The sequence below is a fragment of the Humulus lupulus genome, chromosome 6, assembly GCF_963169125.1.
Source record: "Humulus lupulus chromosome 6, drHumLupu1.1, whole genome shotgun sequence".
In the NCBI taxonomy this organism is placed as follows: domain Eukaryota; kingdom Viridiplantae; phylum Streptophyta; class Magnoliopsida; order Rosales; family Cannabaceae; genus Humulus; species Humulus lupulus.
This window is the reverse complement of record NC_084798.1, coordinates 221,362,635-221,434,723: the sequence shown is the minus strand read 5'-3', so window position 1 is coordinate 221,434,723 and position 72,089 is coordinate 221,362,635.

The following is a 72,089-nucleotide window of genomic DNA, read 5'->3' as shown; positions in this document are numbered from 1 at the left end:
TCTACACACCTCGGATTTGCACGAAATTTTATACATAGAACCCTGAGACATAGGGCTACAACTTTTGTTCCCATGACCCTCGCATATTCCTTAGTATTCACTATCAAAACATTGCTCTAATTCATATTAGAGATATCGAAGATTTCTGAAAGGGGTACCCCTTTGGTGAATTGGAGATTTCACTAATTTCTCCGAAATGTATTACCCTCGTGTTCAACTCGTTCGATATTTTCCCCGAATATATCTCATGGGGAAATGAATATATTGGAGTCGAAACGGAGACTTAAGTCAACATTTCAAAAAAAATTCTCGTTTTTGATGGCAATTTTCGAAAGTGTTTTCCTTATATTCGTACATCTCTCAGTATTTTGACAGTATCGCCCTCTATACACCTCGGATTTGCACAAAATTTTATACATAGAACCCTGAGACATAGGGCTACAACTTTTGTTCCCATGACCCTCGCATATTCCTTAGTATTCACTATCAAAACATTGCTCTAATTTATATTAGAGATATCGAAGATTTCTGAAAGGGGTACCCCTTTGGTGAATTGGAGATTTTACTAATTTCTCCGAAATGTATTACCCTCGTGTTCAACTCGTTCGATATTTTCCCCGAATATATCTCATGGGGAAATGAATATATTGGAGTCGAAACGGAGACTTAAGTCAACATTTCAAAAAAAATTCTCGTTTTTTATGGCAATTTTTGAAAGTGTTTTCCTTATATTCGTACATCTCTCAGTATTTTGACAGTATCGCCCTCTACACACCTCGGATTTGCACGAGATTTTATACATAGAACCCTGAGACATAGGGCTACAACTTTTGTTCCCATGACCCTCGCATATTCCTTAGTATTCACTATCAAAACATTGCTCTAATTCATATTAGAGATATCGAAGATTTCTGAAAGGGGTACCCCTTTGGTGAATTGGAGATTTCACTAATTTCTCCGAAATGTATTACCCTCGTGTTCAACTCGTTCGATATTTTCCCCGAATATATCTCATGGGGAAATGAATATATTGGAGTCGAAACGGAGACTTAAGTCAACATTTCAAAAAAAATTCTCGTTTTTGATGGCAATTTTCGAAAGTGTTTTCCTTATATTCGTACATCTCTCAGTATTTTGACAGTATCGCCCTCTATACACCTCGGATTTGCACAAAATTTTATACATAGAACCCTGAGACATAGGGCTACAACTTTTGTTCCCATGACCCTCGCATATTCCTTAGTATTCACTATCAAAATATTGCTCTAATTCATATTAGAGATATCGAAGATTTCTGAAAGGGGTACCCCTTTGGTGAATTGGAGATTTCACTAATTTCTCCGAAATGTATTACCTTCGTGTTCAACTCGTTCGATATTTTCCCCGAATATATCTCATGGGGAAATGAATATATTGGAGTCGAAACGGAGACTTAAGTCAACATTTCAAAAAAAATTCTCGTTTTTGATGGCAATTTTTGAAAGTGTTTTCCTTATATTCGTACATCTCTCAGTATTTTGACAGTATCGCCCTCTACACACCTCGGATTTGCACGAAATTTTATACATAGAACCCTGAGATATAGGGCTACAACTTTTTTTCCCATGTACCTCGCATATTCCTTATTATTCACTATCAAAACATTGTTCTAATTAATATTAGAGAAATCGAAGATTTCTGAAAGGGGTACCCCTTTGGTGAATTGGAGATTTCACTAATTTCTCCGAAATGTATTACCCTCGTGTTCAACTCGTTCGATATTTTCCCCGAATATATCTCATGGGGAAATGAATATATTGGAGTCGAAACGGAGACTTAAGTCAACATTTCAAAAAAAATTCCCGTTTTTGATGGCAATTTTCGAAAGTGTTTTCCTTATATTCGTACATCTCTCAGTATTTTGACAGTATCGCCCTCTATACACCTCGGATTTGCACGAAATTTTATACATAGAACCCTGAGACATAGGGATGCAACTTTTGTTCCCATGACCCTCGCATATTCCTTAGTATTCACTATCAAAACATTACTCTAATTAATATTAGAGAAATCGAAGATTTCTGAAAGGGGTACCCCTTTGGTGAATTGGAGATTTCACTAATTTCTCCGAAATGTAATACCCTCGTGTTCAACTCGTTCGATATTTTCCCCCAAGATATCTCATGGGGAAATGAATATATTGGAGTCGAAACAGAGAATTAAGTAAACATTTCAAAAAAAATTCCCATTTTTGATTGCAATTTTCGCAAGTTTTTTCCTTATATTCGTACATCTCTAAGTATTTTGATTGTATCGTCATCTACACACCTCGGATATGCACGAAACTTTATACATAGAACCCTAAGACATAGGGCTACAACTTTTGTTCCCATGACCCTCGCATATTCCTTAGTATTCACTATCAAAACATTGCTCAAATTCATATTAGAGAAATCGAAGATTTCTGAAAGGGGTACCCCTTTGGTGAATTGGAGATTTCACTAATTTTTCCGAAATGTATTACCCTCGTGTTCAACTCTTTCGATATTTTCCCCCAAGATATCTCATGGGGAAATGAATATATTGGAGTCGAAACAGAGACTTAAGTCAACATATCAAAAAAAATTCCCATTTTTGATGGCTATTTTCGCAAGTGTTTTCCTAATATTCGTACATCTCTAATTATTTTGACTGTATCGCACACTACAAACCTCGGATTAGCACGAAATTTTATAAATAGAACCCTAAGACATAGGGCTACAACTTTTGTTCCCATGACCCTCGCATATTCCTTAGTATTCACTATCAAAACATTGCTCTAATTCATATTAGAGAAATCGAAGATTTCTAAAAGGGGTACCCCTTTCGTGAATTGGAGATTTCACTAATTTCTCCGAAATGTATTACCCTCGTGTTCAACTCGTTCGATATATTCCCCCAAGATATCTCATGGGGAAATGAATATATTGGAGTCGAAACAGAGACTTAAGTCAACATTCCAAAAAAAATTCCCATTTTTGATGGCTATTTTCGCAAGTTTTTTCCTAATATTCGTACATCTCTAATTATTTTGACTGTATCGCACACTACAAACCTCGGATTAGCAGGAAATTTTATACATAGATCCCTAAGACATAGGGCTACAACTTTTGTTCCCATGTCCCTCGCATATTCCTTAGTATTCACTATCAAAACATTGCTCTAATTCATATTAGAGATATCGAAGATTTCTGAAAGGGGTACCCCTTTGGTGAATTGGAGATTTCACTAATTTCTCAGAAATGTATTACCCTCGTGTTCAACTCGTTCGATATTTTCCCCCAAGATATCTCATGGGGAAATGAATATATTGGAGTCGAAACAGAGACTTAAGTCAACATTTCAAAAAAAATTCCCATTTTTGATGGCAATTTTCGCAAGTTTTTTCCTTATATTCGTACATCTCTAAGTATTTTGACTATATTGCCCTCTACACATCTCGGATTTGTACGAAATTTTATACATAGAACCTTGAGACACAGGGCTACTACTTTTGTTCCCATGACCCTCGCATATTCCTTAGTATTCACTATCAAAACATTGCTCTAATTCATATTAGACAAATTGAAGATTTCTGAAATGGGTACCCCTTTGGTGAATTGGAGATTTCACTAATTTCTCCGAAATGTATTACCCTCGTGTTCAACTCGTTCGATATTTTCCCCGAATATATCTCATGGGGAAATGAATATTTTGGAGTCGAAACAGAGAATTAAGTAAACATTTCAAAAAAAATTCCCATTTTTGATTGCAATTTTCGCAAGTTTTTTCCTTATATTCGTACATCTCTAAGTATTTTGACTGTATCGCCATCTACACACCTCGGATATGCACGAAACTTTATACATAGAACCCTAAGACATAGGGCTACAACTTTTGTTCCCATGACCCTCGCATATTCCTTAGTATTCACTATCAAAACATTGCTCTAATTCATATTAGAGAAATCGAAGATTTCTGAAAGGGTTACGTACCCCTTTGGTGAATTGGAGATTTCACTAATTTCTCCGAAATGTATTACCCTCGTGTTCAACTCGTTCGATATTTTCCCCCAAGATATCTCATGGGGAAATGAATATATTGGAGTCGAAACAGAGACTTAAGTCAACATTTCAAAAAAAATTCCAATTTTTGATGGCAATTTTCGCAAGTTTTTTCCTTATATTCGTACATCTCTAAGTATTTTGACTATATTGCCGTCTACACATCTCGGATTTGTACGAAATTTTATACATAGAACCTTGAGACACAGGGCTACTACTTTTGTTCCCATGACCCTCGCATGTTCCTTAGTATTCACTATCAAAACATTGCTCTAATTCATATTAGACAAATTGAAGATTTCTGAAATGGGTACCCCTTTGGTGAATTGGAGATTTCACTAATTTCTCCGAAATGTATTACCCTCGTGTTCAACTCGTTCGATATTTTCCCCGAATATATCTCATGGGGAAATGAATATTTTGGAGTCGAAACGGAGACTTAAGTCAACATTTCAAAAAAAATTCCCGTTCTTTATGGCAATTTTCGAAAGTGTTTTCCTTATATTCGTACATCTCTCAGTATTTTGACAGTATCGCCCTCTACACACCTCGGATTTGCACGAAATTTTATACATAGAACCCTGAGATATAGGGCTACAACTTTTGTTCCCATGACCCTCGCATATTCCTTAGTATTCACTATCAAAACATTGCTCTAATTAATATTAGAGATATCGAAGATTTCTGAAAGGGGTACCCCTTTGGTGAATTGGAGATTTCACTAATTTCTCCGAAATGTATTACCCTCATGTTCAACTCGTTCGATATTTTCCCCGAATATATCTCATGGGGAAATGAATATATTGGAGTCGAAACGGAGACTTAAGTCAACATTTCAAAAAAAATTCTCGTTTTTTATGGCAATTTTTGAAAGTGTTTTCCTTATATTCGTACATCTCTCAGTATTTTGACAGTATCGCCCTCTACACACCTCGGATTTGCACGAGATTTTATACATAGAACCCTGAGACATAGGGCTACAACTTTTGTTCCCATGACCCTCGCATATTCCTTAGTATTCACTATCAAAACATTGCTCTAATTCATATTAGAGATATCGAAGATTTCTGAAAGGGGTACCCCTTTGGTGAATTGGAGATTTCACTAATTTCTCCGAAATGTATTACCCTCGTGTTCAACTCGTTCGATATTTTCCCCGAATATATCTCATGGGGAAATGAATATATTGGAGTCGAAACGGAGACTTAAGTCAACATTTCAAAAAAAATTCTCGTTTTTGATGGCAATTTTCGAAAGTGTTTTCCTTATATTCGTACATCTCTCAGTATTTTGACAGTATCGCCCTCTATACACCTCGGATTTGCACAAAATTTTATACATAGAACCCTGAGACATAGGGCTACAACTTTTGTTCCCATGACCCTCGCATATTCCTTAGTATTCACTATCAAAATATTGCTCTAATTCATATTAGAGATATCGAAGATTTCTGAAAGGGGTACCCCTTTTGTGAATTGGAGATTTCACTAATTTCTCCGAAATGTATTACCTTCGTGTTCAACTCGTTCGATATTTTCCCCGAATATATCTCATGGGGAAATGAATATATTGGAGTCGAAACGGAGACTTAAGTCAACATTTCAAAAAAAATTCTCGTTTTTGATGGCAATTTTCGAAAGTGTTTTCCTTATATTCGTACATCTCTCAGTATTTTGACAGTATCGCCCTCTACACACCTCGGATTTGCACGAAATTTTATACATAGAACCCTGAGATATAGGGCTACAACTTTTTTTCCCATGTACCTCGCATATTCCTTATTATTCACTATCAAAACATTGTTCTAATTAATATTAGAGAAATCGAAGATTTCTGAAAGGGGTACCCCTTTGGTGAATTGGAGATTTCACTAATTTCTCCGAAATGTATTACCCTCGTGTTCAACTCGTTCGATATTTTCCCCGAATATATCTCATGGGGAAATGAATATATTGGAGTCGAAACGGAGACTTAAGTCAACATTTCAAAAAAAATTCCCGTTTTTTATGGCAATTTTCGAAAGTGTTTTCCTTATATTCGTACATCTCTCAGTATTTTGACAGTATCGCCCTCTATACACCTCGGATTTGCACGAAATTTTATACATAGAACCCTGAGACAAAGGGATGCTACTTTTGTTCCCATGACCCTCGCATATTCCTTAGTATTCACTATCAAAACATTACTCTAATTAATATTAGAGAAATCGAAGATTTCTGAAAGGGGTACCCCTTTGGTGAATTGGAGATTTCACTAATTTCTCCGAAATGTATTACCCTCGTGTTCAACTCGTTCGATATTTTCCCCCAAGATATCTCATGGGGAAATGAATATATTGGAGTCGAAACAGAGAATTAAGTAAACATTTCAAAAAAAATTCCCATTTTTGATTGCAATTTTCGCAAGTTTTTTCCTTATATTCGTACATCTCTAAGTATTTTGATTGTATCGTCATCTACACACCTCGGATATGCACGAAACTTTATACATAGAACCCTAAGACATAGGGCTACAACTTTTGTTCCCATGACCCTCGCATATTCCCTAGTATTCACTATCAAAACATTGCTCAAATTCATATTAGAGAAATCGAAGATTTCTGAAAGGGGTACCCCTTTGGTGAATTGGAGATTTCACTAATTTTTCCGAAATGTATTACCCTCGTGTTCAACTCTTTCGATATTTTCCCCCAAGATATCTCATGGGGAAATGAATATATTGGAGTCGAAACAGAGACTTAAGTCAACATATCAAAAAAAATTCCCATTTTTGATGGCTATTTTCGCAAGTGTTTTCCTAATATTCGTACATCTCTAATTATTTTGACTGTATCGCACACTACAAACCTCGGATTAGCACGAAATTTTATAAATAGAACCCTAAGACATAGGGCTACAACTTTTGTTCCCATGACCCTCGCATATTCCTTAGTATTCACTATCAAAACATTGCTCTAATTCATATTAGAGAAATCGAAGATTTCTAAAAGGGGTACCCCTTTGGTGAATTGGAGATTTCACTAATTTCTCCGAAATGTATTACCCTCGTGTTCAACTCGTTCGATATATTCCCCCAAGATATCTCATGGGGAAATGAATATATTGGAGTCGAAACAGAGACTTAAGTCAACATTCCAAAAAAAATTCCCATTTTTGATGGCTATTTTCGCAAGTTTTTTCCTAATATTCGTACATCTCTAATTATTTTGACTGTATCGCACACTACAAACCTCGGATTAGCACGAAATTTTATACATAGATCCCTAAGACATAGGGCTACAACTTTTGTTCCCATGTCCCTCGCATATTCCTTAGTATTCACTATCAAAACATTGCTCTAATTCATATTAGAGATATCGAAGATTTCTGAAAGGGGTACCCCTTTGGTGAATTGGAGATTTCACTAATTTCTCAGAAATGTATTACCCTCGTGTTCAACTCGTTCGATATTTTCCCCCAAGATATCTCATGGGGAAATGAATATATTGGAGTCGAAACAGAGACTTAAGTCAACATTTCAAAAAAAATTCCCATTTTTGATGGCAATTTTCGCAAGTTTTTTCCTTATATTCGTACATCTCTAAGTATTTTGACTGTATTGCCCTCTACACATCTCGGATTTGTACGAAATTTTATACATAGAACCTTGAGACACAGGGCTACTACTTTTGTTCCCATGACCCTCGCATATTCCTTAGTATTCACTATCAAAACATTGCTCTAATTCATATTAGACAAATTGAAGATTTCTGAAATGGGTACCCCTTTGGTGAATTGGAGATTTCACTAATTTCTCCGAAATGTATTACCCTCGTGTTCAACTCGTTCGATATTTTCCCCGAATATATCTCATGGGGAAATGAATATTTTGGAGTCGAAACAGAGAATTAAGTAAACATTTCAAAAAAAATTCCCATTTTTGATTGCAATTTTCGCAAGTTTTTTCCTTATATTCGTACATCTCTAAGTATTTTGACTGTATCGCCATCTACACACCTCGGATATGCACGAAACTTTATACATAGAACCCTAAGACATAGGGCTACAACTTTTGTTCCCATGACCCTCGCATATTCCTTAGTATTCACTATCAAAACATTGCTCTAATTCATATTAGAGAAATCGAAGATTTCTGAAAGGGTTACGTACCCCTTTGGTGAATTGGAGATTTCACTAATTTCTCCGAAATGTATTACCCTCGTGTTCAACTCGTTCGATATTTTCCCCCAAGATATCTCATGGGGAAATGAATATATTGGAGTCGAAACAGAGACTTAAGTCAACATTTAAAAAAAAAATCCCATTTTTGATGGCAATTTTCGAAAGTGTTTTCCTTATATTCGTACATCTCTCAGTATTTTGACAGTATCGCCCTCTACACACCTCGGATTTGCACGAAATTTTATACATAGAACCCTGAGATATAGGGCTACAACTTTTTTTCCCATGTACCTCGCATATTCCTTATTATTCACTATCAAAACATTGTTCTAATTAATATTAGAGAAATCGAAGATTTCTGAAAGGGGTACCCCTTTGGTGAATTGGAGATTTCACTAATTTCTCCGAAATGTATTACCCTCGTGTTCAACTCGTTCGATATTTTCCCCGAATATATCTCATGGGGAAATGAATATATTGGAGTCGAAACGGAGACTTAAGTCAACATTTCAAAAAAAATTCCCGTTTTTTATGGCAATTTTCGAAAGTGTTTTCCTTATATTCGTACATCTCTCAGTATTTTGACAGTATCGCCCTCTATACACCTCGGATTTGCACGAAATTTTATACATAGAACCCTGAGACAAAGGGATGCAACTTTTGTTCCCATGACCCTCGCATATTCCTTAGTATTCACTATCAAAACATTACTCTAATTAATATTAGAGAAATCGAAGATTTCTGAAAGGGGTACCCCTTTGGTGAATTGGAGATTTCACTAATTTCTCCGAAATGTATTACCCTCGTGTTCAACTCGTTCGATATTTTCCCCCAAGATATCTCATGGGGAAATGAATATATTGGAGTCGAAACAGAGAATTAAGTAAACATTTCAAAAAAAATTCCCATTTTTGATTGCAATTTTCGCAAGTTTTTTCCTTATATTCGTACATCTCTAAGTATTTTGATTGTATCGTCATCTACACACCTCGGATATGCACGAAACTTTATACATAGAACCCTAAGACATAGGGCTACAACTTTTGTTCCCATGACCCTCGCATATTCCCTAGTATTCACTATCAAAACATTGCTCAAATTCATATTAGAGAAATCGAAGATTTCTGAAAGGGGTACCCCTTTGGTGAATTGGAGATTTCACTAATTTTTCCGAAATGTATTACCCTCGTGTTCAACTCTTTCGATATTTTCCCCCAAGATATCTCATGGGGAAATGAATATATTGGAGTCGAAACAGAGACTTAAGTCAACATATCAAAAAAAATTCCCATTTTTGATGGCTATTTTCGCAAGTGTTTTCCTAATATTCGTACATCTCTAATTATTTTGACTGTATCGCACACTACAAACCTCGGATTAGCACGAAATTTTATAAATAGAACCCTAAGACATAGGGCTACAACTTTTGTTCCCATGACCCTCGCATATTCCTTAGTATTCACTATCAAAACATTGCTCTAATTCATATTAGAGAAATCGAAGATTTCTAAAAGGGGTACCCCTTTGGTGAATTGGAGATTTCACTAATTTCTCCGAAATGTATTACCCTCGTGTTCAACTCGTTCGATATATTCCCCCAAGATATCTCATGGGGAAATGAATATATTGGAGTCGAAACAGAGACTTAAGTCAACATTCCAAAAAAAATTCCCATTTTTGATGGCTATTTTCGCAAGTTTTTTCCTAATATTCGTACATCTCTAATTATTTTGACTGTATCGCACACTACAAACCTCGGATTAGCACGAAATTTTATACATAGATCCCTAAGACATAGGGCTACAACTTTTGTTCCCATGTCCCTCGCATATTCCTTAGTATTCACTATCAAAACATTGCTCTAATTCATATTAGAGATATCGAAGATTTCTGAAAGGGGTACCCCTTTGGTGAATTGGAGATTTCACTAATTTCTCAGAAATGTATTACCCTCGTGTTCAACTCGTTCGATATTTTCCCCCAAGATATCTCATGGGGAAATGAATATATTGGAGTCGAAACAGAGACTTAAGTCAACATTTCAAAAAAAATTCCCATTTTTGATGGCAATTTTCGCAAGTTTTTTCCTTATATTCGTACATCTCTAAGTATTTTGACTGTATTGCCCTCTACACATCTCGGATTTGTACGAAATTTTATACATAGAACCTTGAGACACAGGGCTACTACTTTTGTTCCCATGACCCTCGCATATTCCTTAGTATTCACTATCAAAACATTGCTCTAATTCATATTAGACAAATTGAAGATTTCTGAAATGGGTACCCCTTTGGTGAATTGGAGATTTCACTAATTTCTCCGAAATGTATTACCCTCGTGTTCAACTCGTTCGATATTTTCCCCGAATATATCTCATGGGGAAATGAATATTTTGGAGTCGAAACAGAGAATTAAGTAAACATTTCAAAAAAAATTCCCATTTTTGATTGCAATTTTCGCAAGTTTTTTCCTTATATTCGTACATCTCTAAGTATTTTGACTGTATCGCCATCTACACACCTCGGATATGCACGAAACTTTATACATAGAACCCTAAGACATAGGGCTACAACTTTTGTTCCCATGACCCTCGCATATTCCTTAGTATTCACTATCAAAACATTGCTCTAATTCATATTAGAGAAATCGAAGATTTCTGAAAGGGTTACGTACCCCTTTGGTGAATTGGAGATTTCACTAATTTCTCCGAAATGTATTACCCTCGTGTTCAACTCGTTCGATATTTTCCCCCAAGATATCTCATGGGGAAATGAATATATTGGAGTCGAAACAGAGACTTAAGTCAACATTTAAAAAAAAAATCCCATTTTTGATGGCAATTTTCGAAAGTGTTTTCCTTATATTCGTACTTCTCTCAGTATTTTGACAGTATCGCCCTCTACACACCTCGGATTTGCACGAAATTTTATACATAGAACCCTGAGACATAGGGCTACAACTTTTGTTCGCATGACCCTCGCATATTCCTTAGTATTCACTATCAAAACATTGCTCTAATTCATATTAGAGATATCGAAGATTTCTGAAAGGGGTACCCCTTTGGTGAATTGGAGATTTCACTAATTTCTCCGAAATGTATTACCCTCGTGTTCAACTCGTTCGATATTTTCCCCGAATATATCTCATGGGGAAATGAATATTTTGGAGTCGAAACGGAGACTTAAGTCAACATTTCAAAAAAAATTCCCGTTCTTTATGGCAATTTTCGAAAGTGTTTTCCTTATATTCGTACATCTCTCAGTATTTTGACAGTATCGCCCTCTACACACCTCGGATTTGCACGAAATTTTATACATAGAACCCTGAGATATAGGGCTACAACTTTTGTTCCCATGACCCTCGCATATTCCTTAGTATTCACTATCAAAACATTGCTCTAATTAATATTAGAGAAATCGAAGATTTCTGAAAGGGGTACCCCTTTGGTGAATTGGAGATTTCACTAATTTCTCCGAAATGTATTACCCTCATGTTCAACTCGTTCGATATTTTCCCCGAATATATCTCATGGGGAAATGAATATATTGGAGTCGAAACGGAGACTTAAGTCAACATTTCAAAAAAAATTCTCGTTTTTGATGGCAATTTTCGAAAGTGTTTTCCTTATATTCGTACATCTCTCAGTATTTTGACAGTATCGCCTTCTATACACCTCGGATTTGCACAAAATTTTATACATAGAACCCTGAGACATAGGGCTACAACTTTTGTTCCCATGACCCTCGCATATTCCTTAGTATTCACTATCAAAACATTGCTCTAATTCATATTAGAGATATCGAAGATTTCTGAAAGGGGTACCCCTTTGGTGAATTGGAGATTTTACTAATTTCTCCGAAATGTATTACCCTCGTGTTCAACTCGTTCGATATTTTCCCCGAATATATCTCATGGGGAAATGAATATATTGGAGTCGAAACGGAGACTTAAGTCAACATTTCAAAAAAAATTCTCGTTTTTTATGGCAATTTTTGAAAGTGTTTTCCTTATATTCGTACATCTCTCAGTATTTTGACAGTATCGCCCTCTACACACCTCGGATTTGCACGAGATTTTATACATAGAACCCTGAGACATAGGGCTACAACTTTTGTTCCCATGACCCTCGCATATTCCTTAGTATTCACTATCAAAACATTGCTCTAATTCATATTAGACAAATTGAAGATTTCTGAAAGGGGTACCCCTTTGGTGAATTGGAGATTTCACTAATTTCTCCGAAATGTATTACCCTCGTGTTCAACTCGTTCGATATTTTCCCCGAATATATCTCATGGGGAAATGAATATATTGGAGTCGAAACGGAGACTTAAGTCAACATTTCAAAAAAAATTCTCGTTTTTGATGGCAATTTTCGAAAGTGTTTTCCATATATTCGTACATCTCTCAGTATTTTGACAGTATCGCCCTCTATACACCTCGGATTTGCACAAAATTTTATACATAGAACCCTGAGACATAGGGCTACAACTTTTGTTCCCATGACCCTCGCATATTCCTTAGTATTCACTATCAAAATATTGCTCTAATTCATATTAGAGATATCGAAGATCTCTGAAAGGGGTACCCCTTTTGTGAATTGGAGATTTCACTAATTTCTCCGAAATGTATTACCTTCGTGTTCAACTCGTTCGATATTTTCCCCGAATATATCTCATGGGGAAATGAATATATTGGAGTCGAAACGGAGACTTAAGTCAACATTTCAAAAAAAATTCTCGTTTTTGATGGCAATTTTCGAAAGTGTTTTCCTTATATTCGTACATCTCTCAGTATTTTGACAGTATCGCCCTCTACACACCTCGGATTTGCACGAAATTTTATACATAGAACCCTGAGATATAGGGCTACAACTTTTTTTCCCATGTACCTCGCATATTCCTTATTATTCACTATCAAAACATTGTTCTAATTAATATTTGAGAAATCGAAGATTTCTGAAAGGGGTACCCCTTTGGTGAATTGGAGATTTCACTAATTTCTCCGAAATGTATTACCCTCGTGTTCAACTCGTTCGATATTTTCCCCGAATATATCTCATGGGGAAATGAATATATTGGAGTCGAAACGGAGACTTAAGTCAACATTTCAAAAAAAATTCCCGTTTTTGATGGCAATTTTCGAAAGTGTTTTCCTTATATTCGTACATCTCTCAGTATTTTGACAGTATCGCCCTCTATACACCTCGGATTTGCACGAAATTTTATACATAGAACCCTGAGACATAGGGATGCAACTTTTGTTCCCATGACCCTCGCATATTCCTTAGTATTCACTATCAAAACATTACTCTAATTAATATTAGAGAAATCGAAGATTTCTGAAAGGGGTACCCCTTTGGTGAATTGGAGATTTCACTAATTTCTCCGAAATGTATTACCCTCGTGTTCAACTCGTTCGATATTTTCCCCCAAGATATCTCATGGGGAAATGAATATATTGGAGTCGAAACAGAGAATTAAGTAAACATTTCAAAAAAAATTCCCATTTTTGATTGCAATTTTCGCAAGTTTTTTCCTTATATTCGTACATCTCTAAGTATTTTGATTGTATCGTCATCTACACACCTCGGATATGCACGAAACTTTATACATAGAACCCTAAGACATAGGGCTACAACTTTTGTTCCCATGACCCTCGCATATTCCTTAGTATTCACTATCAAAACATTGCTCAAATTCATATTAGAGAAATCGAAGATTTCTGAAAGGGGTACCCCTTTGGTGAATTGGAGATTTCACTAATTTTTCCGAAATGTATTACCCTCGTGTTCAACTCTTTCGATATTTTCCCCCAAGATATCTCATGGGGAAATGAATATATTGGAGTCGAAACAGAGACTTAAGTCAACATATCAAAAAAAATTCCCATTTTTGATGGCTATTTTCGCAAGTTTTTTCCTAATATTCGTACATCTCTAATTATTTTGACTGTATCGCACACTACAAACCTCGGATTAGCACGAAATTTTATAAATAGAACCCTAAGACATAGGGCTACAACTTTTGTTCCCATGACCCTCGCATATTCCTTAGTATTCACTATCAAAACATTGCTCTAATTCATATTAGAGAAATCGAAGATTTCTAAAAGGGGTACCCCTTTGGTGAATTGGAGATTTCACTAATTTCTTCGAAATGTATTACCCTCGTGTTCAACTCGTTCGATATATTCCCCCAAGATATCTCATGGGGAAATGAATATATTGGAGCCGAAACAGAGACTTAAGTCAACATTTCAAAAAAAATTCCCATTTTTGATGGCTATTTTCGCAAGTTTTTTCCTAATATTCGTACATCTCTAATTATTTTGACTGTATCGCACTCTACAAACCTCGGATTAGCACGAAATTTTATACATAGATCCCTAAGACATAGGGCTACAACTTTTGTTCCCATGTCCCTCGCATATTCCTTAGTATTCACTATCAAATCATTGCTCTAATTCATATTAGAGATATCGAAGATTTCTGAAAGGGGTACCCCTTTGGTGAATTGGAGATTTCACTAATTTCTCAGAAATGTATTACCCTCGTGTTCAACTCGTTCGATATTTTCCCCCAAGATATCTCATGGGGAAATGAATATATTGGAGTCGAAACAGAGACTTAAGTCAACATTTCAAAAAAAATTCCAATTTTTGATGGCAATTTTCGCAAGTTTTTTCCTTATATTCGTACATCTCTAAGTATTTTGACTGTATTGCCCTCTACACATCTCGGATTTGTACGAAATTTTATACATAGAACCTTGAGACACAGGGCTACTACTTTTGTTCCCATGACCCTCGCATATTCCTTAGTATTCACTATCAAAACATTGCTCTAATTCATATTAGACAAATTGAAGATTTCTGAAAGGGGTACCCCTTTGGTGAATTGGAGATTTCACTAATTTCTCCGAAATGTATTACCCTCGTGTTCAACTCGTTCGATATTTTCCCCGAATATATCTCATGGGGAAATGAATATTTTGGAGTCGAAACAGAGAATTAAGTAAACATTTCAAAAAAAATTCCCATTTTTGATGGCTATTTTCGCAAGTTTTTTCCTAATATTCGTACATCTCTAATTATTTTGACTGTATCGCACACTACAAACCTCGGATTAGCACGAAATTTTATAAATAGAACCCTAAGACATAGGGCTACAACTTTTGTTCCCATGACCCTCGCATATTCCTTAGTATTCACTATCAAAACATTGCTCTAATTCATATTAGAGAAATCGAAGATTTCTAAAAGGGGTACCCCTTTGGTGAATTGGAGATTTCACTAATTTCTTCGAAATGTATTACCCTCGTGTTCAACTCGTTCGATATATTCCCCCAAGATATCTCATGGGGAAATGAATATATTGGAGCCGAAACAGAGACTTAAGTCAACATTTCAAAAAAAATTCCCATTTTTGATGGCTATTTTCGCAAGTTTTTTCCTAATATTCGTACATCTCTAATTATTTTGACTGTATCGCACACTACAAACCTCGGATTAGCACGAAATTTTATACATAGATCCCTAAGACATAGGGCTACAACTTTTGTTCCCATGTCCCTCGCATATTCCTTAGTATTCACTATCAAATCATTGCTCTAATTCATATTAGAGATATCGAAGATTTCTGAAAGGGGTACCCCTTTGGTGAATTGGAGATTTCACTAATTTCTCAGAAATGTATTACCCTCGTGTTCAACTCGTTCGATATTTTCCCCCAAGATATCTCATGGGGAAATGAATATATTGGAGTCGAAACAGAGACTTAAGTCAACATTTCAAAAAAAATTCCCATTTTTGATGGCAATTTTCGCAAGTTTTTTCCTTATATTCGTACATCTCTAAGTATTTTGACTGTATTGCCCTCTACACATCTCGGATTTGTACGAAATTTTATACATAGAACCTTGAGACACAGGGCTACTACTTTTGTTCCCATGACCCTCGCATATTCTTTAGTATTCACTATCAAAACATTGCTCTAATTCATATTAGACAAATTGAAGATTTCTGAAAGGGGTACCCCTTTGGTGAATTGGAGATTTCACTAATTTCTCCGAAATGTATTACCCTCGTGTTCAACTCGTTCGATATTTTCCCCGAATATATCTCATGGGGAAATGAATATTTTGGAGTCGAAACAGAGAATTAAGTAAACATTTCAAAAAAAGTTCCCATTTTTGATGGCTATTTTCGCAAGTTTTTTCCTAATATTCGTACATCTCTAATTATTTTGACTGTATCGCACACTACAAACCTCGGATTAGCACGAAATTTTATAAATAGAACCCTAAGACATAGGGCTACAACTTTTGTTCCCATGACCCTCGCATATTCCTTAGTATTCACTATCAAAACATTGCTCTAATTCATATTAGAGAAATCGAAGATTTCTAAAAGGGGTACCCCTTTGGTGAATTGGAGATTTCACTAATTTCTCCGAAATGTATTACCCTCGTGTTCAACTCGTTCGATATATTCCCCCAAGATATCTCATGGGGAAATGAATATATTGGAGTCGAAACAGAGACTTAAGTCAACATTTCAAAAAAAATTCCCATTTTTGATGGCTATTTTCGCAAGTTTTTTCCTAATATTCGTACATCTCTAATTATTTTGACTGTATCGCACACTACAAACCTCGGATTAGCACGAAATTTTATTCATAGATCCCTAAGACATAGGGCTACAACTTTTGTTCCCATGTCCCTCGCATATTCCTTAGTATTCACTATCAAATCATTGCTCTAATTCATATTAGAGATATCGAAGATTTCTGAAAGGGGTACCCCTTTGGTGAATTGGAGATTTCACTAATTTCTCAGAAATGTATTACCCTCGTGTTCAACTCGTTCGATATTTTCCCCCAAGATATCTCATGGGGAAATGAATATATTGGAGTCGAAACAGAGACTTAAGTCAACATTTCAAAAAAAATTCCCATTTTTGATGGCAATTTTCGCAAGTTTTTTCCTTATATTCGTACATCTCTAAGTATTTTGACTGTATTGCCCTCTACACATCTCGGATTTGTACGAAATTTTATACATAGAACCTTGAGACACAGGGCTACTACTTTTGTTCCCATGACCCTCGCATATTCCTTAGTATTCACTATCAAAACATTGCTCTAATTCATATTAGACAAATTGAAGATTTCTGAAAGGGGTACCCCTTTGGTGAATTGGAGATTTCACTAATTTCTCCGAAATGTATTACCCTCGTGTTCAACTCGTTCGATATTTTCCCCGAATATATCTCATGGGGAAATGAATATTTTGGAGTCGAAACAGAGAATTAAGTAAACATTTCAAAAAAAATTCCCATTTTTGATGGCTATTTTCGAAAGTTTTTTCCTAATATTCGTACATCTCTAATTATTTTGACTGTATCGCACACTACAAACCTCGGATTAGCACGAAATTTTATAAATAGAACCCTAAGACATAGGGCTACAACTTTTGTTCCCATGACCCTCGCATATTCCTTAGTATTCACTATCAAAACATTGCTCTAATTCATATTAGAGAAATCGAAGATTTCTAAAAGGGGTACCCCTTTGGTGAATTGGAGATTTCACTAATTTCTCCGAAATGTATTACCCTCGTGTTCAACTCGTTCGATATATTCCCCCAAGATATATCATGGGGAAATGAATATATTGGAGTCGAAACAGAGACTTAAGTCAACATTTCAAAAAAAATTCCCATTTTTGATGGCTATTTTCGCAAGTTTTTTCCTAATATTCGTACATCTCTAATTATTTTGACTGTATCGCACACTACAAACCTCGGATTAGCACGAAATTTTATACATAGATCCCTAAGACATAGGGCTACAACTTTTGTTCCCATGACCCTCGCATATTCCTTAGTATTCACTATCAAAACATTGCTCTAATTCATATTAGAGAAATCGAAGATTTCTAAAAGGGGTACCCCTTTGGTGAATTGGAGATTTCACTAATTTCTTCGAAATGTATTACCCTCGTGTTCAACTCGTTCGATATATTCCCCCAAGATATCTCATGGGGAAATGAATATATTGGAGTCGAAACAGAGACTTAAGTCAACATTTCAAAAAAAATTCCCATTTTTGATGGCTATTTTCGCAAGTTTTTTCCTAATATTCGTACATCTCTAATTATTTTGACTGTATCGCACACTACAAACCTCGGATTAGCACGAAATTTTATACATAGATCCCTAAGACATAGGGCTACAACTTTTGTTCCCATGTCACTCGCATATTCCTTAGTATTCACTATCAAATCATTGCTCTAATTCATATTAGAGATATCGAAGATTTCTGAAAGGGGTACCCCTTTGGTGAATTGGAGATTTCACTAATTTCTCCGAAATGTATTACCCTCGTGTTCAACTCGTTAGATATTTTCCCCGAATATATCTCATGGGGAAATGAATATATTGGAGTCGAAACGGAGACTTAAGTCAACATTTCAAAAAAAATTCTCGTTTTTGATGGCAATTTTCGAAAGTGTTTTCCTTATATTCGTACATCTCTCAGTATTTTGACAGTATCGCCCTCTACACACCTCGGATTTGCACGAAATTTTATACATAGAACCCTGAGACATAGGGCTACAACTTTTGCTCACATGACCCTCGCATATTCCTTAGTATTCACAATCAAAACATTGCTCAAATTCATATTAGAGAAATCGAAGATTTCTGAAAGGGGTACCCCTTTGGTGAATTGGAGATTTCACTAATTTCTCCGAAATGTATTACCCTCGTGTTCAACTCGTTCGATATTTTCCCCCAAGATATCTCATGGGGAAATGAATATATTGGAGTCGAAACAGAGACTTAAGTCAACATTTCAAAAAAAATTCCCATTTTTGATTGCTATTTTCGCAAGTTTTTTCCTAATATTCGTACATCTCTAATTATTTTGACTGTATCGCACACTACAAACCTCGGATTAGCACGAAATTTTATAAATAGAACCCTAAGACATAGGGCTACAACTTTTGTTCCCATGAACCTCACATATTCCTTAGTATTCACTATCAAAACATTGCTCTAATTCATATTAGAGAAATCGAAGATTTCTGAAAGGGGTACCCCTTTGGTGAATTGGAGATTTCACTAATTTCTCCGAAATGTATTACCCTCGTGTTCAACTCGTTCGATATTTCCCCCCAAGATATCTCATGGGGAAATGAATATATTGGAGTCGAAACAGAGACTTAAGTCAACATTTAAAAAAAAAATCCCATTTTTGATGGCAATTTTCGAAAGTGTTTTCCTTATATTCGTACATCTCTCAGTATCTTGACAGTATCGCCCTCTACACACCTCGGATTTGCACGAAATTTTATACATAGAACCCTGAGACATAGGGCTACAACTTTTGCTCACATGACCCTCGCATATTCCTTAGTATTCACAATCAAAACATTGCTCAAATTCATATTAGAGAAATTGAAGATTTCTGAAAGGGGTACCCCTTTGGTGAATTGGAGATTTCACTAATTTTTCCGAAATGTATTACCCTCGTGTTCAACTCTTTCGATATTTTCCCCCAAGATATCTCATGGGGAAATGAATATATTGGAGTCGAAACAGAGACTTAAGTCAACATATCAAAAAAAATTCCCATTTTTGATGGCTATTTTCGCAAGTTTTTTCCTAATATTCGTACATCTCTAATTATTTTGACTGTATCGCACACTACAAACCTCGGATTAGCACGAAATTTTATAAATAGAACCCTAAGACATAGGGCTACAACTTTTGTTCCCATGACCCTCGCATATTCCTTAGTATTCACTATCAAAACATTGCTCTAATTCATATTAGAGAAATCGAAGATTTCTAAAAGGGGTACCCCTTTGGTGAATTGGAGATTTCACTAATTTCTTCGAAATGTATTACCCTCGTGTTCAACTCGTTCGATATATTCCCCCAAGATATCTCATGGGGAAATGAATATATTGGAGCCGAAACAGAGACTTAAGTCAACATTTCAAAAAAAATTCCCATTTTTGATGGCTATTTTCGCAAGTTTTTTCCTAATATTCGTACATCTCTAATTATTTTGACTGTATCGCACTCTACAAACCTCGGATTAGCACGAAATTTTATACATAGATCCCTAAGACATAGGGCTACAACTTTTGTTCCCATGTCCCTCGCATATTCCTTAGTATTCACTATCAAATCATTGCTCTAATTCATATTAGAGATATCGAAGATTTCTGAAAGGGGTACCCCTTTGGTGAATTGGAGATTTCACTAATTTCTCAGAAATGTATTACCCTCGTGTTCAACTCGTTCGATATTTTCCCCCAAGATATCTCATGGGGAAATGAATATATTGGAGTCGAAACAGAGACTTAAGTCAACATTTCAAAAAAAATTCCAATTTTTGATGGCAATTTTCGCAAGTTTTTTCCTTATATTCGTACATCTCTAAGTATTTTGACTGTATTGCCCTCTACACATCTCGGATTTGTACGAAATTTTATACATAGAACCTTGAAACACAGGGCTACTACTTTTGTTCCCATGACCCTCGCATATTCCTTAGTATTCACTATCAAAACATTGCTCTAATTCATATTAGACAAATTGAAGATTTCTGAAAGGGGTACCCCTTTGGTGAATTGGAGATTTCACTAATTTCTCCGAAATGTATTACCCTCGTGTTCAACTCGTTCGATATTTTCCCCGAATATATCTCATGGGGAAATGAATATTTTGGAGTCGAAACAGAGAATTAAGTAAACATTTCAAAAAAAATTCCCATTTTTGATGGCTATTTTCGCAAGTTTTTTCCTAATATTCGTACATCTCTAATTATTTTGACTGTATCGCACACTACAAACCTCGGATTAGCACGAAATTTTATAAATAGAACCCTAAGACATAGGGCTACAACTTTTGTTCCCATGACCCTCGCATATTCCTTAGTATTCACTATCAAAACATTGCTCTAATTCATATTAGAGAAATCGAAGATTTCTAAAAGGGGTACCCCTTTGGTGAATTGGAGATTTCACTAATTTCTTCGAAATGTATTACCCTCGTGTTCAACTCGTTCGATATATTCCCCCAAGATATCTCATGGGGAAATGAATATATTGGAGCCGAAACAGAGACTTAAGTCAACATTTCAAAAAAAATTCCCATTTTTGATGGCTATTTTCGCAAGTTTTTTCCTAATATTCGTACATCTCTAATTATTTTGACTGTATCGCACACTACAAACCTCGGATTAGCACGAAATTTTATACATAGATCCCTAAGACATAGGGCTACAACTTTTGTTCCCATGTCCCTCGCATATTCCTTAGTATTCACTATCAAATCATTGCTCTAATTCATATTAGAGATATCGAAGATTTCTGAAAGGGGTACCCCTTTGGTGAATTGGAGATTTCACTAATTTCTCAGAAATGTATTACCCTCGTGTTCAACTCGTTCGATATTTTCCCCCAAGATATCTCATGGGGAAATGAATATATTGGAGTCGAAACAGAGACTTAAGTCAACATTTCAAAAAAAATTCCCATTTTTGATGGCAATTTTCGCAAGTTTTTTCCTTATATTCGTACATCTCTAAGTATTTTGACTGTATTGCCCTCTACACATCTCGGATTTGTACGAAATTTTATACATAGAACCTTGAGACACAGGGCTACTACTTTTGTTCCCATGACCCTCGCATATTCCTTAGTATTCACTATCAAAACATTGCTCTAATTCATATTAGACAAATTGAAGATTTCTGAAAGGGGTACCCCTTTGGTGAATTGGAGATTTCACTAATTTCTCCGAAATGTATTACCCTCGTGTTCAACTCGTTCGATATTTTCCCCGAATATATCTCATGGGGAAATGAATATTTTGGAGTCGAAACAGAGAATTAAGTAAACATTTCAAAAAAAATTCCCATTTTTGATGGCTATTTTCGCAAGTTTTTTCCTAATATTCGTACATCTCTAATTATTTTGACTGTATCGCACACTACAAACCTCGGATTAGCACGAAATTTTATAAATAGAACCCTAAGACATAGGGCTACAACTTTTGTTCCCATGACCCTCGCATATTCCTTAGTATTCACTATCAAAACATTGCTCTAATTCATATTAGAGAAATCGAAGATTTCTAAAAGGGGTACCCCTTTGGTGAATTGGAGATTTCACTAATTTCTCCGAAATGTATTACCCTCGTGTTCAACTCGTTCGATATATTCCCCCAAGATATCTCATGGGGAAATGAATATATTGGAGTCGAAACAGAGACTTAAGTCAACATTTCAAAAAAAATTCCCATTTTTGATGGCTATTTTCGCAAGTTTTTTCCTAATATTCGTACATCTCTAATTATTTTGACTGTATCGCACACTACAAACCTCGGATTAGCACGAAATTTTATTCATAGATCCCTAAGACATAGGGCTACAACTTTTGTTCCCATGTCCCTCGCATATTCCTTAGTATTCACTATCAAATCATTGCTCTAATTCATATTAGAGATATCGAAGATTTCTGAAAGGGGTACCCCTTTGGTGAATTGGAGATTTCACTAATTTCTCAGAAATGTATTACCCTCGTGTTCAACTCGTTCGATATTTTCCCCCAAGATATCTCATGGGGAAATGAATATATTGGAGTCGAAACAGAGACTTAAGTCAACATTTCAAAAAAAATTCCCATTTTTGATGGCAATTTTCGCAAGTTTTTTCCTTATATTCGTACATCTCTAAGTATTTTGACTGTATTGCCCTCTACACATCTCGGATTTGTACGAAATTTTATACATAGAACCTTGAGACACAGGGCTACTACTTTTGTTCCCATGACCCTCGCATATTCCTTAGTATTCACTATCAAAACATTGCTCTAATTCATATTAGACAAATTGAAGATTTCTGAAAGGGGTACCCCTTTGGTGAATTGGAGATTTCACTAATTTCTCCGAAATGTATTACCCTCGTGTTCAACTCGTTCGATATTTTCCCCGAATATATCTCATGGGGAAATGAATATTTTGGAGTCGAAACAGAGAATTAAGTAAACATTTCAAAAAAAATTCCCATTTTTGATGGCTATTTTCGAAAGTTTTTTCCTAATATTCGTACATCTCTAATTATTTTGACTGTATCGCACACTACAAACCTCGGATTAGCACGAAATTTTATAAATAGAACCCTAAGACATAGGGCTACAACTTTTGTTCCCATGACCCTCGCATATTCCTTAGTATTCACTATCAAAACATTGCTCTAATTCATATTAGAGAAATCGAAGATTTCTAAAAGGGGTACCCCTTTGGTGAATTGGAGATTTCACTAATTTCTCCGAAATGTATTACCCTCGTGTTCAACTCGTTCGATATATTCCCCCAAGATATATCATGGGGAAATGAATATATTGGAGTCGAAACAGAGACTTAAGTCAACATTTCAAAAAAAATTCCCATTTTTGATGGCTATTTTCGCAAGTTTTTTCCTAATATTCGTACATCTCTAATTATTTTGACTGTATCGCACACTACAAACCTCGGATTAGCACGAAATTTTATACATAGATCCCTAAGACATAGGGCTACAACTTTTGTTCCCATGACCCTCGCATATTCCTTAGTATTCACTATCAAAACATTGCTCTAATTCATATTAGAGAAATCGAAGATTTCTAAAAGGGGTACCCCTTTGGTGAATTGGAGATTTCACTAATTTCTTCGAAATGTATTACCCTCGTGTTCAACTCGTTCGATATATTCCCCCAAGATATCTCATGGGGAAATGAATATATTGGAGTCGAAACAGAGACTTAAGTCAACATTTCAAAAAAAATTCCCATTTTTGATGGCTATTTTCGCAAGTTTTTTCCTAATATTCGTACATCTCTAATTATTTTGACTGTATCGCACACTACAAACCTCGGATTAGCACGAAATTTTATACATAGATCCCTAAGACATAGGGCTACAACTTTTGTTCCCATGTCACTCGCATATTCCTTAGTATTCACTATCAAATCATTGCTCTAATTCATATTAGAGATATCGAAGATTTCTGAAAGGGGTACCCCTTTGGTGAATTGGAGATTTCACTAATTTCTCCGAAATGTATTACCCTCGTGTTCAACTCGTTAGATATTTTCCCCGAATATATCTCATGGGGAAATGAATATATTGGAGTCGAAACGGAGACTTAAGTCAACATTTCAAAAAAAATTCTCGTTTTTGATGGCAATTTTCGAAAGTGTTTTCCTTATATTCGTACATCTCTCAGTATTTTGACAGTATCGCCCTCTACACACCTCGGATTTGCACGAAATTTTATACATAGAACCCTGAGACATAGGGCTACAACTTTTGCTCACATGACCCTCGCATATTCCTTAGTATTCACAATCAAAACATTGCTCAAATTCATATTAGAGAAATCGAAGATTTCTGAAAGGGGTACCCCTTTGGTGAATTGGAGATTTCACTAATTTCTCCGAAATGTATTACCCTCGTGTTCAACTCGTTCGATATTTTCCCCCAAGATATCTCATGGGGAAATGAATATATTGGAGTCGAAACAGAGACTTAAGTCAACATTTCAAAAAAAATTCCCATTTTTGATTGCTATTTTCGCAAGTTTTTTCCTAATATTCGTACATCTCTAATTATTTTGACTGTATCGCACACTACAAACCTCGGATTAGCACGAAATTTTATAAATAGAACCCTAAGACATAGGGCTACAACTTTTGTTCCCATGAACCTCACATATTCCTTAGTATTCACTATCAAAACATTGCTCTAATTCATATTAGAGAAATCGAAGATTTCTGAAAGGGGTACCCCTTTGGTGAATTGGAGATTTCACTAATTTCTCCGAAATGTATTACCCTCGTGTTCAACTCGTTCGATATTTTCCCCCAAGATATCTCATGGGGAAATGAATATATTGGAGTCGAAACAGAGACTTAAGTCAACATTTAAAAAAAAAATCCCATTTTTGATGGCAATTTTCGAAAGTGTTTTCCTTATATTCGTACATCTCTCAGTATCTTGACAGTATCGCCCTCTACACACCTCGGATTTGCACGAAATTTTATACATAGAACCCTGAGACATAGGGCTACAACTTTTGCTCACATGACCCTCGCATATTCCTTAGTATTCACAATCAAAACATTGCTCAAATTCATATTAGAGAAATTGAAGATTTCTGAAAGGGGTACCCCTTTGGTGAATTGGAGATTTCACTAATTTCTCCGAAATGTATTACCCTCGTGTTCAACTCGTTCGATATTTTCCCCCAAGATATCTCATGGGGAAATGAATATATTGGAGCCGAAACAGAGACTTAAGTCAACATTTCAAAAAAAATTCCCATTTTTGATGGCTATTTTCGCAAGTTTTTTCCTAATATTCGTACATCTCTAATTATTTTGACTGTATCGCACACTACAAACCTCGGATTAGCACGAAATTTTATACATAGATCCCTAAGACATAGGGCTACAACTTTTGTTCCCATGTCCCTCGCATATTCCTTAGTATTTACTATCAAATCATTGCTCTAATTCATATTAGAGATATCGAAGATTTCTGAAAGGGGTACCCCTTTGGTGAATTGGAGATTTCACTAATTTCTCAGAAATGTATTACCCTCGTGTTCAACTCGTTCGATATTTTCCCCCAAGATATCTCATGGGGAAATGAATATATTGGAGTCGAAACAGAGACTTAAGTCAACATTTCAAAAAAAATTCCCATTTTTGATGGCTATTTTCGCAAGTTTTTTCCTAATATTCGTACATCTCTAATTATTTTGACTGTATCGCACACTACAAACCTCGGATTAGCACGAAATTTTATACATAGATCCCTAAGACATAGGGCTACAACTTTTGTTCCCATGTCCCTCGCATATTCCTTAGTATTCACTATCAAATCATTGCTCTAATTCATATTAGAGATATCGAAGATTTCTGAAAGGGGTACCCCTTTGGTGAATTGGAGATTTCACTAATTTCTCAGAAATGTATTACCCTCGTGTTCAACTCGTTCGATATTTTCCCCCAAGATATCTCATGGGGAAATGAATATATTGGAGTCGAAACAGAGACTTAAGTCAACATTTCAAAAAAAATTCCCATTTTTGATGGCAATTTTCGCAAGTTTTTTCCTTATATTCGTACATCTCTAAGTATTTTGACTGTATTGCCCTCTACACATCTCGGATTTGTACGAAATTTTATACATAGAACCTTGAGACACAGGGCTACTACTTTTGTTCCCATGACCCTCGCATATTCCTTAGTATTCACTATCAAAACATTGCTCTAATTCATATTAGACAAATTGAAGATTTCTGAAAGGGGTACCCCTTTGGTGAATTGGAGATTTCACTAATTTCTCCGAAATGTATTACCCTCGTGTTCAACTCGTTCGATATTTTCCCCGAATATATCTCATGGGGAAATGAATATTTTGGAGTCGAAACAGAGAATTAAGTAAACATTTCAAAAAAAATTCCCATTTTTGATGGCTATTTTCGCAAGTTTTTTCCTAATATTCGTACATCTCTAATTATTTTGACTGTATCGCACACTACAAACCTCGGATTAGCACGAAATTTTATAAATAGAACCCTAAGACATAGGGCTACAACTTTTGTTCCCATGACCCTCGCATATTCCTTAGTATTCACTATCAAAACATTGCTCTAATTCATATTAGAGAAATCGAAGATTTCTAAAAGGGGTACCCCTTTGGTGAATTGGAGATTTCACTAATTTCTCCGAAATGTATTACCCTCGTGTTCAACTCGTTCGATATATTCCCCCAAGATATCTCATGGGGAAATGAATATATTGGAGTCGAAACAGAGACTTAAGTCAACATTTCAAAAAAAATTCCCATTTTTGATGGCTATTTTCGCAAGTTTTTTCCTAATATTCGTACATCTCTAATTATTTTGACTGTATCGCACACTACAAACCTCGGATTAGCACGAAATTTTATACATAGATCCCTAAGACATAGGGCTACTACTTTTGTTCCCATGTCCCTCGCATATTCCTTAGTATTCACTATCAAATCATTGCTCTAATTCATATTAGAGATATCGAAGATTTCTGAAAGGGGTACCCCTTTGGTGAATTGGAGATTTCACTAATTTCTCAGAAATGTATTACCCTCGTGTTCAACTCGTTCGATATTTTCCCCCAAGATATCTCATGGGGAAATGAATATATTGGAGTCGAAACAGAGACTTAAGTCAACATTTCAAAAAAAATTCCCATTTTTGATGGCAATTTTCGCAAGTTTTTTCCTTATATTCGTACATCTCTAAGTATTTTGACTGTATTGCCCTCTACACATCTCGGATTTGTACGAAATTTTATACATAGAACCTTGAGACACAGGGCTACTACTTTTGTTCCCATGACCCTCGCATATTCCTTAGTATTCACTATCAAAACATTGCTCTAATTCATATTAGACAAATTGAAGATTTCTGAAAGGGGTACCCCTTTGGTGAATTGGAGATTTCACTAATTTCTCCGAAATGTATTACCCTCGTGTTCAACTCGTTCGATATTTTCCCCGAATATATCTCATGGGGAAATGAATATTTTGGAGTCGAAACAGAGAATTAAGTAAACATTTCAAAAAAAATTCCCATTTTTGATGGCTATTTTCGAAAGTTTTTTCCTAATATTCGTACATCTCTAATTATTTTGACTGTATCGCACACTACAAACCTCGGATTAGCACGAAATTTTATAAATAGAACCCTAAGACATAGGGCTACAACTTTTGTTCCCATGACCCTCGCATATTCCTTAGTATTCACTATCAAAACATTGCTCTAATTCATATTAGAGAAATCGAAGATTTCTAAAAGGGGTACCCCTTTGGTGAATTGGAGATTTCACTAATTTCTCCGAAATGTATTACCCTCGTGTTCAACTCGTTCGATATATTCCCCCAAGATATATCATGGGGAAATGAATATATTGGAGTCGAAACAGAGACTTAAGTCAACATTTCAAAAAAAATTCCCATTTTTGATGGCTATTTTCGCAAGTTTTTTCCTAATATTCGTACATCTCTAATTATTTTGACTGTATCGCACACTACAAACCTCGGATTAGCACGAAATTTTATACATAGATCCCTAAGACATAGGGCTACAACTTTTGTTCCCATGACCCTCGCATATTCCTTAGTATTCACTATCAAAACATTGCTCTAATTCATATTAGAGAAATCGAAGATTTCTAAAAGGGGTACCCCTTTGGTGAATTGGAGATTTCACTAATTTCTTCGAAATGTATTACCCTCGTGTTCAACTCGTTCGATATATTCCCCCAAGATATCTCATGGGGAAATGAATATATTGGAGTCGAAACAGAGACTTAAGTCAACATTTCAAAAAAAATTCCCATTTTTGATGGCTATTTTCGCAAGTTTTTTCCTAATATTCGTACATCTCTAATTATTTTGACTGTATCGCACACTACAAACCTCGGATTAGCACGAAATTTTATACATAGATCCCTAAGACATAGGGCTACAACTTTTGTTCCCATGTCACTCGCATATTCCTTAGTATTGACTATCAAATCATTGCTCTAATTCATATTAGAGATATCGAAGATTTCTGAAAGGGGTACCCCTTTGGTGAATTGGAGATTTCACTAATTTCTCCGAAATGTATTACCCTCGTGTTCAACTCGTTAGATATTTTCCCCGAATATATCTCATGGGGAAATGAATATATTGGAGTCGAAACGGAGACTTAAGTCAACATTTCAAAAAAAATTCTCGTTTTTGATGGCAATTTTCGAAAGTGTTTTCCTTATATTCGTACATCTCTCAGTATTTTGACAGTATCGCCCTCTACACACCTCGGATTTGCACGAAATTTTATACATAGAACCCTGAGACATAGGGCTACAACTTTTGCTCACATGACCCTCGCATATTCCTTAGTATTCACAATCAAAACATTGCTCAAATTCATATTAGAGAAATCGAAGATTTCTGAAAGGGGTACCCCTTTGGTGAATTGGAGATTTCACTAATTTCTCCGAAATGTATTACCCTCGTGTTCAACTCGTTCGATATTTTCCCCCAAGATATCTCATGGGGAAATGAATATATTGGAGTCGAAACAGAGACTTAAGTCAACATTTCAAAAAAAATTCCCATTTTTGATTGCTATTTTCGCAAGTTTTTTCCTAATATTCGTACATCTCTAATTATTTTGACTGTATCGCACACTACAAACCTCGGATTAGCACGAAATTTTATAAATAGAACCCTAAGACATAGGGCTACAACTTTTGTTCCCATGAACCTCACATATTCCTTAGTATTCACTATCAAAACATTGCTCTAATTCATATTAGAGAAATCGAAGATTTCTGAAAGGGGTACCCCTTTGGTGAATTGGAGATTTCACTAATTTCTCCGAAATGTATTACCCTCGTGTTCAACTCGTTCGATATTTTCCCCCAAGATATCTCATGGGGAAATGAATATATTGGAGTCGAAACAGAGACTTAAGTCAACATTTAAAAAAAAAATCCCATTTTTGATGGCAATTTTCGAAAGTGTTTTCCTTATATTCGTACATCTCTCAGTATTTTGACAGTATCGCCCTCTACACACCTCGGATTTGCACGAAATTTTATACATAGAACCCTGAGACATAGGGCTACAACTTTTGCTCACATGACCCTCGCATATTCCTTAGTATTCACAATCAAAACATTGCTCAAATTCATATTAGAGAAATTGAAGATTTCTGAAAGGGGTACCCCTTTGGTGAATTGGAGATTTCACTAATTTCTCCGAAATGTATTACCCTCGTGTTCAACTCGTTCGATATTTTCCCCCAAGATATCTCATGGGGAAATGAATATATTGGAGCCGAAACAGAGACTTAAGTCAACATTTCAAAAAAAATTCCCATTTTTGATGGCTATTTTCGCAAGTTTTTTCCTAATATTCGTACATCTCTAATTATTTTGACTGTATCGCACACTACAAACCTCGGATTAGCACGAAATTTTATACATAGATCCCTAAGACATAGGGCTACAACTTTTGTTCCCATGTCCCTCGCATATTCCTTAGTATTTACTATCAAATCATTGCTCTAATTCATATTAGAGATATCGAAGATTTCTGAAAGGGGTACCCCTTTGGTGAATTGGAGATTTCACTAATTTCTCAGAAATGTATTACCCTCGTGTTCAACTCGTTCGATATTTTCCCCCAAGATATCTCATGGGGAAATGAATATATTGGAGTCGAAACAGAGACTTAAGTCAACATTTCAAAAAAAATTCCCATTTTTGATGGCAATTTTCGCAAGTTTTTTCCTTATATTCGTACATCTCTAAGTATTTTGACTGTATTGCCCTCTACACATCTCGGATTTGTACGAAATTTTATACATAGAACCTTGAGACACAGGGCTACTACTTTTGTTCCCATGACCCTCGCATATTCCTTAGTATTCACTATCAAAACATTGCTCTAATTCATATTAGACAAATTGAAGATTTCTGAAAGGGGTACCCCTTTGGTGAATTGGAGATTTCACTAATTTCTCCGAAATGTATTACCCTCGTGTTCAACTCGTTCGATATTTTCCCCGAATATATCTCATGGGGAAATGAATATTTTGGAGTCGAAACAGAGAATTAAGTAAACATTTCAAAAAAAATTCCCATTTTTGATGGCTATTTTCGCAAGTTTTTTCCTAATATTCGTACATCTCTAATTATTTTGACTGTATCGCACACTACAAACCTCGGATTAGCACGAAATTTTATAAATAGAACCCTAAGACATAGGGCTACAACTTTTGTTCCCATGACCCTCGCATATTCCTTAGTATTCACTATCAAAACATTGCTCTAATTCATATTAGAGAAATCGAAGATTTCTAAAAGGGGTACCCCTTTGGTGAATTGGAGATTTCACTAATTTCTCCGAAATGTATTACCCTCGTGTTCAACTCGTTCGATATATTCCCCCAAGATATCTCATGGGGAAATGAATATATTGGAGTCGAAACAGAGACTTAAGTCAACATTTCAAAAAAAATTCCCATTTTTGATGGCTATTTTCGCAAGTTTTTTCCTAATATTCGTACATCTCTAATTATTTTGACTGTATCGCACACTACAAACCTCGGATTAGCACGAAATTTTATACATAGATCCCTAAGACATAGGGCTACAACTTTTGTTCCCATGACCCTCGCATATTCCTTAGTATTCACTATCAAAACATTGCTCTAATTCATATTAGAGAAATCGAAGATTTCTAAAAGGGGTACCCCTTTGGTGAATTGGAGATTTCACTAATTTCTTCGAAATGTATTACCCTCGTGTTCAACTCGTTCGATATATTCCCCCAAGATATCTCATGGGGAAATGAATATATTGGAGTCGAAACAGAGACTTAAGTCAACATTTCAAAAAAAATTCCCATTTTTTATGGCTATTTTCGCAAGTTTTTTCCTAATATTCGTACATCTCTAATTATTTTGACTGTATCGCACACTACAAACCTCGGATTAGCACGAAATTTTATACATAGATCCCTAAGACATAGGGCTACAACTTTTGTTCCCATGTCACTCGCATATTCCTTAGTATTGACTATCAAATCATTGCTCTAATTCATATTAGAGATATCGAAGATTTCTGAAAGGGGTACCCCTTTGGTGAATTGGAGATTTCACTAATTTCTCCGAAATGTATTACCCTCGTGTTCAACTCGTTAGATATTTTCCCCGAATATATCTCATGGGGAAATGAATATATTGGAGTCGAAACGGAGACTTAAGTCAACATTTCAAAAAAAATTCTCGTTTTTGATGGCAATTTTCGAAAGTGTTTTCCTTATATTCGTACATCTCTCAGTATTTTGACAGTATCGCCCTCTACACACCTCGGATTTGCACGAAATTTTATACATAGAACCCTGAGACATAGGGCTACAACTTTTGCTCACATGACCCTCGCATATTCCTTAGTATTCACAATCAAAACATTGCTCAAATTCATATTAGAGAAATCGAAGATTTCTGAAAGGGGTACCCCTTTGGTGAATTGGAGATTTCACTAATTTCTCCGAAATGTATTACCCTCGTGTTCAACTCGTTCGATATTTTCCCCCAAGATATCTCATGGGGAAATGAATATATTGGAGTCGAAACAGAGACTTAAGTCAACATTTCAAAAAAAATTCCCATTTTTGATTGCTATTTTCGCAAGTTTTTTCCTAATATTCGTACATCTCTAATTATTTTGACTGTATCGCACACTACAAACCTCGGATTAGCACGAAATTTTATAAATAGAACCCTAAGACATAGGGCTACAACTTTTGTTCCCATGAACCTCACATATTCCTTAGTATTCACTATCAAAACATTGCTCTAATTCATATTAGAGAAATCGAAGATTTCTGAAAGGGGTACCCCTTTGGTGAATTGGAGATTTCACTAATTTCTCCGAAATGTATTACCCTCGTGTTCAACTCGTTCGATATTTTCCCCCAAGATATCTCATGGGGAAATGAATATATTGGAGTCGAAACAGAGACTTAAGTCAACATTTAAAAAAAAAATCCCATTTTTGATGGCAATTTTCGAAAGTGTTTTCCTTATATTCGTACATCTCTCAGTATTTTGACAGTATCGCCCTCTACACACCTCGGATTTGCACGAAATTTTATACATAGAACCCTGAGACATAGGGCTACAACTTTTGCTCACATGACCCTCGCATATTCCTTAGTATTCACAATCAAAACATTGCTCAAATTCATATTAGAGAAATTGAAGATTTCTGAAAGGGGTACCCCTTTGGTGAATTGGAGATTTCACTAATTTCTCCGAAATGTATTACCCTCGTGTTCAACTCGTTCGATATTTTCCCCCAAGATATCTCATGGGGAAATGAATATATTGGAGCCGAAACAGAGACTTAAGTCAACATTTCAAAAAAAATTCCCATTTTTGATGGCTATTTTCGCAAGTTTTTTCCTAATATTCGTACATCTCTAATTATTTTGACTGTATCGCACACTACAAACCTCGGATTAGCACGAAATTTTATACATAGATCCCTAAGACATAGGGCTACAACTTTTGTTCCCATGTCCCTCGCATATTCCTTAGTATTTACTATCAAATCATTGCTCTAATTCATATTAGAGATATCGAAGATTTCTGAAAGGGGTACCCCTTTGGTGAATTGGAGATTTCACTAATTTCTCAGAAATGTATTACCCTCGTGTTCAACTCGTTCGATATTTTCCCCCAAGATATCTCATGGGGAAATGAATATATTGGAGTCGAAACAGAGACTTAAGTCAACATTTCAAAAAAAATTCCCATTTTTGATGGCAATTTTCGCAAGTTTTTTCCTTATATTCGTACATCTCTAAGTATTTTGACTGTATTGCCCTCTACACATCTCGGATTTGTACGAAATTTTATACATAGAACCTTGAGACACAGGGCTACTACTTTTGTTCCCATGACCCTCGCATATTCCTTAGTATTCACTATCAAAACATTGCTCTAATTCATATTAGACAAATTGAAGATTTCTGAAAGGGGTACCCCTTTGGTGAATTGGAGATTTCACTAATTTCTCCGAAATGTATTACCCTCGTGTTCAACTCGTTCGATATTTTCCCCGAATATATCTCATGGGGAAATGAATATTTTGGAGTCGAAACAGAGAATTAAGTAAACATTTCAAAAAAAATTCCCATTTTTGATGGCTATTTTCGCAAGTTTTTTCCTAATATTCGTACATCTCTAATTATTTTGACTGTATCGCACACTACAAACCTCGGATTAGCACGAAATTTTATAAATAGAACCCTAAGACATAGGGCTACAACTTTTGTTCCCATGACCCTCGCATATTCCTTAGTATTCACTATCAAAACATTGCTCTAATTCATATTAGAGAAATCGAAGATTTCTAAAAGGGGTACCCCTTTGGTGAATTGGAGATTTCACTAATTTCTCCGAAATGTATTACCCTCGTGTTCAACTCGTTCGATATATTCCCCCAAGATATCTCATGGGGAAATGAATATATTGGAGTCGAAACAGAGACTTAAGTCAACATTTCAAAAAAAATTCCCATTTTTGATGGCTATTTTCGCAAGTTTTTTCCTAATATTCGTACATCTCTAATTATTTTGACTGTATCGCACACTACAAACCTCGGATTAGCACGAAATTTTATACATAGATCCCTAAGACATAGGGCTACAACTTTTGTTCCCATGACCCTCGCATATTCCTTAGTATTCACTATCAAAACATTGCTCTAATTCATATTAGAGAAATCGAAGATTTCTAAAAGGGGTACCCCTTTGGTGAATTGGAGATTTCACTAATTTCTTCGAAATGTATTACCCTCGTGTTCAACTCGTTCGATATATTCCCCCAAGATATCTCATGGGGAAATGAATATATTGGAGTCGAAACAGAGACTTAAGTCAACATTTCAAAAAAAATTCCCATTTTTTATGGCTATTTTCGCAAGTTTTTTCCTAATATTCGTACATCTCTAATTATTTTGACTGTATCGCACACTACAAACCTCGGATTAGCACGATATTTTATACATAGATCCCTAAGACATAGGGCTACAACTTTTGTTCCCATGTCCCTCGCATATTCCTTAGTATTCACTATCAAATCATTGCTCTAATTCATATTAGAGATATCGAAGATTTCTGAAAGGGGTACCCCTTTGGTGAATTGGAGATTTCACTAATTTCTCCGAAATGTATTACCCTCGTGTTCAACTCGTTAGATATTTTCCCCGAATATATCTCATGGGGAAATGAATATATTGGAGTCGAAACGGAGACTTAAGTCAACATTTCAAAAAAAATTCTCGTTTTTGATGGCAATTTTCGAAAGTGTTTTCCTTATATTCGTACATCTCTCAGTATTTTGACAGTATCGCCCTCTACACACCTCGGATTTGCACGAAATTTTATACATAGAACCCTGAGACATAGGGCTACAACTTTTGCTCACATGACCCTCGCATATTCCTTAGTATTCACAATCAAAACATTGCTCAAATTCATATTAGAGAAATCGAAGATTTCTGAAAGGGGTACCCCTTTGGTGAATTGGAGATTTCACTAATTTCTCCGAAATGTATTACCCTCGTGTTCAACTCGTTCGATATTTTCCCCCAAGATATCTCATGGGGAAATGAATATATTGGAGTCGAAACAGAGACTTAAGTCAACATTTCAAAAAAAATTCCCATTTTTGATTGCTATTTTCGGAAGTTTTTTCCTAATATTCGTACATCTCTAATTATTTTGACTGTATCGCACACTACAAACCTCGGATTAGCACGAAATTTTATAAATAGAACCCTAAGACATAGGGCTACAACTTTTGTTCCCATGACCCTCACATATTCCTTAGTATTCACTATCAAAACATTGCTCTAATTCATATTAGAGAAATCGAAGATTTCTGAAAGGGGTACCCCTTTGGTGAATTGGAGATTTCACTAATTTCTCCGAAATGTATTACCCTCGTGTTCAACTCGTTCGATATTTTCCCCCAAGATATCTCATGGGGAAATGAATATATTGGAGTCGAAACAGAGACTTAAGTCAACATTTAAAAAAAAAATCCCATTTTTGATGGCAATTTTCGAAAGTGTTTTCCTTATATTCGTACATCTCTCAGTATTTTGACAGTATCGCCCTCTACACACCTCGGATTTGCACGAAATTTTATACATAGAACCCTGAGACATAGGGCTACAACTTTTGCTCACATGACCCTCGCATATTCCTTAGTATTCACAATCAAAACATTGCTCAAATTCATATTAGAGAAATTGAAGATTTCTAAAAGGGGTACCCCTTTGGTGAATTGGAGATTTCACTAATTTCTCCGAAATGTATTACCCTCGTGTTCAACTCGTTCGATATTTTCCCCGAATATATCTCATGGGGAAATGAATATTTTGGAGTCGAAACGGAGACTTAAGTCAACATTTCAAAAAAAATTCCCGTTTTTTATGGCAATTTTCGAAAGTGTTTTCCTTATATTCGTACATCTCTCAGTATTTTGAGAGTATCACCCTCTACACACCTCGGATATGCACGAAATTTTATACATAGAACCCTAAGACATAGAGCTACAACTTTTGTTCTCATGACCCTCGCATATTCCTTAGTATTCACTATCAAAACATTGCTCAAATTCATATTAGAGAAATCGAAGATTTCTGAAAGGGTTACGTACCCCTTTGGTGAATTGGAGATTTCACTAATTTCTCCGAAATGTATTACCCTCATGTTCAACTCGTTCGATATTTTCCCCCAAGATATCTCATGGGGAAATGAATATATTGGAGTCGAAACAGAGAATTAAGTAAACATTTCAAAAAAAATTCTCATTTTTGTTTGCAATTTTCGCAAGTTTTTTCCTTATATTCGTACATCTCTAAGTATTTTGACTGTATCGCCATCTACACACCTCGGATATGCACGAAACTTTATACATAGAACCCTAAGACATAGGGCTACAACTTTTGTTCCCATGACCCTCACATATTCCTTAGTATTCACTATCAAAACATTGCTCTAATTCATATTAGAGAAATCGAAGATTTCTGAAAGGGTTACGTACCCCTTTGGTGAATTGGAGATTTCACTAATTTCTCCGAAATGTATTACCCTCGTGTTCAACTCGTTCGATATTTTCCCCCAAGATATCTCATGGGGAAATGAATATATTGGAGTCGAAACAGAGACTTAAGTCAACATTTAAAATAAAAATCCCATTTTTGATGGCAATTTTCGCAAGTATTTTCCTTATATTCGTACATCTCTAAATATTTTGACTGTATTGCCCACTAAATATCTCGGATTTGCACGAAATTTTATACATAGAACCTTGAGACATAGGGCTACAACTTTTGTTCCCATGACCCTCGCATATTCCTTAGTATTCACTATCAAAACATTGCTCTAATTCATATTAGAGAAATCGAAGATTTCTGAAAGGGGTACCCCTTTGGTGAATTGGAGATTTCACTAATTTCTCCGAAATGTATTACCCTCGTGTTCAACTCGTTCGATATTTTCCCCCAAGATATCTCATGGGGAAATGAATATATTGCAGTCGAAACAGAGACTTAAGTCAACATTTCAAAAAAAATTCCCATTTTTGATGGCTATTTTCGCAAGTTTTTTCCTAATATTCGTACATCTCTAATTATTTTGACTGTATCGCACACTACAAACCTCGGATTAGCACGAAATTTTATAAATAGAACCCTAAGACATAGGGCTACAACTTTTGTTCCCATGACCCTCGCATATTCCTTAGTATTCACTATCAAAACATTGCTCTAATTCATATTAGAGAAATCGAAGATTTCTGAAAGGGGTACCCCTTTGGTGAATTGGAGATTTCACTAATTTCTCCGAAATGTATTACCCTCGTGTTCAACTCGTTCGATATTTTCCCCCAAGATATCTCATGGGGAAATGAAAATATTGGAGTCGAAACAGAGACTTAAGTCAACATTTAAAAAAAAAATCCCATTTTTGATGGCAATTTTCGAAAGTGTTTTCCTTATATTCGTACATCTCTCAGTATTTTAACAGTATCGCCCTCTACACACCTCGGATTTGCACGAAATTTTATACATAGAACCCTGAGACATAGGGCTACAACTTTTGCTCACATGACCCTCGCATATTCCTTAGTATTCACAATCAAAACATTGCTCAAATTCATATTAGAGAAATTGAAGATTTCTGAAAGGGGTACCCCTTTGGTGAATTGGAGATTTCACTAATTTCTCCGAAATGTATTACCCTCGTGTTCAACTCGTTCGATATTTTCCCCGAATATATCTCATGGGGAAATGAATATTTTGGAGTCGAAACGGAGACTTAAGTCAACATTTCAAAAAAAATTCCCGTTCTTTATGGCAATTTTCGAAAGTGTTTTCCTTATATTCGTACATCTCTCAGTATTTGGACAGTATCGCCCTCTACACACCTCGGATTTGCACGAAATTTTATACATAGAACCCTGAGACATAGGGGTACAACTTTTGTTCCCATGATCCTCGCATATTCCTTAGTATTCACTATTAAAACATTGCTCAAATTCATATTAGAGAAATCGAAGATTTCTGAAAGGGGTACCCCTTTGGTGAATTGGAGATTTCACTAATTTCTCCGAAATGTATTACCCTCGTGTTCAACTCGTTCGATATTTTCCCCGAATATATCTCATGGGGAAATGAATATTTTGGAGTCGAAACGGAGACTTAAGTCAACATTTCAAAAAAAATTCCCGTTCTTTATGGCAATTTTCGAAAGTGTTTTCCTTATATTCGTACATCTCTCAGTATTTTGACAGTATCGCCCTCTACACACCTCGGATTTGCACGAAATTTTATACATAGAACCCTGAGACATAGGGGTACAACTTTTGTTCCCATGATCCTCGCATATTTCTTTAGTATTCACTATCAAAACATTGCTCAAATTCATATTAGAGAAATCGAAGATTTCTGAAAGGGGTACCCCTTTGGTGAATTGGAGATTTCACTAATTTCTCCGAAATGTATTACCCTCGGGTTCAACTCGTTCGATATTTTCCCCGAATATATCTCATGGGGAAATGAATATATTGGAGTCGAAACGGAGACTTTAGTCAACATTTCAAAAAAAATTCCCGTTTTTTATGGCAATTTTCGAAAGTGTTTTCCTTATATTCGTACATCTCTAAGTATTTTGACTGTATTGCCCTCTACACATCTCGGAATTGCACGAAATTTTATACATAGAACCCTAAGACATAGCGCTACAACTTTTGTTCTCATGACCCTCGCATATTCCTTAGTATTCACTATCAAAACATTGCTCAAATTCATATTAGAGAAATCGAAGATTTCTGAAAGGGGTACCCCTTTGGTGAATTGGAGATTTCACTAATTTCTCCGAAATGTATTACCCTCGTGTTCAACTCGTTCGATATATTCCCCCAAGATATCTCATGGGGAAATGAATATATTGGAGTCGAAACAGAGACTTAAGTCAACATTTCAAAAAAAATTCCCATTTTTGATGGCTATTTTCGCAAGTTTTTTCCTAATATTCGTACATCTCTAATTATTTTGACTGTATCGCACACTAAAAACCTCGGATTAGCACGAAATTTTATACATAGAACCCTAAGACATAGGGCTACAACTTTTGTTCCCATGTCCCTCGCATATTCCTTAGTATTCACTATCAAAACATTGCTCTAATTCATATTAGAGAAATCGAAGATTTCTGAAAGGGGTACCCCTTTGGTGAATTGGAGATTTCACTAATTTCTCCGAAATGTATTACCCTCGTGTTCAACTCGTTCGATATTTTCCCCCAAGATATCTCATGGGGAAATGAATATATTGCAGTCGAAACAGAGACTTAAGTCAACATTTCAAAAAAAATTCCCATTTTTGATGGCTATTTTCGCAAGTTTTTTCCTAATATTCGTACATCTCTAATTATTTTGACTGTATCGCACACTAAAACCTCGGATTAGCACGAAATTTTATACATAGAACCCTAAGACATAGGGCTACAACTTTTGTTCCCATGTCCCTCGCATATTCCTTAGTATTCACTATCAAATCATTGCTCTAATTCATATTAGAGATATCGAAGATTTCTGAAAGGGGTACCCCTTTGGTGAATTGGAGATTTCACTAATTTCTCCGAAATGTATTACCCTCGTGTTCAACTCGTTCGATATTTTCCCCCAAGTTATCTCATGGGGAAATGAATATATTAGAGTCGAAACAGAGACTTAAGTCAACATTTCAAAAAAAATTCCCATTTTTGATGGCAATTTTCGCAAGTTTTTTCCTTATATTCGTACATCTCTAAGTATTTCGACTGTATTGCCCTCTACACATCTCGGATTTGTACGAAATTTTATACATAGAACCTTGAGACACAGGGCTACTACTTTTGTTCCCATGACCCTCGCATATTCCTTAGTATTCACTATCAAAACATTGCTCTAATTCATATTAGACAAATTGAAGATTTCTGAAAGGGGTACCCCTTTGGTGAATTGGAGATTTCACTAATTTCTCCGAAATGAATTACCCTCGTGTTCAACTCGTTCGATATTTTCCCCGAATATATCTCATGGGGAAATGAATATTTTGGAGTCGAAACGGAGACTTAAGTCAACATTTCAAAAAAAATTCCCGTTTTTTATGGCAATTTTCGAAAGTGTTTTCCTCATATTCGTACATCTCTCAGTATTTTGACAGTATCACCCTCTACACACCTCGGATTTGCACGAAATTTTAAACATAGAACCCTGAGACATAGGGGTACAACTTTTGTTCCCATGACCCTCGCATATTCCTTAGTATTAACTATCAAAACATTGCTCAAATTCATATTAGAGAAATCGAAGATTTCTGAAAGGGGTACCCCTTTGGTGAATTGGAGATTTCACTAATTTCTCCGAAATGTATTACCCTCGTGTTCAACTCGTTCGATATTTTCCCCGAATATATCTCATGGGGAAATGAATATATTGGAGTCGAAACAGAGACTTAAGTGAACATTTCAAAAAAAATTCCTATTTTTGATGGCAATTTTCGAAAGTGTTATCCTTATATTCGCACATCTCTCAGTAATTTGACAGTATCGCCCTCTACACACCTCGGATTTGCACGAAATTTTATACATAGAACCCTGAGACATAGGGGTACAACTTTTGCTCACTTGACCCTCGCATATTCCTTAGTATTCACTATCAAAACATTGCTCAAATTCATATTAGAGAAATCGAAGATTTCTGAAAGGGGTACCCCTTTGGTGAATTGGAGATTTCACTAATTTCTCCGAAATGTATTACCCTCGTGTTCAACTCGTTCGATATTTTCCCCGAATATATCTCATGGGGAAATGAATATATTGGAGTCGAAACAGAGACTTAAGTGAACATTTCAAAAAAAATTCCTATTTTTGATGGCAATTTTCGAAAGTGTTATCCTTATATTCGTACATCTCTCAGTAATTTGACAGTATCGCCCTCTACACACCACGGATTTGCACGAAATTTTATACATAGAACCCTAAGACAAAGGGCTACAACTTTTGCTCACATGACCCTCGCATATTCCTTAGTATTCACAATCAAAACATTGCTCAAATTCATATTAGAGAAATTGAAGATTTCTGAAAGTGGTACCCCTTTGGTGAATTGGAGATTTCACTAATTTCTCCGAAATGTATTACCCTCGTGTTCAACTCGTTCGATATTTTCCCCGAATATATCTCATGGGGAAATGAATATTTTGGAGTCGAAACGGAGACTTAAGTCAACATTTCAAAAAAAATTCCCGTTTTTTATGGCAATTTTCGAAAGTGTTTTCCTTATATTCGTACATCTCTAAGTATTTTGACTGTATTGCCCTCTACACATCTCGGATTTGCACGAACTTTTATACATAGAACCCTGAGACATAGGGGTACAACTTTTGTTCCCATGACCCTCGCATATTCCTTAGTATTCACTATCAAAACATTGCTCAAATTCATATTAGAGAAATCGAAGATTTCTGAAAGGGGTACCCCTTTGGTGAATTGGAGATTTCACTAATTTCTCCGAAATGTATTACCCTCGTGTTCAACTCGTTCGATATTTTCCCCGAATATATCTCATGGGGAAATGAATATATTGGAGTCGAAACAGAGACTTAAGTGAACATTTCAAAAAAAATTCCTATTTTTGATGGCAATTTTCGAAAGTGTTATCCTTATATTCGTACGTCTCTCAGTAATTTGACAGTATCGCCCTCTACACACCTCGGATTTGCACGAAATTTTATACATAGAACCCTAAGACATAGGGCTACAACTTTTGCTCACATGACCCTCGCATATTCCTTAGTATTCACAATCAAAACATTGCTCAAATTCATATTAGAGAAATTGAAGATTTCTGAAAGTGGTACCCCTTTGGTGAATTGGAGATTTCACTAATTTCTCCGAAATGTATTACCCTCGTGTTCAACTCGTTCGATATTTTCCCCGAATATATCTCATGGGGAAATGAATATTTTGGAGTCGAAACGGAGACTTAAGTCAACATTTCAAAAAAAATTCTCGTTTTTGATGGCAATTTTCGAAAGTGTTTTCCTTATATTCGTACATCTCTCAGTATTTGGACAGTATCGCCCTCTACACACCTCGGATTTGCACGAAATTTTATACATAGAACCCTGAGACATAGGGGTACAACTTTTGTTCCCATGACCCTCGCATATTCCTTAGTATTCACTATCAAAACATTGCTCAAATTCATATTAGAGAAATCGAAGATTTCTGAAAGGGTGACCCCTTTGGTGAATTGGAGATTTCACTAATTTCTCCGAAATGTATTACCCTCGTGTTCAACTCGTTCGATATTTTCCCCGAATATATCTCATGGGGAAATGAATATATTGGAGTCGAAACAGAGAATTAAATAAACATTTCAAAAAAAATTCCCATTTTTGATTGCAATTTTCGAAAGTTTTTTCCTTATATTCGTACATCTCTAAGTATTTTGACTGTATCGCCATCTACACACCTCAGATATGCACGAAATTTTATACATAGAACCCTAAGACATAGGGGTACAACTTTTGTTCCCATGATCCTCGCATATTTCTTTAGTATTCACTATCAAAACATTGCTCAAATTCATATTAGAGAAATCGAAGATTTCTGAAAGGGGTACCCCTTTGGTGAATTGGAGATTTCACTAATTTCTCCGAAATGTATTACCCTCGTGTTCAACTCGTTCGATATTTTCCCCGAATATATCTCATGGGGAAATGAATATTTTGGAGTCGAAACGGAGACTTAAGTCAACATTTCAAAAAAAATTCCCGTTCTTTATGGCAATTTTCGAAAGTGTTTTCCTTATATTCGTACATCTCTCAGTATTTTGACAGTATCGCCCTCTACACACCTCAGATTTGCACGAAATTTTATACATAGAACCCTGAGACATAGGGGTACAACTTTTGTTCCCATGATCCTCGCATATTTCTTTAGTATTCACTATCAAAACATTGCTCAAATTCATATTAGAGAAATCGAAGATTTCTGAAAGGGGTACCCCTTTGGTGAATTGGAGATTTCACTAATTTCTCCGAAATGTATTACCCTCGTGTTCAACTCGTTCGATATTTTCCCCGAATATATCTCATGGGGAAATGAATATATTGGAGTCGAAACAGAGACTTAAGTGAACATTTCAAAAAAAATTCCTATTTTTGATGGCAATTTTCGAAAGTGTTATCCTTATATTCGCACATCTCTCAGTAATTTGACAGTATCGCCCTCTACACACCTCGGATTTGCACGAAATTTTATACATAGAACCCTGAGACATAGGGGTACAACTTTTGCTCACTTGACCCTCGCATATTCCTTAGTATTCACTATCAAAACATTGCTCAAATTCATATTAGAGAAATCGAAGATTTCTGAAAGGGGTACCCCTTTGGTGAATTGGAGATTTCACTAATTTCTCCGAAATGTATTACCCTCGTGTTCAACTCGTTCGATATTTTCCCCGAATATATCTCATGGGGAAATGAATATATTGGAGTCGAAACAGAGACTTAAGTGAACATTTCAAAAAAAATTCCTATTTTTGATGGCAATTTTCGAAAGTGTTATCCTTATATTCGTACATCTCTCAGTAATTTGACAGTATCGCCCTCTACACACCACGGATTTGCACGAAATTTTATACATAGAACCCTAAGACAAAGGGCTACAACTTTTGCTCACATGACCCTCGCATATTCCTTAGTATTCACAATCAAAACATTGCTCAAATTCATATTAGAGAAATTGAAGATTTCTGAAAGTGGTACCCCTTTGGTGAATTGGAGATTTCACTAATTTCTCCGAAATGTATTACCCTCGTGTTCAACTCGTTCGATATTTTCCCCGAATATATCTCATGGGGAAATGAATATTTTGGAGTCGAAACGGAGACTTAAGTCAACATTTCAAAAAAAATTCCCGTTTTTTATGGCAATTTTCGAAAGTGTTTTCCTTATATTCGTACATCTCTAAGTATTTTGACTGTATTGCCCTCTACACATCTCGGATTTGCACGAAATTTTATACATAGAACCCTGAGACATAGGGGTACAACTTTTGTTCCCATGACCCTCGCATATTCCTTAGTATTCACTATCAAAACATTGCTCAAATTCATATTAGAGAAATCGAAGATTTCTGAAAGGGGTACCCCTTTGGTGAATTGGAGATTTCACTAATTTCTCCGAAATGTATTACCCTCGTGTTCAACTCGTTCGATATTTTCCCCGAATATATCTCATGGGGAAATGAATATATTGGAGTCGAAACAGAGACTTAAGTGAACATTTCAAAAAAAATTCCTATTTTTGATGGCAATTTTCGAAAGTGTTATCCTTATATTCGTACGTCTCTCAGTAATTTGACAGTATCGCCCTCTACACACCTCGGATTTGCACGAAATTTTATACATAGAACCCTAAGACATAGGGCTACAACTTTTGCTCACATGACCCTCGCATATTCCTTAGTATTCACAATCAAAACATTGCTCAAATTCATATTAGAGAAATTGAAGATTTCTGAAAGTGGTACCCCTTTGGTGAATTGGAGATTTCACTAATTTCTCCGAAATGTATTACCCTCGTGTTCAACTCGTTCGATATTTTCCCCGAATATATCTCATGGGGAAATGAATATATTGGAGTCGAAACGGAGACTTAAGTGAACATTTCAAAAAAAATTCCTATTTTTGATGGCAATTTTCGAAAGTGTTATCCTTATATTCGTACGTCTCTCAGTAATTTGACAGTATCGCCCTCTACACACCTCGGATTTGCACGAAATTTTATACATAGAACCCTAAGACATAGGGCTACAACTTTTGCTCACATGACCCTCGCATATTCCTTAGTATTCACTATCAAAACATTGCTCAAATTCATATTAGAGAAATCGAAGATTTCTGAAAGGGTGACCCCTTTGGTGAATTGGAGATTTCACTAATTTCTCCGAAATGTATTACCCTCGTGTTCAACTCGTTCGATATTTTCCCCGAATATATCTCATGGGGAAATGAATATATTGGAGTCGAAACAGAGAATTAAATAAACATTTCAAAAAAAATTCCCATTTTTTATTGCAATTTTCGAAAGTTTTTTCCTTATATTCGTACATCTCTAAGTATTTTGACTGTATCGCCATCTACACACCTCAGATATGCACGAAATTTTATACATAGAACCCTAAGACATAGGGGTACAACTTTTGTTCCCATGATCCTCGCATATTTCTTTAGTATTCACTATCAAAACATTGCTCAAATTCATATTAGAGAAATCGAAGATTTCTGAAAGGGGTACCCCTTTGGTGAATTGGAGATTTCACTAATTTCTCCGAAATGTATTACCCTCGTGTTCAACTCGTTCGATATTTTCCCCGAATATATCTCATGGGGAAATGAATATTTTGGAGTCGAAACGGAGACTTAAGTCAACATTTCAAAAAAAATTCCCGTTCTTTATGGCAATTTTCGAAAGTGTTTTCCTTATATTCGTACATCTCTCAGTATTTTGACAGTATCGCCCTCTACACACCTCAGATTTGCACGAAATTTTATACATAGAACCCTGAGACATAGGGGTACAACTTTTGTTCCCATGATCCTCGCATATTTCTTTAGTATTCACTATCAAAACATTGCTCAAATTCATATTAGAGAAATCGAAGATTTCTGAAAGGGGTACCCCTTTGGTGAATTGGAGATTTCACTAATTTCTCCGAAATGTATTACCCTCGTGTTCAACTCGTTCGATATTTTCCCCCAAGATATCTCATGGGGAAATGAATATATTGGAGTCGAAACAGAGACTTAAGTCAACATTTCAAAAAAAATTCCCATTTTTGATGGTTATTTTCGCAAGTTTTTTCCTAATATTCGTACATCTCAAATTATTTTGACTGTATCGAACACTAAAAACCTCGGATTAGCACGAAATTTTATACATAGAACCCTAAGACATAGGGCTACAACTTTTGTTCCCATGTCCCTCGCATATTCCTTAGTATTCACTATCAAATCATTGCTCTAATTCATATTAGAGATATCGAAGATTTCTGAAAGGGGTACCCCTTTGGTGAATTGGAGATTTCACTAATTTCTCCGAAATGTATTACCCTCGTGTTCAACTCGTTCGATATTTTCCCCCAAGATATCTCATGGGGAAATGAATATATTGGAGTCGAAACAGAGACTTAAGTCAACATTTCAAAAAAAATTCCCATTTTTGATGGCAATTTTCGCAAGTTTTTTCCAAATATTCGTACATCTCTAAGTATTTTGACTGTATTGCCCTCTACACATCTCGGATTTGTACGAAATTTTATACATAGAACCTTGAGACACAGGGCTACTACTTCTGTTCCCATGACCCTCGCATATTCCTTAGTATTCACTATCAAAACATTGCTCTAATTCATATTAGACAAATTGAAGATTTCTGAAAGGGGTACCCCTTTGGTGAATTGGAGATTTCACTAATTTCTCCGAAATGTATTACCCTCGTGTTCAACTCGTTCGATATTTTCCCCGAATATATCTCATGGGGAAATGAATATTTTGGAGTCGAAACGGAGACTTAAGTCAACATTTCAAAAAAAAATTCCCGTTTTTTATGGCAATTTTCGAAAGTGTTTTCCTTATATTCGTACATCTCTCAGTATTTGGACAGTATCGCCCTCTACACACCTCGGATTTGCACGAAATTTTATACATAGAACCCTGAGACATAGGGGTACAACTTTTGTTCCCATGACCCTCGCATATTCCTTAGTATTCACTATCAAAACATTGCTCAAATTCATATTAGAGAAATCGAAGATTTCTGAAAGGGGTACCCCTTTGGTGAATTGGAGATTTCACTAATTTCTCCGAAATGTATTACCCTCGTGTTCAACTCGTTCGATATTTTCCCCCAAGATATCTCATGGGGAAATGAATATATTGGAGTCGAAACAGAGAATTAAATAAACATTTCAAAAAAAATTCCCATTTTTGATGGCAATTTTCGCAAGTATTTTCCTTATATTCGTACATCTCTAAGTATTTTGACTGTATTGCCCACTAAATATCTCGGATTTGCACGAAATTTTATACATAGAACCTTGAGACATAGGGCTACAACTTTTGTTCCCATGACCCTCTCATATTCCTTAGAATTCACTATCAAAACATTGCTCTAATTCATATTAGAGAAATCGAAGATTTCTAAAAGGGGTACCCCTTTGGTGAATTGGAGATTTCACTAATTTCTCCGAAATTTATTACCCTCGGTTTCAACTCGTTCGATATTTTCCCCCAAGATATCCCATGGGGAAATGAATATATTGGAGTCGAAACAGAGACTTAAGTCAACATTTCAAAAAAAAATTCCCGTTTTTTATGGCAATTTTCGAAAGTGTTTTCCCTATATTCGTACATCTCTCAATATTTTGACAGTATCGCCCTCTACACACCTCGGATTTGCACGAAATTTTATACATAGAACCCTAAGACATAGAGCTACAAATTTTGTTCTCATGACCCTCGCATATTCCTTAGGATTCACTATCAAAACATTGCTCAAATTCATATTAGAGAAATCGAAGATTTCTGAAAGGGGTACCCCTTTGGTGAATTGGAGATTTCACTAATTTCTCCGAAATGTATTACCCTTGTGTTCAACTCGTTCGATATTTTCCCCCAAGATATCTCATGGGGAAATGAATATATTGGAGTCGAAACAGAGACTTAAGTCAACATTTCAAAAAAAATTCCCATTTTTTATGGCAATTTTCGCAAGTTTTTTCCTTATATTCGTACATCTCTAAGTATTTTCACTGTATTGCCCTCTACACATCTCGGATTTGTACGAAATTTTATACATAGAACGTTGAGACACAGGGCTACTACTTTTGTTCCCATGACCCTCGCATATTCCTTAGTATTCACTATCAAAACATTGCTCTAATTCATATTAGACAAATTGAAGATTTCTGAAAGGGGTACCCCTTTGGTGAATTGGAGATTTCCCTAATTTCTCCGAAATGTATTACCCTCGTGTTCAACTCGTTCGATATTTTCCCCGAATATATCTCATGGGGAAATGAATATTTTGGAGTCGAAACGGAGACTTAAGTCAACATTTCAAAAAAAATTCCCGTTTTTTATGGCAATTTTCGAAAGTGTTTTCCTTATATTCGTACATCTCTCAGGATTTTGACAGTATCACCCTCTACACACCTCGGATTTGCACGAAATTTTATACATAGAACCCTAAGACATAGAGCTACAACTTTTGTTCTCATGACCCTCGCATATTCCTTAGTATTCACTATCAAAACATTGCTCAAATTCATATTAGAGAAATCGAAGATTTCTGAAAGGGGTACCCCTTTGGTGAATTGGAGATTTCACTAATTTCTCCGAAATGTATTACCCTCGTGTTCAACTCGTTCGATATTTTCCCCGAATATATCTCATGGGGAAATGAATATATTGGAGTCGAAACGGAGACTTTAGTCAACATTTCAAAAAAAATTCCCGTTTTTTATGGCAATTTTCGAAAGTGTTTTCCTTATATTCGTACATCTCTAAGTATTTTGACTGTATTGCCCTCTACACATCTCGGATTTGTACGAAATTTTATACATAGAACCCTAAGACATAGGGCTACAACTTTTGTTCTCATGACCCTCGCATATTCCTTAGTATTCACTATCAAAACATTGCTCAAATTCATATTAGAGAAATCGAAGATTTCTGAAAGGGGTACCCCTTTGGTGAATTGGAGATTTCACTAATTTCTCCGAAATGTATTACCCTCGTGTTCAACTCGTTCGATATATTCCCCCAAGATATCTCATGGGGAAATGAATATATTGGAGTCGAAACAGAGACTTAAGTCAACATTTCAAAAAAAATTCCCATTTTTGATGGCTATTTTCGCAAGTTTTTTCCTAATATTCGTACATCTCTAATTATTTTGACTGTATCGCAAACTACAAACCTCGGATTAGCACGAAATTTTATACATAGAACCCTAAGACATAGGGCTACAACTTTTGTTCCCATGTCCCTCGCATATTCCTTAGTATTCACTATCAAATCATTGCTCTAATTCATATTAGAGATATCGAAGATTTCTGAAAGGGGTACCCCTTTGGTGAATTGGAGATTTCACTAATTTCTCCGAAATGTATTACCCTCGTGTTCAACTCGTTCGATATTTTCCCCCAAGATATCTTATGGGGAAATGAATATATTGGAGTCGAAACAGAGACTTAAGTCAACATTTCAAAAAAAATTCCCATTTTTGATGGCAATTTTCGCAAGTTTTTTCCAAATATTCGTACATCTCTAAGTATTTTGACTGTATTGCCCTCTACACATCTCGGATTTGTACGAAATTTTATACATAGAACCTTGAGACATAGGGCTACTACTTTTGTTCCCATGACCCTCGCATATTCCTTAGTATTCACTATCAAAACATTGCTCTAATTCATATTAGACAAATTGAAGATTTCTGAAAGGGGTACCCCTTTGGTGAATTGGAGATTTCACTAATTTCTCCGAAATGTATTACCCTCGTGTTCAACTCGTTCGATATTTTCCCCGAATATATCTCATGGGGAAATGAATATTTTGGAGTCGAAACGGAGACTTAAGTCAACATTTCAAAAAAAATTCCCGTTTTTTATGGCAATTTTCGAAAGTGTTTTCCTTATATTCGTACATCTCTCAGTATTTTGACAGTATCACCCTCTACACACCTCGGATTTCCACGAAATTTTAAACATAGAACCCTGAGACAGAGGGGTACAACTTTTGTTCCCATGACCCTCGCATATTCCTTAGTATTCACTATCAAAACATTGCTCAAATTCATATTAGAGAAATCGAAGATTTCTGAAAGGGGTACCCCTTTGGTGAATTGGAGATTTCACTAATTTCTCCGAAATGTATTACCCTCGTGTTCAACTCGTTCGATATTTTCCCAGAATATATCTCATGGGGAAATGAATATATTGGAGTCGAAACAGAGACTTAAGTCAACATTTCAAAAAAAAATCCCGTTTTTGATGGCAATTTTCGAAAGTGTTTTCCTTATATTCGTACATCTCTCAGTATTTTGAGAGTATCGCCCTCTACACACCTCGGATTTGCACGAGATTTTATACATAGAACCCTAAGACATAGGGCTACAACTTTTGTTCCCATGACCCTCGCATATTCCATAGTATTCTCTATCAAAACATTGCTCAAATTCATATTAGAGAAATCGAAGATTTCTGAATGGTCAATAACAGACCTATATAATATTTTTGATATGGGAAAAGGACCAAAAAAATTAGAGCTTGTTAGAAAGACATATGAGTGAATTACGAGATCGCTTCGGAGCCCTAGGCAGCTGCCTAGGAGATTTGGCATGAAAGGTCAATTTTTTTCTTTTGGTTGAATCAGGACCCCAATTCATGGTCAATAATAGCCCTATCTAATATTATTGAGATGGGAAAAGGTTCAAAAAAATTAGAGCTTGTTAGAGAGAAATATGAGTGAATTACGAAATCGCTTCGGAGCCCTAGTAAGCTGCCTAGGAGATTTGGCCTGAAAGGTCAATTTTTTTGTTTGGTTGAATTAGGACCCCAATTCATGTTCGATAATAGCCCTATCTAATATTATTGAGATGGGAAAAGGTTCAAAAAAATTAGAGCTTGTTAGAGAGAAATATGAGTGAATTATGAAATCGCTTCGGAGCCCTAGGCAGCTGCCTAGGACATTTGGCCTGAGTGGTCAATTTTTTTGTTTGGTTGAATTAGGACCCCAATTCATGTTCGATAACAGCCCTATATAATATTATTGAGATGGGAAAAGGATCAAAAAAATTAGAGCTTGACAGAGAGAAATATGAGTGGATTACGAAATCTCTTCGGAGCCCTAAGCAGCTGCCAAGGAGATTTGGCCTGAGAGGTCAATTTTTTTGTTTGGTTTAATTAGGACCCCAATTCATGGTCAATAACAGACCTATATAATATTATTGATATGGGAAAAGGACCAAAAAAATTAGAGCTTGTTAGAAAGACATATGAGTGAATTACGAGATCGCTTCGGAGCCCGAGGCAGCTGCCTAGGAGATTTGGCCTGAAAGGTCAATTTTTTTGTTTGGTTGAATTAGGACCCCAATTCATGGTCAATAATAGCCCTATCTAATATTATTGAGATGGGAAAAGGTTCAAAAAAATTAGAGCGTGTTAGAGAGAAATATGAGTGAATTACGAGATCGCTTCGGAGCCCTAGGCAGCTGCCTAGGAGATTTGGCCTGAAAGGTCAATTTTTTTGTTTGGTTGAATTAGGACCCCAATTCATGTTCGATAATAGCCCTATCTAATATTATCGAGATGGGAAAAGGTTCAAAAAAATTAGAGCTTGTTAGAGAGAAATATGAGTGAATTACATAATCGGTTCGGAGCCCTAGGCAGTGCCTAGGAGATTTGGCCTGAAAGGTCAATTTTTTTGTTTGGTTGAATTAGGACCCCAATTCATGTTCGATAATAGCCCTATCTAATATTATTGAGATGGGAAAAGGTTCCAAAAAATTAGAGCTTGTTAGAGAGAAATATGAGTGAATTACGAGATCGCTTCGGAGCCCTAGGCAGCTGCCTAGGAGATTTGGCCTGAATGGTCAATTTTTTTGTTTGGTTGAATTAGGACCCCACTTCATGGTCAATAATAGCCCTATCTAATATTATTGAGATGGGAAAAGGTTCGAAAAAATTACAGCTTGTTAGAGAGAAATATGAGTGAATTACGAAATCCCTTCGGAGCCCTAGGCAGCTGCCTAGGAGATTTGGCCTGAGAGGTCAATTTTTTTGTTTGGTTGAATTAGGACCCCAATTCATGGTCAATAACAGCCCTATATAATATTATTGAGATGGGAAAAGGACCAAAAAAATTAGAGCTTGTTAGAAAGACATATGAGTGAATTACGAGATCGCTACGGAGCCCTAGGCAGCTGCCTAGGAGATTTGGCCTGAAAGGTCAATTTTTTTGTTTGGTTGAATTAGGACCCCAATTCATGTTCGATAATAGCCCTATCTAATATTATTGAGATGGGAAAAGGTTCAAAAAAATTAGAGCTTGTTAGAGAGAAATATGAGTGAATTACGAAATCGGTTCGGAGCCCTAGGCAGTGCCTAGGAGATTTGGCCTGAAAGGTCAATTTTTTTGTTTGGTTGAATTAGGACCCCAATTCATGTTCAATAATAGCCCTATCTAATATTATTGAGATGGGAAAAGGTTCCAAAAAATTAGAGCTTGTTAGAGAGAAATATGAGTGAATTACGAGATCGCTTCGGAGCCCTAGGCAGCTGCCTAGGAGATTTGGCCTGAATGGTCAATTTTTTTGTTTGGTTGAATTAGGACCCCACTTCATGGTCAATAATAGCCCTATCTAATATTATTGAGATGGGAAAAGGTTCGAAAAAATTACAGCTTGTTAGAGAGAAATATGAGTGAATTACGAAATCCCTTCGGAGCCCTAGGCAGCTGCCTAGGAGATTTGGCCTGAGAGGTCAATTTTTTTGTTTGGTTGAATTAGGACCCCAATTCATGGTCAATAACAGCCCTATATAATATTATTGAGATGGGAAAAGGACCAAAAAAATTAGAGCTTGTTAGAAAGACATATGAGTGAATTACGAGATCGCTACGGAGCCCTAGGCAGCTGCCTAGGAGATTTGGCCTGAAAGGTCAATTTTTTTGTTTGGTTGAATTAGGACCCCAATTCATGGTCAATAATAGTCCTATCTAATATTATTGAGATGGGATAAGGTTCCAAAAAATTAGAGCTTGTTAGAGAGAAATATGAGTGAATTACGAAATCGCTTCGGAGCCCTAGTAAGCTGCCTAGGAGATTTGGCCTGAAAGGTCAATTTTTTTGTTTGGTTGAATTAGGACCCCAATTCATGTTCGATAATAGCCCTATCTAATATTATTGAGATGGGAAAAGGTTCAAAAAAATTAGAGCTTGTTAGAGAGAAATATGAGTGAATTATGAAATCGCTTCGGAGCCCTAGGCAGCTGCCTAGGACATTTGGCCTGAGTGGTCAATTTTTTTGTTTGGTTGAATTAGGACCCCAATTCATGTTCGATAACAGCCCTATATAATATTATTGAGATGGGAAAAGGATCAAAAAAATTAGAGCTTGACAGAGAGAAATATGAGTGGATTACGAAATCTCTTCGGAGCCCTAAGCAGCTGCCAAGGAGATTTGGCCTGAGAGGTCAATTTTTTTGTTTGGTTTAATTAGGACCCCAATTCATGGTCAATAACAGACCTATATAATATTATTGATATGGGAAAAGGACCAAAAAAATTAGAGCTTGTTAGAAAGACATATGAGTGAATTACGAGATCGCTTCGGAGCCCGAGGCAGCTGCCTAGGAGATTTGGCCTGAAAGGTCAATTTTTTTGTTTGGTTGAATTAGGACCCCAATTCATGGTCAATAATAGCCCTATCTAATATTATTGAGATGGGAAAAGGTTCAAAAAAATTAGAGCGTGTTAGAGAGAAATATGAGTGAATTACGAGATCGCTTCGGATCCCTAGGCAGCTGCCTAGGAGATTTGGCCTGAAAGGTCAATTTTTTTGTTTGGTTGAATTAGGACCCCAATTCATGTTCGATAATAGCCCTATCTAATATTATTGAGATGGGAAAAGGTTCAAAAAAATTAGAGCTTGTTAGAGAGAAATATGAGTGAATTACAAAATCGGTTCGGAGCCCTAGGCAGTGCCTAGGAGATTTGGCCTGAAAGGTCAATTTTTTTGTTTGGTTGAATTAGGACCCCAATTCATGTTCGATAATAGCCCTATCTAATATTATTGAGATGGGAAAAGGTTCCAAAAAATTAGAGCTTGTTAGAGAGAAATATGAGTGAATTACGAGATCGCTTCGGAGCCCTAGGCAGCTGCCTAGGAGATTTGGCCTGAATGGTCAATTTTTTTGTTTGGTTGAATTAGGACCCCACTTCATGGTCAATAATAGCCCTATCTAATATTATTGAGATGGTAAAAGGTTCGAAAAAATTACAGCTTGTTAGAGAGAAATATGAGTGAATTACGAAATCCCTTCGGAGCCCTAGGCAGCTGCCTAGGAGATTTGGCCTGAGAGGTCAATTTTTTTGTTTGGTTGAATTAGGACCCCAATTCATGGTCAATAACAGCCCTATATAATATTATTGAGATGGGAAAAGGACCAAAAAAATTAGAGCTTGTTAGAAAGACATATGAGTGAATTACGAGATCGCTACGGAGCCCTAGGCAGCTGCCTAGGAGATTTGGCCTGAAATGTCAATTTTTTTGTTTGGTTGAATTAGGACCCCAATTCATGTTCGATAATAGCCCTATCTAATATTATTGAGATGGGAAAAGGTTCAAAAAAATTAGAGCTTGTTAGAGAGAAATATGAGTGAATTACAAAATCGGTTCGGAGCCCTAGGCAGTGCCTAGGAGATTTGGCCTGAAAGGTCAATTTTTTTGTTTGGTTGAATTAGGACCCCAATTCATGTTCGATAATAGCCCTATCTAATATTATTGAGATGGGAAAAGGTTCCAAAAAATTAGAGCTTGTTAGAGAGAAATATGAGTGAATTACGAGATCGCTTCGGAGCCCTAGGCAGCTGCCTAGGAGATTTGGCCTGAATGGTCAATTTTTTTGTTTGGTTGAATTAGGACCCCACTTCATGGTCAATAATAGCCCTATCTAATATTATTGAGATGGGAAAAGGTTCGAAAAAATTACAGCTTGTTAGAGAGAAATATGAGTGAATTACGAAATCCCTTCGGAGCCCTAGGCAGCTGCCTAGGAGATTTGGCCTGAGAGGTCAATTTTTTTGTTTGGTTGAATTAGGACCCCAATTCATGGTCAATAACAGCCCTATATAATATTATTGAGATGGGAAAAGGACCAAAAAAATTAGAGCTTGTTAGAAAGACATATGAGTGAATTACGAGATCGCTACGGAGCCCTAGGCAGCTGCCTAGGAGATTTGGCCTGAAAGGTCAATTTTTTTGTTTGGTTGAATTAGGACCCCAATTCATGGTCAATAATAGTCCTATCTAATATTATTGAGATGGGATAAGGTTCCAAAAAATTAGAGCTTGTTAGGGTGAAATATGAGTGAATTACGAGATCGCTTCGGAGCCCGAGGAAGCTGCCTAGGAGATTTGGCCTGAAAGGTCAATTTTGTTGTTTGGTTGAATTAGGACCCCAATTCATGGTCAATAATAGTCCTATATAATATTATTGAGATGGGAAATGGTTCACAAAAATTAGAGCTTGTTAGAGAGAAATATGAGTGAATTACGAAATCTCTTCGGAGCCCTAGGCTCCTGCCTAGCAGATTTGGCCTGAAAGGTCAATTTTTTTGTTTGGTTGAATTAGGACCCCAATTCATGGTCAATAACAGCCCTATATAATATTATTGAGATGGGAAAAGGTTCAAAAAAATTAGAGCTTCTTAGGGAGAAATATGAGTGAATTACGAGATCTCTTCGGAGCCCTAGGCAGCCGCCTAAGAGATTTATCCTGAAAGGTTAATTTTTTGTATGGTTGAAATTGGACCCCAATTCATGGTCAATAACCGCCCTATCTAATATTATTGAGATGGGAAAATTACGAAAAAAATTAGAGCTTGTTAGAAAGAAATATGCGTGAATTACGAGAACGCTTCGGAGACCTAGGCAGCTGCCTAGGAGATTTGGCCTGAAAGGTCAATTTTTTTGTTTGGTTGAATTAGGACCCCAATTCATGGTCAATAATAGTCCTATATAATATTATTGAGATGGGAAAAGGTTCCAAAAAATTAGAGTATGTTATGGAGAAATATGAGTGAATTACGAGATCGCTACGGAGCCCTAGGCAGCTGCCTAGGAGATTTGGCCTGAAAGGTCAATTTTTTTGTTTGGTTGAATTAGGAACCCAATTCATGGTCAATAACAGCCCTATATAATATTATTGAGATGGGAAAAGGATCAAAAACATTAGGGCTTGTTAGAGAGAAATATGAGTGAATTACGAGATCGCTTCGGAGCCCTAGGCATTTGCTTAGGAGATTTGGCCTGAAAGGTCAATTTTTTTGTTTGGTTGAATTAGGACTCCAATTCATGGTCAATAACAGCCCTATATAATATTATTGAGATGGGAAACGGTTCAAAAAAATTAGGGCATGTTAGGGAGAAATATGACTGAATTACGAGATCGGTTCGGAGCCCTAGGCAGCTGCCTAGGAGATTTGGCCTGAGAGGTCAATTTTTTTGTTTGGTTGAATTAGGACCCCAATAAATGGTCAATAACAGCCCTATATAATATTATTGAGATGGGAAAAGAACCAAAAAAATTAGAGCTTGTTAGAAAGACATATGAGTGAATTACGAGATCGCTACGGAGCCCTAGGCAGCTGCCTAGGAGATTTGGCCTGAGAGGTCAATTTTTTTGTTTGGTTGAATTAGGACCCCAAGTCATGGTCAATAACAGCCCTATATAATATTATTGAGATGGGAAAAGAACCAAAAAAATTAGAGCTTGTTAGAAAGACATATGAGTGAATTACGAGATCGCTACGGAGCCCTAGGCAGCTGCCTAGGAGATTTGGCCTGAGAGGTCAAATTTTTTGTTTGGTTGAATTAGGACCCCAATTCATGGTCAATAACAGCCCTATATAATATTATTGAGATGGGAAAAGGTTCAAAAAAATTAGAGCTTCTTAGGGAGAAATATGAGTGAATTACGAGATCTCTTCGGAGCCCTAGGCAGCCGCCTAAGAGATTTATCCTGAAAGGTTAATTTTTTGTATGGTTGAAATTGGACCCCAATTCATGGTCAATAACCGCCCTATCTAATATTATTGAGATGGGAAAATTACGAAAAAAATTAGATCTTGTTAGAAAGAAATATGCGTGAATTACGAGAACGCTTCGGAGACCTAGGCAGCTGCCTAGGAGATTTGGCCTGAAAGGTCAATTTTTTTGTTTGGTTGAATTTGGACCCCAATTCATGGTCAATAATAGTCCTATATAATATTATTGAGATGGGAAAAGGTTCCAAAAAATTAGAGTATGTTATGGAGAAATATGAGTGAATTACGAGATCGCTACGGAGCCCTAGGCAGCTGCCTAGGAGATTTGGCCTGAAAGGTCAATTTTTTTGTTTGGTTGAATTAGGAACCCAATTCATGGTCAATAACAGCCCTATATAATATTATTGAGATGGGAAAAGGATCAAAAACATTAGGGCTTGTTAGAGAGAAATATGAGTGAATTACGAGATCGCTTCGGAGCCCTAGGCATTTGCTTAGGAGATTTGGCCTGAAAGGTCAATTTTTTTGTTTGGTTGAATTAGGACTCCAATTCATGGTCAATAACAGCCCTATATAATATTATTGAGATGGGAAACGGTTCAAAAAAATTAGGGCATGTTAGGGAGAAATATGACTGAATTACGAGATCGGTTCGGAGCCCTAGGCAGCTGCCTAGGAGATTTGGCCTGAGAGGTCAATTTTTTTGTTTGGTTGAATTAGGACCCCAATAAATGGTCAATAACAGCCCTATATAATATTATTGAGATGGGAAAAGAACCAAAAAAATTAGAGCTTGTTAGAAAGACATATGAGTGAATTACGAGATCGCTACGGAGCCCTAGGCAGCTGCCTAGGAGATTTGGCCTGAGAGGTCAATTTTTTTGTTTGGTTGAATTAGGACCCCAAGTCATGGTCAATAACAGCCCTATATAATATTATTGAGATGGGAAAAGAACCAAAAAAATTAGAGCTTGTTAGAAAGACATATGAGTGAATTACGAGATCGCTACGGAGCCCTAGGCAGCTGCCTAGGAGATTTGGCCTGAGAGGTCAAATTTTTTGTTTGGTTGAATTAGGACCCCAATTCATGGTCAATAACAGCCCTATATAATATTATTGAGATGGGAAAAGGTTCAAAAAAATTAGAGCTTCTTAGGGAGAAATATGAGTGAATTACGAGATCTCTTCGGAGCCCTAGGCAGCCGCCTAAGAGATTTATCCTGAAAGGTTAATTTTTTGTATGGTTGAAATTGGACCCCAATTCATGGTCAATAACCGCCCTATCTAATATTATTGAGATGGGAAAATTACGAAAAAAATTAGAGCTTGTTAGAAAGAAATATGCGTGAATTACGAGAACGCTTCGGAGACCTAGGCAGCTGCCTAGGAGATTTGGCCTGAAAGGTCAATTTTTTTGTTTGGTTGAATTAGGACCCCAATTCATGGTCAATAATAGTCCTATATAATATTATTGAGATGGGAAAAGGTTCCAAAAAATTAGAGTATGTTATGGAGAAATATGAGTGAATTACGAGATCGCTACGGAGCCCTAGGCAGCTGCCTAGGAGATTTGGCCTGAAAGGTCAATTTTTTTGTTTGGTTGAATTAGGAACCCAATTCATGGTCAATAACAGCCCTATATAATATTATTGAGATGGGAAAAGGATCAAAAACATTAGGGCTTGTTAGAGAGAAATATGAGTGAATTACGAGATCGCTTCGGAGCCCTAGGCATTTGCTTAGGAGATTTGGCCTGAAAAATCAATTTTTTTGTTTGGTTGAATTAGGACTCCAATTCATGGTCAATAACAGCCCTATATAATATTATTGAGATGGGAAACGGTTCAAAAAAATTAGGGCATGTTAGGGAGAAATATGACTGAATTACGAGATCGGTTCGGAGCCCTAGGCAGCTGCCTAGGAGATTTGGCCTGAGAGGTCAATTTTTTTGTTTGGTTGAATTAGGACCCCAATAAATGGTCAATAACAGCCCTATATAATATTATTGAGATGGGAAAAGAACCAAAAAAATTAGAGCTTGTTAGAAAGACATATGAGTGAATTACGAGATCGCTACGGAGCCCTAGGCAGCTGCCTAGGTGATTTGGCCTGAGAGGTCAATTTTTTTGTTTGGTTGAATTAGGACCCCAAGTCATGGTCAATAACAGCCCTATATAATATTATTGAGATGGGAAAAGAACCAAAAAAATTAGAGCTTGTTAGAAAGACATATGAGTGAATTACGAGATCGCTACGGAGCCCTAGGCAGCTGCCTAGGAGATTTGGCCTGAGAGGTCAAATTTTTTTACTTGGTTGAATTAGGACCCCAATTCATGGTCAATAACAGCCCTATATAATATTATTGAGATGGGAAAAGGACCAAAAAAATTAGAGCTTGTTAGAAAGACATATGAGTGAATTACGAGATCGCTACGGAGCCCTATACAGCTGCCTAGGAGATTTGGCCTGAAAGGTCAATTTTTTTGTTTGGTTGAATTAGGAGCCCAATTCATGGTCAATAATAGTCCTATCTAATATTATTGAGATGGGATAAGGTTCCAAAAAATTAGAGCTTGTTAGGGTGAAATATGAGTGAATTACGAGATCGCTTCGGAGCCCGAGGAAGCTGCCTAGGAGATTTGGCCTGAAAGGTCAATTTTGTTGTTTGGTTGAATTAGGACCCCAATTCATGGTCAATAATAGTCCTATATAATATTATTGAGATGGGAAAAGGTTCCAAAAAATTAGAGTTTGTTATGGAGAAATATGAGTGAATTACGAGATCGCTACGGAGCCCTAGGCAGCTGCCTAGGAGATTTGGCCTGAATGGTCAATTTTTTTGTTTGGTTGAATTAGGAACCCAATTCATGGTCAATAACAGCCCTATATAATATTATTGAGATGGGAAAAGGATCAAAAACATTAGGGCTTGTTAGAGAGAAATATGAGTGAATTACGAGATCGCTTCGGAGCCCTAGGCAGTTGCCTAGGAGATTTGGCCTGAAAGGTCAATTTTTTTGTTTGGTTGAATTAGGACCCCACTTCATGGTCAATAATAGCCCTATCTAATATTATTGAGATGGGAAAAGGTTCGAAAAAATTACAGCTTGTTAGAGAGAAATATGAGTGAATTACGAAATCCCTTCGGAGCCCTAGGCAGCTGCCTAGGAGATTTGGCCTGAGAGGTCAATTTTTTGGTTTGGTTGAATTAGGACCCCAATTCATGGTCAATAACAGCCCTATATAATATTATTGAGATGGGAAAAGGACCAAAAAAATTAGAGCTTGTTAGAAAGACATATGAGTGAATTACGAGATCGCTACGGAGCCCTAGGCAGCTGCCTAGGAGATTTGGCCTGAAAGGTCAATTTTTTTGTTTGGTTGAATTAGGACCCCAATTCATGGTCAATAATAGTCCTATCTAATATTATTGAGATGGGATAAGGTTCCAAAAAATTAGAGCTTGTTAGAGAGAAATATGAGTGAATTACGAAATCGCTTCGGAGCCCTAGTAAGCTGCCTAGGAGATTTGGCCTGAAAGGTCAATTTTTTTGTTTGGTTGAATTAGGACCCCAATTCATGTTCGATAATAGCCCTTTCTAATATTATTGAGATGGGAAAAGGTTCAAAAAAATTAGAGCTTGTTAGAGAGAAATATGAGTGAATTATGAAATCGCTTCGGAGCCCTAGGCAGCTGCCTAGGACATTTGGCCTGAGTGGTCAATTTTTTTGTTTGGTTGAATTAGGACCCCAATTCATGTTCGATAACAGCCCTATATAATATTATTGAGATGGGAAAAGGATCAAAAAAATTAGAGCTTGACAGAGAGAAATATGAGTGGATTACGAAATCTCTTCGGAGCCCTAAGCAGCTGCCAAGGAGATTTGGCCTGAGAGGTCAATTTTTTTGTTTGGTTTAATTAGGACCCCAATTCATGGTCAATAACAGACCTATATAATATTATTGATATGGGAAAAGGACCAAAAAAATTAGAGCTTGTTAGAAAGACATATGAGTGAATTACGAGATCGCTTCGGAGCCCGAGGCAGCTGCCTAGGAGATTTGGCCTGAAAGGTCAATTTTTTTGTTTGGTTGAATTAGGACCCCAATTCATGGTCAATAATAGCCCTATCTAATATTATTGAGATGGGAAAAGGTTCAAAAAAATTAGAGCGTGTTAGAGAGAAATATGAGTGAATTACGAGATCGCTTCGGATCCCTAGGCAGCTGCCTAGGAGATTTGGCCTGAAAGGTCAATTTTTTTGTTTGGTTGAATTAGGACCCCAATTCATGTTCGATAATAGCCCTATCTAATATTATTGAGATGGGAAAAGGTGCAAAAAAATTAGAGCTTGTTAGAGAGAAATATGAGTGAATTACAAAATCGGTTCGGAGCCCTAGGCAGTGCCTAGGAGATTTGGCCTGAAAGGTCAATTTTTTTGTTTGGTTGAATTAGGACCCCAATTCATGTTCGATAATAGCCCTATCTAATATTATTGAGATGGGAAAAGGTTCCAAAAAATTAGAGCTTGTTAGAGAGAAATATGAGTGAATTACGAGATCGCTTCGGAGCCCTAGGCAGCTGCCTAGGAGATTTGGCCTGAATGGTCAATTTTTTTGTTTGGTTGAATTAGGACCCCACTTCATGGTCAATAATAGCCCTATCTAATATTATTGAGATGGGAAAAGGTTCGAAAAAATTACAGCTTGTTAGAGAGAAATATGAGTGAATTACGAAATCCCTTCGGAGCCCTAGGCAGCTGCCTAGGAGATTTGGCCTGAGAGGTCAATTTTTTTGTTTGGTTGAATTAGGACCCCAATTCATGGTCAATAACAGCCCTATATAATATTATTGAGATGGGAAAAGGACCAAAAAAATTAGAGCTTGTTAGAAAGACATATGAGTGAATTACGAGATCGCTACGGAGCCCTAGGCAGCTGCCTAGGAGATTTGGCCTGAAAGGTCAATTTTTTTGTTTGGTTGAATTAGGACCCCAATTCATGTTCGATAATAGCCCTATCTAATATTATTGAGATGGGAAAAGGTTCAAAAAAATTAGAGCTTGTTAGAGAGAAATATGAGTGAATTTCAAAATCGGTTCGGAGCCCTAGGCAGTGCCTAGGAGATTTGGCCTGAAAGGTCAATTTTTTTGTTTGGTTGAATTAGGACCCCAATTCATGTTCGATAATAGCCCTATCTAATATTATTGAGATGGGAAAAGGTTCCAAAAAATTAGAGCTTGTTAGAGAGAAATATGAGTGAATTACGAGATCGCTTCGGAGCCCTAGGCAGCTGCCTAGGAGATTTGGCCTGAATGGTCAATTTTTTTGTTTGGTTGAATTAGGACCCCACTTCATGGTCAATAATAGCCCTATCTAATATTATTGAGATGGGAAAAGGTTCGAAAAAATTACAGCTTGTTAGAGAGAAATATGAGTGAATTACGAAATCCCTTCGGAGCCCTAGGCAGCTGCCTAGGAGATTTGGCCTGAGAGGTCAATTTTTTTGTTTGGTTGAATTAGGACCCCAATTCATGGTCAATAACAGCCCTATATAATATTATTGAGATGGGAAAAGGACCAAAAAAATTAGAGCTTGTTAGAAAGACATATGAGTGAATTACGAGATCGCTACGGAGCCCTAGGCAGCTGCCTAGGAGATTTGGCCTGAAAGGTCAATTTTTTTGTTTGGTTGAATTAGGACCCCAATTCATGGTCAATAATAGTCCTATCTAATATTATTGAGATGGGATAAGGTTCCAAAAAATTAGAGCTTGTTAGGGTGAAATATGAGTGAATTACGAGATCGCTTCGGAGCCCGAGGAAGCTGCCTAGGAGATTTGGCCTGAAAGGTCAATTTTGTTGTTTGCTTGAATTAGGACCCCAATTCATGGTCAATAATAGTCCTATATAATATTATTGAGATGGGAAATGGTTCACAAAAATTAGAGCTTGTTAGAGAGAAATATGAGTGAATTACGAAATCTCTTCGGAGCCCTAGGCTCCTGCCTAGCAGATTTGGCCTGAAAGGTCAATTTTTTTGTTTGGTTGAATTAGGACCCCAATTCATGGTCAATAACAGCCCTATATAATATTATTGAGATGGGAAAAGGTTCAAAAAAATTAGAGCTTCTTAGGGAGAAATATGAGTGAATTACGAGATCTCTTCGGAGCCCTAGGCAGCCGCCTAAGAGATTTATCCTGAAAGGTTAATTTTTTGTATGGTTGAAATTGGACCCCAATTCATGGTCAATAACCGCCCTATCTAATATTATTGAGATGGGAAAATTACGAAAAAAATTAGAGCTTGTTAGAAAGAAATATGCGTGAATTACGAGAACGCTTCGGAGACCTAGGCAGCTGCCTAGGAGATTTGGCCTGAAAGGTCAATTTTTTTGTTTGGTTGAATTAGGACCCCAATTCATGGTCAATAATAGTCCTATATAATATTATTGAGATGGGAAAAGGTTACAAAAAATTAGAGTATGTTATGGAGAAATATGAGTGAATTACGAGATCGCTACGGAGCCCTAGGCAGCTGCCTAGGAGATTTGGCCTGAAAGGTCAATTTTTTTGTTTGGTTGAATTAGGAACCCAATTCATGGTCAATAACAGCCCTATATAATATTATTGAGATGGGAAAAGGATCAAAAACATTAGGGCTTGTTAGAGAGAAATATGAGTGAATTACGAGATCGCTTCGGAGCCCTAGGCATTTGCTTAGGAGATTTGGCCTGAAAGGTCAATTTTTTTGTTTGGTTGAATTAGGACTCCAATTCATGGTCAATAACAGCCCTATATAATATTATTGAGATGGGAAACGGTTCAAAAAAATTAGGGCATGTTAGGGAGAAATATGACTGAATTACGAGATCGGTTCGGAGCCCTAGGCAGCTGCCTAGGAGATTTGGCCTGAGAGGTCAATTTTTTTGTTTGGTTGAATTAGGACCCCAATAAATGGTCAATAACAGCCCTATATAATATTATTGAGATGGGAAAAGAACCAAAAAAATTAGAGCTTGTTAGAAAGACATATGAGTGAATTACGAGATCGCTACGGAGCCCTAGGCAGCTGCCTAGGAGATTTGGCCTGAGAGGTCAATTTTTTTGTTTGGTTGAATTAGGACCCCAAGTCATGGTCAATAACAGCCCTATATAATATTATTGAGATGGGAAAAGAACCAAAAAAATTAGAGCTTGTTAGAAAGACATATGAGTGAATTACGAGATCGCTACGGAGCCCTAGGCAGCTGCCTAGGAGATTTGGCCTGAGAGGTCAAATTTTTTGTTTGGTTGAATTAGGACCCCAATTCATGGTCAATAACAGCCCTATATAATATTATTGAGATGGGAAAAGGTTCAAAAAAATTAGAGCTTCTTAGGGAGAAATATGAGTGAATTACGAGATCTCTTCGGAGCCCTAGGCAGCCGCCTAAGAGATTTATCCTGAAAGGTTAATTTTTTGTATGGTTGAAATTGGACCCCAATTCATGGTCAATAACCGCCCTATCTAATATTATTGAGATGGGAAAATTACGAAAAAAATTAGAGCTTGTTAGAAAGAAATATGCGTGAATTACGAGAACGCTTCGGAGACCTAGGCAGCTGCCTAGGAGATTTGGCCTGAAAGGTCAATTTTTTTGTTTGGTTGAATTAGGACCCCAATTCATGGTCAATAATAGTCCTATATAATATTATTGAGATGGGAAAAGGTTCCAAAAAATTAGAGTATGTTATGGAGAAATATGAGTGAATTACGAGATCGCTACGGAGCCCTAGGCAGCTGCCTAGGAGATTTGGCCTGAAAGGTCAATTTTTTTGTTTGGTTGAATTAGGAACCCAATTCATGGTCAATAACAGCCCTATATAATATTATTGAGATGGGAAAAGGATCAAAAACATTAGGGCTTGTTAGAGAGAAATATGAGTGAATTACGAGATCGCTTCGGAGCCCTAGGCATTTGCTTAGGAGATTTGGCCTGAAAGGTCAATTTTTTTGTTTGGTTGAATTAGGACTCCAATTCATGGTCAATAACAGCCCTATATAATATTATTGAGATGGGAAACGGTTCAAAAAAATTAGGGCATGTTAGGGAGAAATATGACTGAATTACGAGATCGGTTCGGAGCCCTAGGCAGCTGCCTAGGAGATTTGGCCTGAGAGGTCAATTTTTTTGTTTGGTTGAATTATGACCCCAATAAATGGTCAATAACAGCCCTATATAATATTATTGAGATGGGAAAAGAACCAAAAAAATTAGAGCTTGTTAGAAAGACATATGAGTGAATTACGAGATCGCTACGGAGCCCTAGGCAGCTGCCTAGGAGATTTGGCCTGAGAGGTCAATTTTTTTGTTTGGTTGAATTAGGACCCCAAGTCATGGTCAATAACAGCCCTATATAATATTATTGAGATGGGAAAAGAACCAAAAAAATTAGAGCTTGTTAGAAAGACATATGAGTGAATTACGAGATCGCTACGGAGCCCTAGGCAGCTGCCTTGGAGATTTGGCCTGAGAGGTCAAATTTTTTGTTTGGTTGAATTAGGACCCCAATTCATGGTCAATAACAGCCCTATATAATATTATTGAGATGGGAAAAGGTTCAAAAAAATTAGAGCTTCTTAGGGAGAAATATGAGTGAATTACGAGATCTCTTCGGAGCCCTAGGCAGCCGCCTAAGAGATTTATCCTGAAAGGTTAATTTTTTGTATGGTTGAAATTGGACCCCAATTCATGGTCAATAACCGCCCTATCTAATATTATTGAGATGGGAAAATTACGAAAAAAATTAGAGCTTGTTAGAAAGAAATATGCGTGAATTACGAGAACGCTTCGGAGACCTAGGCAGCTGCCTAGGATATTTGGCCTGAAAGGTCAATTTTTTTGTTTGGTTGAATTAGGACCCCAATTCATGGTCAATAATAGTCCTATATAATATTATTGAGATGGGAAAAGGTTCCAAAAAATTAGAGTATGTTATGGAGAAATATGAGTGAATTACGAGATCGCTACGGAGCCCTAGGCAGCTGCCTAGGAGATTTGGCCTGAAAGGTCAATTTTTTTGTTTGGTTGAATTAGGAACCCAATTCATGGTCAATAACAGCCCTATATAATATTATTGAGATGGGAAAAGGATCAAAAACATTAGGGCTTGTTAGAGAGAAATATGAGTGAATTACGAGATCGCTTCGCAGCCCTAGGCATTTGCTTAGGAGATTTGGCCTGAAAAATCAATTTTTTTGTTTGGTTGAATTAGGACTCCAATTCATGGTCAATAACAGCCCTATATAATATTATTGAGATGGGAAACGGTTCAAAAAAATTAGGGCATGTTAGGGAGAAATATGACTGAATTACGAGATCGGTTCGGAGCCCTAGGCAGCTGCCTAGGAGATTTGGCCTGAGAGGTCAATTTTTTTGTTTGGTTGAATTAGGACCCCAATAAATGGTCAATAACAGCCCTATATAATATTATTGAGATGGGAAAAGAACCAAAAAAATTAGAGCTTGTTAGAAAGACATATGAGTGAATTACGAGATCGCTACGGAGCCCTAGGCAGCTGCCTAGGAGATTTGGCCTGAGAGGTCAATTTTTTTGTTTGGTTGAATTAGGACCCCAAGTCATGGTCAATAACAGCCCTATATAATATTATTGAGATGGGAAAAGAACCAAAAAAATTAGAGCTTGTTAGAAAGACATATGAGTGAATTACGAGATCGCTACGGAGCCCTAGGCAGCTGCCTAGGAGATTTGGCCTGAGAGGTCAAATTTTTTGTTTGGTTGAATTAGGACCCCAATTCATGGTCAATAACAGCCCTATATAATATTATTGAGATGGGAAAAGGACCAAAAAAATTAGAGCTTGTTAGAAAGACATATGAGTGAATTACGAGATCGCTACGGAGCCCTATACAGCTGCCTAGGAGATTTGGCCTGAAAGGTCAATTTTTTTGTTTGGTTGAATTAGGACCCCAATTCATGGTCAATAATAGTCCTATCTAATATTATTGAGATGGGATAAGGTTCCAAAAAATTAGAGCTTGTTAGGGTGAAATATGAGTGAATTACGAGATCGCTTCGGAGCCCGAGGAAGCTGCCTAGGAGATTTGGCCTGAAAGGTCAATTTTGTTGTTTGGTTGAATTAGGACCCCAATTCATGGTCAATAATAGTCCTATATAATATTATTGAGATGGGAAAAGGTTCCAAAAAATTAGAGTTTGTTATGGAGAAATATGAGTGAATTACGAGATCGCTACGGAGCCCTAGGCAGCTGCCTAGGAGATTTGGCCTGAATGGTCAATTTTTTTGTTTGGTTGAATTAGGAACCCAATTCATGGTAAATAACAGCCCTATATAATATTATTGAGATGGGAAAAGGATCAAAAACATTAGGGCTTGTTAGAGAGAAATATGAGTGAATTACGAGATCGCTTCGGAGCCCTAGGCAGTTGCCTAGGAGATTTGGCCTGAAAGGTCAATTTTTTTGTTTGGTTGAATTAGGACTCCAATTAATGGTCAATAACAGCCCTATATAATATTATTGAGATGGGAAACGGTTCAAAAAAATTAGGGCTTGTTAGGGAGAAATATGACTGAATTACGAGATCGCTTCGGAGCCCTAGGCAGCTGCCTAGGAGATTTGGCCTGAGAGGTCAATTTTTTTGTTTGGTTGAATTAGGACCCCAATAAATGGTCAATAACAGCCCTATATAATATTATTGAGATGGGAAAAGAACCAAAAAAATTAGAGCTTGTTAGAAAGACATATGAGTGAATTACGAGATCGCTACTGAGCCCTAGGCTGCCTAGGAGTTTTGGCCTGAATGGTCAATTTTTTTGTTTGGTTGAATTAGGACCCCAATTCATGGTCAATAATTGCCCTATCTAATATTATTGAGATGGGAAAAGGTTCGAAAATATTAGAGCCTGTTAGAGAGAAATATGAGTGAATTACGAAATCCCTTCGGAGCACTAGGCAGCTGCCAAGGAGATTTGGCCTGAGAAGTCAATTTTTTTGTTTGGTTGAATTAGGACCCAAATTCATGGTCAATAACAGCCCTATATAATATTATTGAGATGGGAAAAGAACCAAAAAAATTAGAGCTTGTTAGAAAGACATATGAGTGAATTACGAGATCACTACGGAGCCCTAGGCAGCTGCCTTGGAGATTTGGCCTGAAAGGTCAATTTTTTTGTATGGTTGAATTAGGACCCCAATTCATGGTCAATAACAGCCCTATATAATATTATTGAGATGGGAAAAGGTTCAAAAAAATTAGAGCTTCTTAGGGAGAAATATGAGTGAATTACGAGATCTCTTCGGAGCCCTAGGCAGCCGCCTAAGAGATTTGGCCAGAAAGGTTAATTTTTTTGTATGGTTGAAATTGGACCCCAATTCATGGTCAATAATAGCCGTATCTAATATTATAGAGATGGGAAAAGATTCAAAAAAATTAAAGCATGTTCGAGAGAAATATGAGTGAATTTCGAAATCGCTTCGGAGCCCTAGGCAGCAGCCTTGGAGATTTGGCCTGAGAGGTCAATTTTTTTGTTTGGTTGAATTACGACCCCAATTCATGGTCAATAACAGACCTATATAATATTATTGATATGGGAAAAGGACCAAAAAAATTAGATCTTGTTAGAAAGACATATGAGTGAATTACGAGATCGCTTCGGAGCCCGAGGCAGCTGCCTAGGAGATTTGGCCTGAAAGGTCAATTTTTTTGTTTGGTTGAATTAGGACCCCAATTCATGGTCAATAATAGCCCTATCTAATATTATTGAGATGGGAAAAGGTTCAAAAAAATTAGAGCGTGTTAGAGAGAAATATGAGTGAATTACGAGATCGCTTCGGATCCCTAGGCAGCTGCCTAGGAGATTTGGCCTGAAAGGTCAATTTTTTTGTTTGGTTGAATTAGGACCCCAATTCATGTTCGATAATAGCCCTATCTAATATTATTGAGATGGGAAAAGGTTCAAAAAAATTAGAGCTTGTTAGAGAGAAATATGAGTGAATTACGAAATCGCTTCGGAGCCATAGGCTGCTGCCTTGGACATTTGGCCTGAGAGGTCAATTTTTTTGTTTGGTTGAATTAGGACCCCAATTCATGGTCAATAACAGCCCTATATAATATTATTGAGATGGGAAAAGTACCAAAAAAATTAGAGCTTGTTAGAAAGACATATGCGTGAATTACGAGATCGCTTCGGAGCCCTAGGCAGCTGCCTAGGAGATTTGGCCTGAAAGGTCAATTTTTTTGTTTTGTTGAATTAGGACCCCAATTCATGGTCAATAACAGCCCTATATAATATTATTGAGATGGGAAAAGGTTCAAAAAAATTAGAGCTTGTTAGGGAGAAATATGAGTGAATTACGAGATCGCTTCGGTGCCCTAGGCAGCCGCCTAAGAGATTTGGCCTGAAAGGTTAATTTTTTTGTATGGATGAATTTGGACCCCAATTCATGGTCAATAATAGCCCTATCTAATATTATTGAGATGGGGTAAGGTTAAAAAAAATTAGAGCATGTTTGAGAGAAATATGAGTGAATTACGAAATCTCTTCGGAGCCATAGGCTGCTGCCTTGGAGATTTGGCCTGAGAGGTCAATTTTTTTGTTTGGTTGAATTAGGACCCCAATTCATGGTCAATAACAGCCCTATATAATATTATTGAGATGGGAAACGGTTCAAAAAATTTAGAGCTTGTTAGAGAGAAATATGAGTGAATTACGAAATCGCTTCGGAGCACTAGGCAGCTGCCTAGGAGATTTGGCCTGAAAGGTCAATTTTTTTGTTTGGTTGAATTAGGAGACCAATTCATGGTCAATAACAGCCCTATATAATATTATTGATATGGGAAAAGGTTCAAAAAAATTAGAGCTTCTTAGGGAGAAATATGAGTGAAATACGAGATCGCTTCGGAGCCCTAGGCAGCCGCCTAAGAGATTTGGCCTGAAAGGTTAATTTTTTTGTATGGTTGAATTTGGACCCCAATTCGTGGTCAATAATAGCCCTATCTAATATTATTGAGATGGGAAAAGGTTCAAAAAAATTAGAGCATGTTTGAGAGAAATATGAGTGAATTACGAGATCGCTTCGGAGCCCTAGGAAGCTGCCTAGGAGATTTGGCCTGGAAGGTCAATTTTTTATTTGGTTGAATTAGGACCCCAATTCATGGTCAATAATAGTCCTTTATAATAATATTGAGATGGGAAAAGGTTCACAAAAAATAGAGCTTGTTAGACAGAAATATGAGTGAATTACCAAATCGCTTCGGAGCCCTAGGCAGCTGCCTAGGAGATTTGGCCTGAGAGGTCAATTTTTTTGTTTGGTTGAATTAGGAGACCAATTCATGGTCAATAACATCCCTATATAATATTATTGAGATGGGAAAAGGTTCAAAAAAATTAGAGCTTGTTAGGGAGAAATATGAGTGAATTACGAGATCGCTTCGGAGCCCTAGGCAGCCGCCTAAGAGATTTGGCCTGAAAGGTTAATTTTTTTGTATGGTTGAATTTGGACCCCAATTCATGGTCAATAATAGCCCTATCTAATATTATTGAGATGGGGAAAGGTTCAAAAAAATTAGAGCATGTTTGAGAGAAATATGAGTGAATTACGAAATCGCTTCGGAGCCATAGGCTGCTGCCTTGGAGATTTGGCCTGAGAGGTCAATTTTTTTGTTTGGTTGAATTAGGACCCCAATTCATGGTCAATAACAGCCCTATATAATATTATTGAGATGGGAAAAGTACCAAAAAAAGTAGAGCTTGTTAGAAAGACATATGCGTGAATTACGAGATCGCTTCGGAGCCCTAGGCAGTTGCCTAGGAGATTTGGCCTGAAAGGTCAATTTTTTTGTTTTGTTGAATTAGGACCCCAATTCATGGTCAATAATAGCCCTATCTAATATTTTTGAGATGGGAAAAGGTTCAAAAAAATTAGAGCTTGTTAGAGAGAAATATGAGTGAATTACGAAATCCCTTCAGAGCCCTAGGCAGCAGCCTAGGAGTTTGTCCTGAGAGGTCAATTTTTTTGTTTGGTTGAATTAGGTTCCCAATTCATGGTCAATAACAGCCCTATATAATATTATTGAGATGGGAAAAGGACAAAAAAAATTAGAGCATGTTAGAAAGATATATGAGTGAATTACGAGATCGCTTCGGAGCCCTAGGCAGCGGCTTAGGAGATTTGGCCTGAAACGTCAATTTTTTTGTTTGGTTGAATTAGGACTCCAATTCATGGTCAATAATAGTCCTATATAATATTATTGAAATGGGAAAAGGTTCCAAAAAATTAGAGCTTGTTAGAGAGAAATATGAGTGAATTACGAGATCGCTTCGGAGCCCTAGGCTGCTGCCTAGGAGATTTGGCCTGAAAGGTCAATTTTTTTGTTTGGTTGAATTAGGACTCCAATTCATGGTCAATAATTGCCCTATCTAATGTTATTGAGATGGGAAAAGGTTCAAAAAAATTAGAGCATGTTTGAGAGAAATATGAGTGAATTACGAGATAGCTTCGGAGACCTAGGCAGCGGCCTAGGAGATTTGGCCTGAAAGGTCAATTTTTTTGTTTGGTTGAATTATGACCCCAATTCATGGTCAATAATAGTCCTATATAATATTATTGAGATGGGAAAATGTTCCAAAATATTAGAGCTTGTTATAGAGAAATATGAGTGAATTATGAAATCGCTTCGGAGCCCTAGGCAGCTGCCTAGGAGATTTGGCCTGAAAGGTCAATTTTTTTGTTTGGTTGAATTAGGACCCCAATTCATGGTCAATAATA